Genomic DNA, 70,880 nt, shown 5'->3' with positions numbered 1-70,880 from the left:
AGCACAAAGAGAAAATGGGGACTAAGTGGCCAGGCAGCAGTACTGCAGAAAAGCAGCTGGGGGTGTCAGCCATGAACTGAAGTCAACAGTATGATGCTGCTCCAAAAAAAGGCTGAGCTAATGCAGGGTGCTGGGTTCACAATGCAGCAGATGACCATTTTGCTCTTCCTGGGCTGGGGAATGACAGACACAAATGGAGGGTTTCACAGCCCAGCAGCAAACCTGAGAAGAGGCTTTGGAAGATTAAGGAGGTTTGTTTAAGATAGGCAGGCCTGGAGAATGATAGAGTAACCATTGGCTTCTGGCTGACTGCTGGGAGTGGGACAAAGAGAGGTTTCTGCTTCCAAACAGAGACCCTAGGAAGTTCTAAAAACCCCTGCCATTTAGGCATAAGGGCATGAAGTCATAAAGCTACAGAGGTGGCTGTGCACAGTGTCCTTTGCCATGCTGTGGCCAACTTCATCCAGGGTGACAGTGGGCAGCAAATCTAGGATGCAGATGGAAACAAGCTCAAGGCACCTACCCAGGGTGGCCACAGCTGAATCATGCCATCCCAGAAATGAAGACAAAATTACTTATTTTGCTATGTAGCCCTCAGATGCAAACATTTAATTTGACAGTGGAAACAGAGCAAATTCCTCCTACCTACCAAGTGATGGAGAAACCCTGTAGCAGCTGTCAGTAAAAGGCCATGAATTATGTCCCCGGCCTTTCCCATTGAGCCATTTCTAAACATCCTGGTGAGGAGATCCTGGGAAGCTTCCAGGAGGCAATATAAAGTGCCTAAGTCCTTGTCAGTGCAAGCACTCCCTGCTTGTCTGCCTGTATCCATGTGGACAGTTTTTGTTTCAGTAGCTACTAGTCTCTGTTGTTATTTAAATGGAAAAAAATTGACAATATTTTCCTCTATGTTTTCAGTTTTCTCTAGAGCTGGCTGCACTTTCTTCAAATATCAGAGCTTTGAATTTCATTGAGGAAACAATAAAATAAAAAATGCAGAAAAATTCTGAAACCCACAGAGTTTTTCACCCTGTTTCTCAACCAGAAGAAAAGCCTAGCAAATGCTAAGTGACAAATATGGGTTTGCCAACCCCTACTGCCCAAATCTGTGACTAATATCTCCTTTCTTTTGGATGAAATGGGATTAGCAGATATATATTGGTCTTGAAAATCCATCAGGAGACATAGGATTCTCGTAAAAGTTGGGAAGTTGAGAAGCTCCATGGAGACCCATCATTGCTGAGGAAGCTGTGTCCCCTGCAGTAGACCATAGCTGTAAGGATGTGAGGAAACTGAACTATCCTGTTTGCTGTGGAGTGGGGTGGAGAGGAACAAAGAGCACTGTGGCTGAGCAGGTAGAGGGATGGATGGGCAGGCAGTGGGAGTTGAGACTAATTGGACTTGCTGCAAGACACTGTGGAAACTTTTCACCTGTCCCTATGCCACAACATCTCCAACTGTAAAATGAGATAAGCCTAGCTTTTCCTTATAAATAAATCTAACTAACTCTCTTTATGAATGACTTTCCTTATAAATAGCTTGCCTTATAAATAGCTTACATGGCAAACACTACATAGGACATAACGGGCTCTGTGGCATTTTTCATAATAAACACATTTCTAAACCCAAATAGCTCAGTAAAACAGTTACAGATGCTATGCTACTTAAGGGAAGCATGTGCTTTCAAAATGTGTTGTTAGGATAAAAAACCCAATTCATTGGACTGATTTAAATGTATTAGCAAGCATCTAACCTGCAGTAATTACAAAAATCTAATTACAAAATTAAAACTATTATCAAGGCAGCCCTCAATGTTCATGATACTACCTTTATTTTATACAGAAATTCATAGTATCTGAAGCATCCCATAAAATAAACAGTATAATCGCTAACTAAAGAAGGAGTTGTTTTTTGCAAATCTTTTGGATTAGAGTTAAAATAAGTAACTTTACCGATTAGTCACAGAGTGTTTGCTTACCCGGGCTGGAAGCCAGTCCATGTCAGCACTCCCTGGAGTAAATCCACGTGCGACAGCCCAGTGTCACAGAGATGCCCCAAGTGACAGTGACTAACAGTGCAAAGGGGTGTCTTGTGATCCCAATTCATGTGCACACAGGGCAAGACCCACATCTTCCAACACTTACGAAGACAATCTGTAACCTCAGACTGAGATGGTTCACCAGGAAAACTGCTTCACTTGAAAGACCCCATCTGCTTCCTTTTCCTGAAACATTCTTGCCCTTAAGGGGATTCTTGTAGGGTGGATCTCCTCCTCTGCTTGTAGATTGCAGTTTATATGCTGGGCAATGCTTGTTGGTGACCCCAACATGATGCCATTTGTTGGAGAAAATAAAACACATCAGTCCATTTTTTTTACTTCTGCCAATGGCCAGACAATGGTGATTAGCTGGGAAATGTTTGAACAAGCATTGGCATTCAGTGCCTCTTTGCAGTGTGGATACTTTGGGATTCTTCCTGACTTTGTCTGGTGCTTCAGAAGACAAGTTCACATCAGGGCCTTCCTTTCCATCATCTTCCAGGAATCACTTTTCACTTCTGAGAATTACCAGGTGCCAAGACTGATGGCTGAGGTGGTTGCTGGTGGAGCAGGCAGAGAGGATGAACTTGACCTAGTTGGAAGGAACATACTGATCTTGTCAAATATTTCTGACAAAGCATTCAGTGGTTTCATTTCAGTTAGGGTCAAAGAAACCTTCACTTCCTCAAGATAAAAAAGTCTCATTTAAATTATCTTAAGGCAACCGTGAAGTTCAGCTCTCCAATCTTGTCAAAACAAGGGTCTTCAACCAGGTGCTCCTGGTACCACCTATCAACAGGAATATTTCTCTGTATAGGCAGTTGTTTGTGAAACTCGGCTTAGCCCTTTCACAACACCCTCTTAGCACTTTCCAAGAGCCATTTAACACTTAGCACAGCAAGCAATATGTGGCCAAGGACATGGGAAAAGAAGAGGGATATATTAGGGCCAACTGCTGTTTGAGGGAATTTGCTTATTAAAGTAGATTATAGTATCAGAAACAGTAATTGGGTACTGTTGTGAGAAAAAAAAAAAACCACAAAAAACAAAAAACCCCAATCAACCTTCTAGGGATAAATTTCTCCAGACTCTGGCTCTGACTACTTTTTAACCAAATCAAAATCTGCAAAAGCTCACCGAAATCTATGTCTTTGCTCAGTATATAATTTTTTGAACTTAGTTGCCATCTCCTGAAGAACTTACAAATTATCAAGATATTTCCCCCTCTAATAAGTATGCATTGCAACTGAGAAACTGCCCATGGAGAATCTGTTAAAAGGAATAGGATGTTTGGGGAACTGTTCCACGATAAGCTGTTTCTGAGCAGCTTCCTGTTTCTATCACTGTCAGCTCTAGTGTCCATGATTTGGACTTCAGACTGAAGTCTTCCATGTCTGATGCTCCACTTGCTGCACTTCACTGCAGTCTCTGCAGTGCTTTGTGGCTGGGAAAGATCTGCCCATGCTCTCTCTGGAGCCGACAGCTCAGCCCTTACATGCATTTTATAATTCTTTAGATTTCCCAGTTTATATACAGACAATTTTCTGTGTAGTTTCTTACCAAATGCACTACACAGTGTGTTCAGTTTCACCATGTTTCTTGCAGATTTTTCATGAGTTGGCATCACTTTACAGATCTTCCACTGATTTCCACTTCTGTTTCTATGGATGTTCTTTCCTCTGCATGACCTGGAGACAGCTTGGCAACCCAAGGCAGCCTAAAGAGCTACTTCTATGCAGAAACTGCAGGTCCTAGAGTGTGCTAAGCCAACATCAAAGATAAAACATTAAAGATACTGACACAGCAATGGCACTGGCAATCAGCTCTTGCACGTGTGAGGAATCTGTAAGGATGCCCTTATACAGCTCCTTCTTCTATCCCTCTGATTAAGGTGATCTGCTACCATTTTACATCACTTTGTCAAATGTATGTTTGTCTGTGCAGCCTGCTGTCACCAAGAACATTAATGTCTGTGCAACTTCCCATGTTCTGCTAATTATCCTCTATCTGATATAACTTCAATCACTTCTTGATTATGGGATTTTCCCTTTAGCCAAGTACTAAGAATGCTTTATAAATCCTAGTTTTTACAAGGGTGGGGAGCTAACCTGGGTTAACTCTGAACTTTGGTTTTCTAGCTTTTTTTTGATTTTGTTTTAAATACTGGGTGGTTTTGCAAAAGGTAGGTGTTTGATGCAATTCAGAACATAAGTCAAAAGACTGCAAAAGTGGAAAGAATTAATTCCTTACTTATCCCATCCTTCTGCACTGCAAACCCAGGCTCCTGCAGGGAACAGATGACACGACACCATCAACATACTGATGCACAGTGAGCAGTAGCACTTCTCACTGCACGGTCACCTTGCTGCCAGGGCTGTGGAGACAGACTGGAGCCAGCTGCCAGCTAGCAACTCCCAACAGTATAGCAGTGGCTGCTGGGGCTTCAGTGTTGGGTCTTTCCCCAGCCTCTCAGCAAGTTTGCAGTTGGCATGAAATGTCATGCTGCTCACAACATTCCGCTTAGAGGCCAAGCTGCCCGTGAAAATCAGCTCTATCGTTCGAACCACTCTTCTAAGTTACAGAGTCAGCTTTATTCAGTAGGGAAATAGTAGGCTTAGACAGGTAATTACATTCTCAGTTATCTCCTCCTTGAAAATCTTCCTCCGTGTTTACATCTTGGACCTGTTTTGGCATTTGGACGAGGCTGGTGCTCATCTATCAGCGCAATGATCCAAAGATATACAGGAACCCCTACACAATGACCTCTCTTATAAGAGGCAGCTTTAGTGTCGCCTCTGTCCTGCATCCCCCAAGGAAAGCTTCCCTCTTGGATGGCTTAGTGAAACCAGTACGTTTTGAGCGGGAGCTGAAGAAGTGGCCGCTTAGCCAGAGCAGCCATTCGAGGACTTCTCTCCCACGGCCTTGCTTAAGGATGGAGGGAGGCAACTCCTCTGTGCTGGAACGGACAGCTCGAGATAAGGGCTGGGCAGGCCTGACGCCAGCTCTGCAGCTCGGCCGCGCGAAGCCCACCCGAAGGTGTGACCCGGCAGAGCCGCTCTTCCCGGCGCTTTCCCGGCACTTTCCCCGGCACTTTCCCCGGCGCTCTCCCCGCGCTTTCCCGGCGCTTTCCCCGGCGCTTTCCCGGAGCTTTCCCCGGCGCTTTCCCCGGCGCTTTCCCGGCGCTCTCCCCGCGCTTTCCCGGCTGCCCGCGGGAGCGCGCACGGCGGCGCACGCGGACCCGCCCTGGCCCGCCGTGGCCGCGGCGGCGGCGCCCTCTGGCGGCCGTGCCGGGTGCGCGCGGCTCCGCGTGCCGCGGCTGCCCGGGCCCTCCCGGCGCCCCTGCTCCGGCTCGGCATCGCCGCCCGGGGCCGGGCACCCGCGGCGCACAAGCGTTCCGAGGCTTCGCTTTGGGCTCTTTGCTGTTTGGGGTTTTTTTCTGACTAAAATGACGTTAAAGACCAGCGGGTTTTACAGAACAGATGGCGCAAACTTTCCGGAAAATCACCGGTAACTGCGAGAGGCGGGGTGGAGTACATCGAAGAGGGAATACTCAGCTCTCCTTTTAAGGCCTGGGCAGTGCGTTCGCCGTGTAGGTTTATCTACCAAAACAACCTCGGCCTCGAGGCTTGGCTCAGCACTCATGGTGCACATGGTGCAGACACTGGCACGGCCATGGCTACGGCATAGGCATAGGCACGAACACAGCATGGCCACAGGCACGGACAAGGCCACTGCCACAGCATGGCCACAGCCACGGCCACATTACAGGCACAGACAAGGACATGGGCATGGCACGGATGAAGCTACAGCCACAGCCACTACCACGGCATAGTCATGGCCACAGCATGGCTATGGACAAGGACACTTGTCATGGCCATGGTCATGGCCACAGCCACAGCATAAGCATGGACTAGGATGTATCACAGACTAAACGGCCATGGCAATGAGGACGGCCATGGGCGAAAAGGCACTTGGCCATGGCCACAACACAGGTGCAGACAAGAACATGGACATGGCCATGGCCACGGCCACAGCCAAAATTCTATGGGCACAGCCACGGGCACAGCACGGCCAGGGCCACGCCACCAACAAGGCCACACGCACAGACACGGACAAGGGCATGGCTCTGGCACAGGCATGGGCACTGGCACAGGCAAGAGCACAGCTACAGCACAGACAACTAACGCAAACACGGGCACGGACAGGAGCATGGCACGGCCGAGGATGAGGATGAGGATGAGGATGAGGATGAGGATGAGGATGAGGATGAGGATGAGGATGAGGATGAGGATGAGGATGAGGATGAGGATGAGGATGAGGATGAGGACGAGGACGCGGACACAGCAGCACACGGCAGTGCCGCCCGCCCGCCGCCAGGGGGCAGCGCCGCCGCGGGCCGGGCCGCGCGCTGCCCTCACGGCGGCTCGTCAGCGGGCGCGGGGCGGGGCTCATGGCGGCCCCGCGGCTGGGGCGCCCGCCGGCCGGGGGAAATCGCCTCCGTCTTCTTACCCTGCTCCATTGCGGTTTCCTCCACTAAGACGAGGAGCAAAAAGCGAGTGGGGTTGAGGTCCAAGAGAGAAGATCAGATCAATTCAAAAGAAAGGAGGAGCGAGAAAGAGGGCAAATAAACAACTTCCCAGCTTTTCCTGATTTTTGCAGTGGAAATGGGAGTATCTGCAGCATAGGCGAGGCTCTGGCCCACATGCTTCACTAGCGCAGGCGGTGGCGGGTTTCAGGACTAGAACAGCTGTCAGTAGATTCCAACACAGCAAGCTCTGTTTTCCTTTGATTAAGAGATTGAGGGCAAAGGGCCAACCACCAGTCAGTTTTGGGGAAAAAGCCCACGGAAACAAAAGAGAATTGAAGCAATCCATTTCTTTTGATGAGAAGGGTGAGATGGCACAAATGTCATCCAAACTGCTGATCGTATCAGTATTGCCTATGTTACGCTCACAGGTCAAACGCAGTATGAAGTCAATGAGAACACCCAACTGCCAGGGCATCTGGGCTGTGTCACAAAGACTCGCTGCTCCCTGCTTTCTTAGAGCTAAAAGAAAACTCAGTAAGTTTTGGAGTTGAATGCTTCATCCTCCTCCCTCTCAAGCTTGAAAAGGTGACAGATGTTTCCTCAGGGCCTGTTACTTTAGACTTCTCCATGATTTATATATCTCTGCAAGCCTGGTGGGTGGAATTGCATGTCACAGACGAGCTGAAAATAACTTGTATATGCTCATATACAGACTCTTGATATCTATTGGCCCATGTAGAAAAACTCCAGATTGAATCACATGATCTGTACCTGGCAGATGCATTAAGATGTACTGATGGAGCAATAGTGGGTTAAAGTGAAGTAGGAATGCTCCGTGAAGAGCACTGGCAAGGACTCTGCAGTAACATTGGGCACAGCAGAACCACCATGGCTCAGCCCTCGTGGTTGTTTTGCTAAGATAGGCAGTCACATATAGAGGAAAAATTCATATTTAGAACAATATGCAATTCCCTGTGGTATCATAGAACTGAACGGACTACCTTTGGCCTCTGTGTGAGAGGTTCAAAAGATACCTGGAAAGGTGGTTGTAGAACTTCGTTTGGATGTGTGGGTCCTTCTCACTAGAAGCAGTACTTGGGGAAATTCTGCTGTGGGAACTTGGAGTGTCAAGCTATTAACACCTGGTCAAGTATTTGGGATAGCCTGGTGGAAGAGGCAGAGAAATAAATGTGTTACATCCAGGCGTGCCCAGCACTCCAAAATCTGTTAGGTGGCACTGTGTATGGCACATAGGCACACACCGGGCTGAAAGCCCAGTGTCAAGGCTAAGATGTAAGAAAATGTTGTTCTCAGGTGAACTTCTCAAAAGCAGAGGTTTCTGCTTCTCTCCATCTGTAGAACCCAGGGAGTTTCACCCAGCTGCTTATTAAGTTTTCCCCTGAGTGCTGCCTGGCTTCCTTTGGGTACGGCTCGGAACCAGTGTTCTCTGAGAGACGATAATATTTTCCAAGGCTGGGCCATTCATCCATGCCAGCCTCTAGAGAATATGGAGAAGCTGTGCAGAAAAGGCCCTGGGCACACTTGTCCACACCCTGTAGCCCGCAGTAGACATTCACATCCTGCCAAGGTAAACTGTGAGAGCAGTGCGCCTGATTCACAGCCAGGTCTGCAGCAAAAGCAGTGAGTGAAGAGTGGCAGAACTTTAACTCCTTGGGAGGGGCTGAAGACAGAACTCACAGCAGACGACCCAAATTCTTGGCGGGAGCGTGTATCTCACAGGGTTTCCTGCCAGAGTTTCTGCTGTACCACATGTCATCTCTGCACTTAAAGCCTTTATTGTTCTGGGAGTTTTTTTGTTGGGTTTGGGTTTTTTTTCCCCTCAAACAACACCTTCAGGCATTTGTTTCCACTTACCTGAGTGCTTCCCAAACACTGGGCTTAAACCTACTGTTGTCTAGTCCCCTTTGATCACCAGTATGTGATGACTCAGATCTGGAGCCGAAACCGCTGCTTTTTAGAAATTGTTCAGCCTACCTGTCTAATTCCTCAGAGATTATCTGGATTCAGCACGTGCTCCTTTCCCTTTGGTCAAAGCTGCATGACTTCCACTTTTCCTTTGCGTCTTCCAGTTTCTCTGTCCCCGTGGTTGTTTGATATTCCTTTTGCTTCTTTTGAGTCTCTGCCACAAAGTGTCACACAGAGTGATATTTTTGGATATATGGTAGAGGTGATGGGGATATTAATTCTGCTCTCAGAGGTTCCTTTAGAAAAAACCTATTCTTTAAACACCCACAAGAAAAAAGGGTTTAATTTTTAAGCTGACGAACAAATAATTTGTCCACAGTCAAAATGTTTGTAATGGTAATGGTGCTGTGCCCTGAGGGAATTAATTCAACTATCACTTTCCTGCTCACAAATACCTCAGTCCAGTGATGTTCCATATTGTATCCCAGTCTGAGACTCATGACCCCACTCCTGCTGGAGGAAAATGCTTGCATCTTTGGAAAACTTGGGTGAAATTTTCAGTGGCACAGCAGGAGTAGAACCCAAGGTCTTCTGCTGGTTTACTCTTACCCAACACAATTTAGACCCCTTTGTCCAAAACTTTGGATTATGTCAGTGGGATAAATGGTACAAAATTGCCATTTTGTCTGGGAAGATGTTGCATCTGTTTGCTCTTGCAATGTCTTGATATGTGTGTGGGTGTATGGGAGTGTGGCAATAGGTCCCCTAATCTTCAGCCTGTGACTGTAGTGGAAAAAATAACATAGAAATGTCATGTAATTGTTTTTTTAAAAATTGTGCTGTGTTTTGTTTGGTTTTGTTGGTTTTTTTTTTAATGCCTCCCTGTTCTCCTATACTAGTTGCAGTCCAGGAAACTTTGTGTTTATTAAGCGCTGTGTAAATTTGCAGCTCTCTATAAATGTAAAATCAATAGGAGTGATAACAGCAGCAAAGTGCTCAGTCCAGCCCTGGTAATAACCCAAGAGTGCTAATTCCTTGATAAGGTCACTTGCTTCACACAGGCACCTCCTCTCCATGTGAAAAAACAGGGTGCAGCACGGAAGATATTTGTGTTCCCTGGCAAGACAGGAGACACTGAAAACATGTAATTTCCAGCAGGTGACAATGGTGGGCAACAACCTGAAGGACTCTTACAATCTATTGTAGAGGCCTTCATCCCTCCACTGAGCACTGCAAACATGTTCTCTTCTAGGAAATCAAAATCTTAGCAAACATCTGGTATGCTTTTTAATCTCTTCTCATAAGCAGATGAGAAAGGGGAGTCTCTAGTAACCTGATGGAGTGAGCAAGGTTGTATTTCTGGAGGATGAGCAGAGCAGCAAAGATATAGGTTTGTGTGGCTGACCCCTCTGAACTGTGGTCTCCATCAGTGATGCCACCACTCATAGCCTGGGCAGCTTCTGGGGTTCACTGAGTGTGTGTCACTCCCACCTTTCCCCAGGTGTCCTGGTGCTCTAATGGTAGCTCTGCCTGCTCAGGCTACTTCCATCCAAACAGGCAGATGGAAGGGCTTTGGGCTTTTCAGAGCTGGAACTTTACCACCAGGGGTAATAATTAAGTATTTACTATGGAAAAATAGCTTGGATATCTCCTCTACCTTCCACTGTGGTGATTCTCTCAATGGTAGAACTGCTGCAGACAGCTGTGGTTGGCTCCATGGGGTCTGCTCCTCTTCCCTTCCAGGTCCCCTTTAAACATAGTTTAGAGTTCCCAGGTGGCTTACAGCCATTCATCTGGCCTCTGTCATGACCTCCCCTTGGAGTTCTCTTGTAGACCTGAGAACCCAGGATAAATCCATCCCTGGATGGATTTTATTTTCCATTCCCTCCTCCCTGCCCAGCACTGTCAGTGACTCTGCTGTCATTCTGCTCTGTGGTGGGTCCATAGTGACCTTTGGGCTTTTTCTTTGCCATACTGCTGCAGTAAATCCAATCCATCTGCACATCAGTACCCCTCTGTTTTCTTCTTCCCTGACCTCTGCCTGCTAACGCGTCCCTAGGTCCAGTGACCTTAGGCACAGGAAGAATCCTCCTTAAGCCCCTATCCCCAAGGTGGCAACTCCTGCTATTAAATAATAATCATACAGTAATAATCACCAGAGGGCTGGCAGGGACTTTCAGAGATCTCGGAAGCTATCACCCCCTCTCCAAGGTGGAGTCACCCACAAGCAGAGCATGATGTGGGCATTAAATGCTTCCAGCCATTGGGATGCCACAGCCTCCCCAGCAGCCCCCTGCGGCCCAGGAGACCGTCCTGGAGAAAAAGCACTTTCTCAAGCATAGCACAGATCCTTCCTCCTGCAACTAAGGCTGATGATTACTTATCCTTCTTCTGGTGGATCTGGAGTAGAACTGATCATTGTCTGCTTTATAGAATCTTTTATATAATAACAAAACAGCTTTTAGAGTAACTGAGAAAGAGGCGTTTGCTCACTTGCAAAGTCAGGAAATTCCCTGCCAATGGACATTCTTTGTCGGGGATCCTTTGCCAGCATAGGCTGAGCACTAAGCCCTACAATCTGCATTTTCCTTTTGAATGACTCCCACAAAATAAACCAAATATCACATCCAAGGAGATTTATTACATCCCTTCCAAGGGCGAAGCATTCCTCAGCTACATTCCACTTCTGTCTTTTGTGCTTAGGAAAGGGGAAAAAAATCGCTGTGATGCCTCTGGATCCCACCCCTCCAGGGCTTCTGTCGTTAATAAAGTCGAGCAGCTGGAGCCAGATTTGTCAGACTAGTCCTGAATGGCTGGCTCGCTCCTGCTGCAAGAGCAGCACCATCAGAGTAGCGCTAGGACTCCTGCTTCTGCTGAAAGACTAATAAGTCGTGGCACCACGTTTCCTCAGTAAAACCACCTTTTGTTGTTCCCAGTGACACCTTATCCCCGTGCTAGCAGCTTGCCAGAGTGGATCTTCTCGTTTCCTAGCTGCTTTGCCTCTGCATGATGCAAGAGTTTGCAATGCTTTTTGGGAGCTCAGATGTGCTCTCAGAGACTCTGCTTGAAGCAATTGCTCTCTCCAGGCTTTGCAGTGAAGCTTTTACCCAGATGTGTAAATGAGGATGTGTATAGAGGGAGGGCAAGGAGGTGAAACCTCTGTTGTGTTATCTGAGCTTAATTAAGTTTCACCCCTAGGCAGTTGCTAATTGATTGACCCCAGGATTGTAAAAGGGAGCAAATTTACCACAGCTCATTAAAAGAGCAGAGTTTGGAGTTTAATTTTTTTATTTTATAGATGAATACCTTTGACTGATGTCTTGCTGACTGATATTCGTGAAACAAACTCCGTTCAGCAAATGTTGGTAGGTGGATTTGGCTTTTGAAACCCAAATGAGAGAAGTGGTGAGTACACAGCTGCCTGTTCATCCTCACTGTGTCCCTTGCCAGCATTTATAGGTATCACTTAACTGGAGCTCTAATACTGCTTTTTGCTCCAGCCAAGGCTGTGCTAACCAGCTTGTTATCTCCTTCAGCAAGGTATCAAGTACATTTCAATTTCACAGGCTTCAAAAGCTTTTCACAAAATTGACAAAAAAACCCCTCCCCAAACTAAAGATCTGTTCACCTACCATAAAATGCAGTCACTGCAAGTGTGGGAGAAGCCAGCTGTGCAACAGCACAGGGCAACACCCCAGTGCAATGGTGTAGTAAGTGGAGAAGGGGAGAAGATGCTGTGTACAAGGGGAGTTGCAGGAAGAACAAAGGGAAGAGGATTGTCTTTTCCCAAACAGCTGGAACATGGGCTATTTGGAATGTTCAGAGATTGTTTCCAATCTGATGGTGTTCACATCTGTCCTACACAATCAAACTCCCATGCAGAGCAGGAGTCACCCGAGGGACAGTTGCCTTCTCAAATACATCAGGACACCGTTTGCAGGCCTGCTCTCCAGGTACTAGTCTTGACCTTTTGTTGGTGAGGTTTGACACAAAGGGTCAGGTTTGACATCCTGTCAGGACCGAGACATAGCCAGTGTGCGGAAAAGGCTACAGAAAATAAGGTATGCAGAACAGTGTGGAATAGATATGCACACCTGAAGATGTGAAGGATGAAGAAGACCATTATAAGCACAATGGAAGAGCAGCCACTGCCCAGCTGACAGGCAACTATTAGAAGGCAAACTTTCACAACCAGCCCAGCAAAAGTTCCTTTTATCACTTGGAGTGAATTCACTGCAGCTCCCATCAGCCTTAAAACCATTTCAGATGGGTTTTAAACCTATTTATAGTGTGGAGGGGAAAGTCCTGTTGTGTGGCAAATTCAAAAAGTAGTGTGCTCAACCTGGATGTGAGAAGTTGCAGCATATTTGACGTTTCCTCTGTCAGCCTGTGAGTTGCTTCCCTTTTTTTTCCTTGCAAGGACAGACTGTTGTCCTATTCCCTCCAGCTTGTTATCCTCAGAGAAGATGCTCATCTGTCCTGAAGACATTTCATGCATTCTATGAAGATTTTCAAAAATTCGATGGAACTGTCAGCTGAATAGCAACATGGACAAATGACACCTGTCCTACATGGGTTTCACTGTGAATGCATCTCTACAATTAAGATTGTCTACCCCTGTCCTAGGCTTGTTTGCCTCTAGGCCCTTCCGAGCCTTTCTGAGCTGCTTTTCTGTCTCTTCTGTTTGTAAAATGTTTAACATCCGTGAGCACTTACAGGAAAGTTCCAAGTTTCATGCCATATTTGAAAGTTCCCGGTTTTTTTGGTCTCGGATTTAGGTAGTGGTTCCCAAGAATAAATCTTTAGCTGTAGCTATGAGGAAGAGGGACTTACTGTCTCTGTAGTGAAATGACATTTCTTGACAGGAAGGACTGACCTTCCAGGAGAAGATGTTACTGAGGAAAGAGAGGAAGCCAAGTGTCTTCTCTTTGAAGTACATGGACATCCCCCTCCTGAGTGCACTTGTGACCCTCACAACTGTCTCCCCTACTGTTTGCTCTGTCTGCTTCTTTCTCTTTCTTCTTTTCCTCTCTCCCCAACCACACCCACTATTTAACCATTTAGATATAAAAATAAAAAATAAGAAAACCACCCAACCCACTAGACAGAGGGTTTGCTAAAGAAGGGTAATTTTAAAAGCAAGTCTTTGAGGTCAGTGTGTAATTGTACCATTGGGACTATGTGATCTGAGACAAAAATAATCCACTGAGTATCTGGTCAAGAAGGAGAGGATGGCAGCCTGCAGTGCGGGAAGAGTGACTTACATGCAATTGACCAGGCAGCAAAAGACCAGGCAAAACTACTTGCTGACACCAGAATTAATATTTGTGTAGAATAATGCAAAATATTCTGTCTGTGATGGGATCATTGCAGCTGTTGCTCAGGTCACGGCCTCCTTTGGTATGTGCCAGGAAGCACTGGTTACTTCCTGGAAATTTAATGGTCTTCCACAGAAATAAAGATGTGATGTGAAGTGTATTTCTATATTAACTTGCTCATGATGAACATTTCTGGTTTGATGTCGAGTTTAGAGTGCTGAGCCTTTTTAACAGTTCTCCATTTTCAAACCCCTGTTTCAGGTGCTTTATGAAAACCTGAATTCTGCAAAGGGTTCATAGGACTGTAAGCCATGCTCTCGGAATAAAGAAGAATGTTTTCACTCCTATAAATATCAGTTCCTTTCTTTGCAGTTCCTTCTCAGTGATAAGTGACAGCAGTAAGTTATGTGGGCCATTCATATAATGTATTTTACCAGTACTTCCTTTAGTGCATTTTAAAGGAAGACGTGAACCTGCTAAGTGCCCAAATATCTCTGCTGTCTGCTGGTCCTGAGAGCGCAATATAGGGGATAGGAGGACCACACCACAGTGCTTTGTTTTGTTTATTGTTCTGGCATAGACAGTGGCAGCCCCCATCACTTGGAAATAATGATGCTAATTCCCATACTGGGGCAAAACACTAACTGTTTACAGAGAATCATGATTTTCCTGGCTTCAGAGGTGGCTCGGTGACACCAAGCAGACTGTCATCTTTCTTGTTCCTCAGTTACTTTCACACTATCCCAGATAAAAGCACCATAAAAATCAGTTTTATTGTGAAAGAAGGTAAATTTGAGAGATGGGAGTACTCTTGTACATTGATGCCAGTGGCTGGGGGTATAGAGCTTTACCTGAATTGATGCTACTGGTGTTTCCACTCCAAAGTGTCCAGCCATGAACTCTCCAAGATTTTACTGCAGTTCAGTATTTTCCTTTCTCAAACCACTGTCTGTGCATGAAAGGATTTATTTTTAATCAGAGGCCAGTGCTGGTTGCAGGGGTCTTTACTTTGTGACCTTCAATTCTGTTTCTAGGAGGAGACAGTGGGTTTCAGTACCTTCTTGCTGTGGCTGTTTCTGGGCAAGCCCTTCCCAGAACAGATGCCACTGATTCAGGAGGTCTTGCTGCCTCCCCTTTATTTAAGTGCTGGTTACACAGCTCCGCCAGGATCCATTGCTGCTGTAAACCACGTTCAAGGGATAAGCAATTTGGGGTTTGGAGTCATTGTAGACCAGCCCTGGAGGCCTCATGCAATTGTTTTTCATCCTTCTTACACCCACAGTTCTGCTAGATTAGAGTTATTGCACATTCCAAACACTCTCTGACTTGAATTTGAGTTGGGAAAGACACATGCACACAAAAAAGAAATTTGTGTTGTAAATTAGATTTCTCAGATTTCAGTGATTTGTCATGGTAATGTGGCTCAATCTATGCAGTCATAGAAGCATTTCACAAGTTCAAACTCTTCCAATGCTATTAACTTCCCCAGTGTGGCAGGGTGCAACAACTGTAGGAGGTAAGGTTAATTTCAAATCATCTGTGGTAGAAAAAAGACATGGCACTCCACATGGGAAAGCATTAAACCTACAAAATGAGGATTAAGCTAGAAAGCATTCCCCAGCCCTAGAGATCTATTTGGGAAGACTGGATTCTTGGTTCAATTGTTTTATGGCCCTTCCTGCCCCTGTACAAGTCCAACAAGGTATATGTTGCCTCTTGGTTCAGCTCAGGTCAGTGGGACAGCACTCAAACACTTTCCTGTGTGCATTGTGCTTGCCCACAAGCCAAACCAAAAACTATAATTCAGAACTCACTTAATGGGGTGATCTAAAAATAATAGGATTAAAACCAGTAAATGATGGTTTCCTAGGTTTGCCTGCCTATGTTGGAGACAGCAGGTTGCATTTTCAGCCAGTTCCCTGCAACTGTCAGAAGTCACCTAAGAGCAGGGAAAGCAATAAGTTTCCACATTTCCAGGACTTCAGGTGCCCAGGCTTTGAGAAAGCTGCTAAATGTTCTGAGATACTTGGAGAAGGGAAGATCTGGCAGCTCTGTTAGCCCTGTTTGCCGCACAAACCAGAATGTCTCATTTCTCTAGTAACCTCTTTTCCTAGAAAAACTGGCTTCTCACAACCTGGATGGGTGGTCTCTTCAATGGGTAAAAAACTGGCTGCATGGCCAGACGCAGAGAATTGTGGTGAACGGAGCTAAATCCATTTGGCAGCTGTTTGCTAGCGGTGCTCCCCAGGACTCAGTTTTGGGGCTGGTCCTGTTTAACATCTTTATTGATGACTTGGACATTGGGATTGATGGTACCCTCAGTAAATTTGCAGATGACACTAAGTTGTGTGGGAGTGTTGATCTGATTTGAGGGTAGGAAGTCTCTGCAGAGGGATCTGGACAGGCTCAATCAATGGACTGAGGACAACTGCATGAGGTTCAATAAGGCAAAGTGCTGGGTCCTGCACTTGGGTCACAACAACCCCAAGCAGCACTACAGGCTTGGAGAAGAGTGGCTGTAAAACTGCCCAGCAGAAAAGGACCTGAGAGTGCTGGTCAGCAGTGGCTGACCATGATCCAGTATGTGTCCAGGTGGCCAAGAATGCCAATGGCATCCTGGCCTGTATCAATAATAGTATAGCCAGCAGGACCAGGGCAGTGATCTCCCCTCTGTACTCAGTACTGGGGAGGCCACACCTCAAGTGCTGCATCCAGTTTTGGGCCCCTCACTTTAAAAAGGACATTAAGGTGTTGTCCAGGTAGAGAGACTGATTTCTTCTACCATGCCTGCAGTGAAAGAACCAGAGGAAATGGCTTTAAGATCCAGATTAGGTATTAGAAAAAGATTTTTCATTGTTAGGGTGGTCAGACATTGGAATAGATTGCCCAGGGAGGTGGTGAAATCACCATCCCTGAAGGTGTTTAAGAGGCATCTGGATCTGCCCTAGGTGATATGGTTTAGTGGTTTAAACATTACCATGATACTGCTGGGTGGATGTTAGGACATGGTTATCTGAAAGTTCTCTTCCAACTTTGATGGTTGTATAATCAGTGGATGTTAGAGATGCACAGGTACAGAGCCATGGGCAAAGAGTTCTTGAGCACTTCAAAGAGCCTCTTTCTTAGTGAGGCTGCCTTTGGCCATGTTTCATGCTTCATGTTTTAGGCTACTGCTATATTTAAGTTCTTGATGAATCAAAAGCTGTACAGGAAATGGCAGCACCAAAGGGACCTGCTCAGTATGCCAAGGAGACACAGGTACTCTGGCACAGAGGACCCAGGGACTCTACTGCCTTGCCTTGCCTTGCCTTGCCTTGCCTTGGCTTAACTATCTACCCCACAGTCAGTTGCAGAAACCACATCTCTCCCCACTTCTGTTTCCTTGCTGGGTATCTCTCTAGCAATCATGAGGGATTTGTCAGTCGATCTTAATGGAAGGCAGCTGATAATTTTTATTTCTTTATTTCAGATCTCAGTCCATGCATGAAGAGCATGCCACACTTGGCAGCAGCTGTATGAGACTTTTGGATCCAGGTAGTCCCTCCCCTCCTTTTTGCAAGTTGAGAAAGTCATACTAGGGGCAACTTCGTTCACCAGGACTGCCCCCAAAGGAATTCTTGCTTCGCAAGAGGGCAGTTGGCTGGCCCAGGTGAGCTCTCCTGAGGCTGGGAGAGCAGCAAGGCCAGTTCCCAGGAACAGCTGCATGCCCAAGTGGTGTGGACAGTGCCAGCCTCACATGGCTTTCCTGCATCCCACCTGAGCCCCATGCACTGCTTGGGCAGGGAGCGGAGGGCAGGGGAATTTGCAGCCAAGAGTGACACGTCTGTATGTGCCTGACAGCATCTGTTGCCATGGCAATGCATATTTGAGCCTGAGCCGAGTTGCATCTTCCCTGAAGTTGTGAATTGAGCTTAGCTTTATTTATTTAAAACCAACCATAACAAGTGAAAGAAAGACAAGAGACACATTACAAATCCCCTTGCACAGGACGTAGCCAAATGAGTCAGAGGCACTGCAGGCTTTAATCAGCCCACCTGACGTCAAACCTCTCCATCAGAGGAAAGTGCCGCCTGGAAATGTCAACATGCCCAAATGGAAAGGCCAGAAGGTAAATCTTTTCCTGTGCTCACTCACTGAGTAGGAAAGAACAATTAAAATTCAGCCAGTTCCCTAGACACATCTTAATAGCACTCTGATTGAATGTTTTTCTCCTCCTGGTCCTCTCCCATCCCTGCTGTTAGCTGCCTGGGGACAAGGCCTATTGGTTTGAAGGATCTTTCTAATGTAGCATCAAACCCCAGATCCTGCAAGAACAAGGTGCTACCACCAGCAACATAAAACGGCTCTGTAGGAAAATTTTGTCACTGAAGTGACCTCTCCCACAAACACTGAGTTCACCATGCCATGACAGTGGTTCTCAGTTTCACACATGTGAATGCCCAGGGGTGAAAAGAGCAACTTAGCTTGGACCCATGCCACTTGTCAACAGAAAGTTGGAATGAGGAAGAAAAGCAGCAGGAATTAGACCACTGTTTTGCCAGAAGTGTCAGCCACCTGAGGGAAGGTCAACACCAAGCCTGACAGATGCACCACAGCAATAGCAAATGATAATGGGCTGTAACAGATGCATGACCTACTGGGAAGAAAAACCCTCTTGCATCCTTTGTAACAAAACTCAAACTTCAGGCCCCTGTAATATACACAAGGTAAGAAGGAGCCCCCAGCTTTGAGTACAAGAAGCCTGTTCTTGAGTGTATTATCTCAAGGTAGGTGTACAAAAGGGAGAGGGGTCAGCCAAGGACACCTACAGCTTTATGTGCCCCTTTGACAAACACCCAGCTAGGAAGCCTAGGAAAACCATCTATTCCCAGTCCACTGGTGTTTGCCAGGGGTGACAAAGGGACACATGCAGACATCAGGGAAAACAAGCACCCAGAGAAGGAGGAAGGAAGGAAGAATGTAAATGCAAGCCGCACCACTTAAAAGCAGGGCAGCATTCCAGTTCCTCCAAAGTGCTCCCCACACCCAGCACTGTACTGCAGCCAACCTGGTGGGCTTCTGATCTTCCCAAAGCACTTAACACTTCTCCCCCTTTTATTTTGGTCCTAAATGTGTTTTGCTTTGGTGGCTGATCCTGGCTGTGTGCCTGAGACTTTACACTGGCGTTGCTTTTCTCTAGGAGATGTCTGTAATGAAGGTTTCTTCCACCGTGTTCTCTTCCCCCGGTAGTGAAAGTCTGTAATTACCACTGAGGGGTGAGGCAGACAGCACTGAAACAATGTCATTTGAACGGGGGTGAGACATGCCTGAATTGCCGGGTTGTGCTTTTCTCCTCACAGGATTTCTTGTGGATCTGGACCTTGCTTTTAACCCTTGGCAGTACAGGGAACATCATCCTCCCACTCCCCTGACCAGCCTGTGTGCGCTGTATCTACTTGGTTCTGACCAGTGCAGATTCTGTTGGATGTAGCCAAGATGCAAGTGTCCAACTTCTCTACCATGCTTGAGGGGTCAAGTGGCACAAATCTGCATGGATTGCCCTCTAGTCATTCATGTGGGTAACTGGGAGTTTGGAGTTAACTCTATATGGCGCATACAGTGTGTCAAAGCAGAGTTGTTGCCATCCCTTGCCCTGACTCATCCAGTCCTGTTCCAGCAGCTCTTCAGCTGCCTCCTGTACCAAAGCCATTTGCTGCCCACTCCTTGATGCAAGGTATCTTCTTGGGGTAAAATCCAGAGTGTGCAGCTCGTCATCCTTCCTTGGGAAAGATCTGAGTTGTAGGAAATGGTTAGGAGAGAAAAGGCAATACATTCCCCTAAGAATGACTCTTCAGGTTGTCTCCAGCCCTGTGAAGTCTGCCTGGATCCCTTCTGCAAGCATGTCTTGCAACCCTGAAGGCTAAAAGCCTAGTAAATAAAAAGTAGTGCATAGGAAGCAGAGGCGGCCACCCTCTTTGCTGTCCTACAGCTTCCCATTCACATAGTGTCTTCAAATGCTAACAAACTGCTGGGAGGAGATGCCCTCATATTGAAGTTACTCTGCACGCAGTCAGCCTGAAAGTTGTCTGATTCCCCAGGGAGATTGCCAGTCAGTCTTCCTTTCTGAGGAAGGGGAGATTGGGTGTGACAAGGCAAAGGAACAGTCTCAGCTTGCCATGAAGAAATGAATGAATTACAAAGAGATTTTTCCTCCTGTATCAGTTACTTCCAAAGTGGTGAGTTTTCATTTCTCATATTTTGTTACAGTACCCAGTTAGTTTGGGGCTTTGCTTTCTGTCATACTGGCAGAAAGACATACAGCCACAGGCAGCTCAGCCACATTCCCAGGAGACTACAGGGGTTCCATGAAGGGCTGTTTCTAGGGTATGGTGTCTTATACTCAAGCCTTTCCTTTTCCTAGGTCTTTCCTCCTTCCTTGTCTGTCACTCACTCCTTGTTTGCAAGGCTGATTTAAATCTATCCAAGGGCCCCAAGTTTACCCCAGAAAGAATAATAATTGCAATGCTGAGCTCTGTGGCTTCCTTTTCATTCCCCACATAGCATTAGGGTGCTCATTGAAACCACAGCATTCATGGATCCTTGCCATATGCAAACATGCAATTAATATGCTCTTCACTTTCCCCTCTACTGCACATTTCCTTGTGATACACACGTGTCTGCACTTCTCTGCAGTGCTTCAGTGTGGCTCACACCTACCTGGATTTGGTGGTCATTAAAGAAGCGTGTCTGCAGGCAGGCATTTAATTTGATGTCCTGTGTAGCTGCACACAAAGCAATATACAGAGCACAATTCATTCCCTCTTTCAGTTGTGGCGGCAGATCTATGAACACTCTTTTTTTGCAGGTGTTAGGCTCTTCTCTGTTTTTAGCAGGGAGCTGCAATAGGTGTGATCTCTGCACTGGCTCCCCTCCCTGTCCCGCTGCTGCTTGCTGGTGGTGGGAACAGGTGTGCTGGGTACCTGACTGGGAGTGCACACAGCAGGAAGAAGGAAATGGAATGCAGCTGATGCTGGCTGGAGAGAGGTGTGGGCAAGAAAGAGAGTTTAAACCAGCCGCTGGAAGGAAATCCTAAGGGAGACACATTTCCTGGATGAGGCAGGGCTGTGGATCAGAGGGCAAAAAAGGCTCCAGTGATTGCAAGTCCTTCCTCAAAAGTTACCTTTGCTAGAGAATGTTTTGCTGTATCATCTCTATCTTGACTTTTTCCTGGGTTTTTAATTGCCCCCATAAAAACCCAAGTGAAGAAATAACAGCCAAAGGGTTGGATATGTAACTACTTGTGCTATCACACATGAACTGACTCCTAAGAGCCCATCTGGGGACTGTAGTACCTTGTCTTTGAACTAGGCTGAAAGTCCCATTTCCATCCTCAACTTGTTCTCAGTAGGCCTTCAGGAGCAGAGGGGACCTATAATGCAGCAGTTGCTCCCTCTGTCCGTGATGCACTAAACAGTGAGCAAAACCACAACAAAGCAATATATGGAGAAGAAATCAAATCCAGAGAAAAGACAAAGCAAAATGAAGGCAAGACTGTTGCAAAGAGCTACTGAAGAACCAAAGTATAGAGTCCGCATGACTCCAGAAAACCTTCATGGCTAGGAAGACAGGCTGCAGCAGAAACTGTATATTCCATCCATATGAACACCAACACTGGGAAAATAAACAGGAAAAATGGTATCTTTCACAGACTTGAAGTAAAAGCTTGTCTTTGGTGGCAGTCCTAAAGAGCCAGCCTGACCTCCAAAGCAAAGCAGTTCTAACAGCATGAATCATTCCCATACCAGCTGTCCAGGCTGCAAACACTACACAGATGACCCCTCCTGTAACAACAGAGCCTGCATGCAGCAGACCAAAAATCACCGACATTTCACCCTACATTCCTCAAGAAACACTCATCCTCAAAGAGTCTGTGAAACCTCCTGGCACAGTCCTGGGTGGGGGAACCAAAAGCTTCAGCTTGGCTTGTAGCCGAATGGCCTGGATTGCTGTCCACGTGTTCAAGCCCAGGATTTGCCTGCTTTGTCTTGTGTGTCCTGCTCACAACAATGCAAGGTGAAGGCAAAGCAAATGCAAAGTGATACGATGAGAGACTTGCAGTTCTCACTCCATGGACATAAAGGCAAGCCGTGGAAGCAGGACCAGACAGGATGGAGCACAGGAAAGCAGGATCCCTTTCTTCTGAGAAATGGACTGATGATTCACTCCTCAGCAGTGATAAAATTAGCTTGGTTGGTCATACATGTGTATTTGCAGTACCAAATATTGTGAGGCCAGGAAGACTTACCTGTTGTCAGTTTGAGTTGTTCAGCCTGAACATACTTGATTGCTATTTCAATCTCCTGCTATAATCAAATTGCAAATAAGTCTAAGTATAAAATTAGAGAAAACTGGGCTGAGAAGGAATTTGAATGATCATGTAATTCAGCCCCTGCCCCAAGGTTGCTTCCTGCTCTGCTGTATCTATGTCATGAGAGATGGCTGCAGAACTTGGTTTTAAAGATGCTCCAGTAAGGGTGATGCACCATTTAAGTGTTGCAAGCGCTGCAGTTGCCAGGCCTCTGCTTCAGCAGGGCCACTCAGCCTGTCCTTTTCACCATTTGCTGCAGGCACCCATGGCCAGCTGCAGCAGCACATCTGAGTTTTTCTGAATTGCAATCACCTCCCCTCACCCATCAACAATTTACCTGTCTCCAGGTCTCTTCTGGAGGACAAAACTGCTTGCCTGCAGAAATAACTCTCTTTTTTGGCTCCAGAGGGTCAGTAGCAACATCCTCCGACCACCTAGATGACATTTCCATTGCCTTTAGTGAACTGCACTCATGCCTGACATAAGCAAAGCGTCCATTTCAAAGCTCTACACAAATGCTATGCATGGGGGCTCCCATCAGAGCTCTCCAAGATGGAACAGAGCAGCTTTCCTGTTCAACATCAAAACGGGATATTTGTTATGATTCTTCCTTGCCTGCAAGGGTGCAGCAGTGATAGGCAGAGAAGCTGCATCTGGGCAGTGACACTCAGTACTAAAAGCACTGAATGGAAGCAGGGTTTCAGACCAGGCAATTTCTTTTCTTTTTCTTTTTTTTTTTTTCCTGAGATATTTTAATCTCCAGAATGGATTTCACAGCTCCTATCTGACTGTGCCAAAGCATTTTCCCTTCAGAGCACAGACAAACAAGTGAGGTTTACTTTGCCTGACCTTTTCTGATGACACTGCCACCCATGCTGTGCAAACCGTAGCTGACACCATCTGAGCTTCCTCGGCCTGAGGATAAATACAGTGTGTGTCCTGAGAAGAGGCTTCCTTGTGTTAGCCTGGGCGAGGCACTGAACCAGAAGCTCTTGGTTTCACCAGTGAGTCTTCATAGTTAGGGAAGTGATATCCCTAACTATGTGTTTGGTTAGTGGCAGGAGGGGAAGCTGCCCCTGCTGTGGCTCTGTCCGTGCACTGTGACCCTGGCTGTCGCTCCATTGCTATGGCAGGATTCGCTCTGTCTATTCCTTTCAGCTGAGAACCCTGCTGACTGGGATGTTAAAGGAAAGACATTTTCCCTCTTACTTGGAGACAGGTTTACTTCTTGCTGAAGGGTCTGGGCATATTTCTTCTTCCCATCTTAGAATGGCAAAGGTTTTTGTGTTTCCCCCTTTAAACCCACTGGCATCCACTTTAACAAAGAGGTTTCTTTACCATTTAGGAAGTAAGAACAGCATTATTTTCTCAGCACAACTCCATCCTGGCTGAATTTATGTCTCTGACCTTTTACCCAAAGGCTCTTTACACTTGACTGAAACATAAGGTAAAAGTAAATGTAACTGAAAGAGCTCATTGTGTGTGTAAGTATAAAGGCTATTGTGTGCAGGATGTGGCTGCTTGTGCAACCAGTAGCCAAGGAGCACCTTGGGTTGTGCTGTTAGTTCTGACAGCCATGGAGAATGTGGAGCAAGAGCCTGGATGGATGAAAACCCTGTGTCCAGTTCAAGCACAGGCTGCTTCCAGCTTCAAATCAGGACTTCTTTGCCAGAACCCTCACCAGGTTTCAGGTTTGCCAGAACCCTTCTGGCCAGGTTTCCCCCAGGAGAGATGCAGTGCTATCTGTCTTTGGGGTTTTTTTCTCCAGATGCCTGTGACCAAGAAAGCCCCTCCTTGGAGCTGGGACTCCAGTCTGTTCTCTGTGGAGCCATGGAAATAGGGAGAGATTAATAAAACATCAGGGCTTCTTCAACGGGATTATTATAAGTGGTTTTCTTGAGTGTTGGTTGGAGTAATGATCAGAGAGGACAGGGATCCATAATCCTATTTATCTGAAACCATATAATCTTCCTGAAGCTCTTTAATAGTGTCCAGCTCTTTAATTACAGAGCAGCCACATGTGCTGCTGCAGCCAGGCCTACCTGCAAGCCCTCTGCGGGGAGCGGGGGCAAGGAGACCTCCCTGCCCGTTGCCCTTCAGGCTCCAACCCCGCGCTTTCCCGGCACTGCTCCCCGAGGGATGCAGAGGAGCCACCAAAGGAAAGGAGAGTTTGTTCAGTTCGTCAAACTGACACGGCTCTGTCGGGGACCAGCAGCGCCCTCGGGTCCCTGCGCAGCGCCGGGAGGAGCACGGGGGCCCCGGGCAGCCCCCGGCCTCGCCCCGCCCGGTGCTGCGGGGGCTGCCCGGGGGGCGGGGGCGCTGCCTCGGGGGGTGTCTGCGCGGGAAGTCCCGCCCCGGCGGCTCCCGGAGAGCGGCGGGGGCGTGCCGCGGCCGCCCGCCGGCCCCTCGGCAGCGGGGCGCTGACAGCCGCCCTGAGCGGCACCGGCGCGGCGCTCCGCTCCCGTGCCCGCCCGGCGGTCGCTGCCGCCCCGCCGCCCATGGGCCGCCGCCGCCGGGGGGCGGGCGGGAGCGTGCGGCCGCAGTGAGCCCGACCGGCCGAGCGCGGGGGGCGGCCGAGCCCCGGCGCCGCGGGCACCATGGACAGTATCCTGGAGCCCTTCCCCGCCGAGCGGCTCTTCCCCGCCGCTGGCACCGGCTTCCTCGATTTCGGCGACTTCAGCGAGGCGGACTTTCTCAGCAATGTGGTAAGGGACCGCCGGCAGCACCCCCGCTCCGGCGGGCCGGCTCCGGCAGCGGCGACGGGGCCCGGCGGCGGGCTGTCCTCGGTCCCCGCCCTGCCCCGGGCTGCCCCGGAGATGCAGGTAGCCGGGTGCCCGCCGTCGCACACGGTCAGCTCCCCGCTGGACTGGCCCGGCCGCTGTTACTCCGAGGAGACCCCGCCGGGGAATCTCAGGGCTGTTGTACACTGTGGTTTTATGAGCCTGATGGCCGGGGAGAAGTGTGTGGTGCCAGGCGGGGAATGTACGCCCTGCCGTGTGTGGGCTCGGGCAGCGCCGGAGGCACGGCCGGTTGCCGTCGGGAGAGCTTTGGGCTCAGCGCCTCCTCTCTCCTTTGCCTGTAACTTTTCCTCTGAGTGGCATTTGGGAGATGAAGCATCTACCGCTTGGCGCTTTGGCTGGACTGATTTACTTTGGAGAGAAGGGTGAGGGGGAAGAGTAACTAGGGAGGAAAATGTGTTGCCAGTCTCGGGGAACCAAAGGGGCATTGTTCACCTCTAGGGAAACTGCCCAGTTTCTCCCAGGAGTCAGGCGAGTTCTCAGTCCAGCAGCTCTCCGTGAGAACACGCACAGACTCTTTGCTGTAGAGCCCGAGCTCTCCATGGGAGTTTCCATGGGATCCTGCAGCCCCTCTGCCCGGCGGGACCCAGCCCTGAGGCAGAAGTGGGAAGGGCCCCACCCCAGAGGTGGTTTGGAGCGAGGGTATCCGGCGCTGAGCAGCAGAGCGCTGCGTGACCGCGGGGCTCCGCCAGCCCCTGAGCGGCTGCAGCCGTGGGACAGTGTGCCTGCCCCGGCCAGAGATCTGAGCAATGGCTTGTTACTCCCCTTTCGCAGCACCGGCACCTCCCGTGTTCCCGGTGTAGCACTGTGAGCGTCCCTGAGGACTACCCTTGCAGGGGGAGCAGGGAACAGGGAGAGGGGGAATCGTCTGATTAATCCACTTCTGCTTTGCTATACAAAAGATATTTAAAGCTTTTTATGCTGCCTGCTTTGTGAGGGAGACGGTAGAGATGCAGAATTTGCATAAATATTAAATGCACTGCACCAAGCAGAGGCACACAGGGTCTGGGAAAGAGATTATGGAGGCAGCCCCATCCCTCAGAGATCTTGCCAGCTCCTAATTTCCGAGATTGCACTGTGCCTCGAGGACTTATTCCACTGGGCTCTACCAGAGGCAGCAGAGTCCCCAGTGCTCAGGCAGACCTTCCAATGGCATATCACCCCAAGACTGAGCGCTTGCCTCCCCTGCTTACATCTGAGAGACGTGTTGTTAGGAGTTTTGTGCTTTCCCTAATTCTATACACATCCAGTGTGGATGAAGTTATGCTGATAGGAAGTGCTTTATTCAAAGACCATTTATTCCTTTACCAAAATGAAAATAGTATGTATTGGCACCAGCCCTTTTACCAGGTGCAACATCGGCTGTGGTCAGAAGTCAGGGAACCCCTAACCAGTATAGGTGGTATCTTTTTATAGTTAAACACAACTTCTGCCTTCTCAAGCAGACCCCGTGAAAAAGCTTTTGTGTAAGAGTGCCATCTGGTGCTACCTGCCAGGACAGTGTGCTTAAAGTGTGTGGTGGCCATGGGCAGGCTGGCTCTGTCCTGCCTCATTTAAATGGCTTTTCTGCTTGGAGAGCTGCTTCTGGAGGCAGCTTGCCGTTGTCTTCTCGTTTAACCATGTTGCAGTGACTCAGGCATCGTTGTGCTCAGCTGACAGCAGAAAGGCACTTTTTTAAAGGCTTTTTTTTCCCTCTGTGGATTTTTTTCCCAACTGCCAGCACCACAAACTTCTGCTGGAGTGAGAGAGTCAAGCTGAAACCTTCTCTTCCTGCAGATGATACATATAAGAGATTCTGTATCCACCTCTCGCCTACCAAATCTGTTGGTGATACAAGAGCCAGAATATAATACATCAGCCTCTTTGTTCTCACTCTGCATGACAATGGGAAGGATGGAAGAAATACACTTGGATTTTCTTACTAAATCCAGCAAATCTCCTGGGATCTTGCAATGTGTGGAGAAGTTCTTTTGACATAGAACTGTGCAAAACATCACCGTGCACAATAGGCACAAAGTTGCCAGTGCCTTTGCTTCAAATATGGGCAAACTTTTCCAGATATTGTTCAGCAGGCATTTTTCTTAAAACAGACCAGGAATTTCAGCCATAAAATGTCAGTATGAAATTTTCATGAGTATGATTTTTTTTTTCTTTTCAGAAAGGAAGCAGAAAGATGGATGAACCTTACTGCAGAGTCTGTGCTCCTTTGGGGCAAGAATTGCATATATATAAACTACTCTCTTTCCCACAACCTTGGCCATCCTAATGAGTCATCTTTGTATTTAAAAAATGGTTCTCTGTATTGTTCATCTGAAGCTGTGACAAAGAATTAATTAAGGCATGTCTGTAGATGCATCTTCAGAAAAATCTGTGTGCTTGCAACAGAAAAAAGTAATTGAATGTGTAGGAGCTGCCTTTCAAAGACATCTGCCCAGGTTGTAGGAATGGATTGACTGAAACCTTGTGAAATTCAGTATGAACAAACCCCAACTCCTGCCCCTGGAGTGGATGGATGGATGCATGGATGAATGGATGGATGGACGGACTGACCCACCAGGGATCATGGAGCACTGGTATGGCCCCAGTAGCAAAGGCAGCTAGGAGCAGGACTGATCTGGTAGATAGACACAGGGAAGTGATAATCCCCTTTTTCTTAAGAATCATAAAACTGTGTCTCAAATGCAATGTCCAGTTTTGGGCTGCCTGATAGCAGGAAGACCTGGATAAATCTGAGTGCATCAAGGGGGTTGTCACCAAGGTAACTGAGAGATGGAGAATTTCTCCTGTGAGGAGTAGCTGAGGGAGTTGGACTTCCTTAGCTGAAGAAGAGACAGCTCCAGGCAGCCCTAGCAGAAGCCTACCTGCACAGCTGAGGAAGTTACTGAGAAGATGGAGTCAGGCTCTTTCATAAGTGCATGGCAGGAGGATGAGTGGTCATAAACTGGAACGGGGAAGGTTTAGACTGGGAACTGATTTATCACTGTGAGGATTTTGGGTTTTTTTTTTTTTGAAAATCCTATGGAGAGTGGTGTCTGCTTAATTGGAGGGGAAATCTCCAAAGGACACAAAATGCCTCTCTTCACTTAGCTTTTGCTAAGCAGACTTACACAGGACGGCTGCTAACAGCACTGTCAGTCTCCTTTTGCTCTAGAGGCCACATACTGCTCTTGAACTTAGGCAACTTTGCTCTTCTTTTCCTCCCAGAAGGACCTATCATATATAAAGCTAATCCTTCATGCAGGGCCTGTTTATCAGTTTCACCCATTTGTGTCCTGCCCAGTCCAGCATATCTGATAATTTCTGCAAGCAACCATCTATTTGCTTAAGGTCTATTACAACTGCACTCAGAGCACTCTTACTTTCTCATTCAGCCCTTATCAGTGCTGTGAAACTCTTCAATAGACTTATCTCTTGAGTCAGATTCACCACTGTGCTTCACTGGGTTTGTGACACTCGTGTCAGAAGGAAACCAGAATAAACCAACCAAACAGAAGTCATGTGCTTCTTTTTAGCCCAGTACCCCAGTGGGTTTGTTTCTTACCTCTGCTTCTGTGTTTTATAGTGCAAAAAAACACCTTCAAAGATGCCTTTGGATATTTATGTAAACACAGCTTTATTTTGACTCCATGCTTTTCAAAGCATATACTTTACCTCCTTCAAGAGACATCAAGGCAAGAAAATAGCCTGCATGCTCACTCGGGTCTCCACAGTTAGAAGCTGCAGAATGGCTGTTCAGGCTGTCTCAGGAGTGCTAACCCAGCTCCTCTGGGGAATGCACACTAATGCCCTCTTTCACTGTGTGATCCTGTATGCCCAGGCCGTGTGACAAATGGCATTTTCTGGAGCCTACAACAGGACAGCAGAATGGGAAAAGAACAGCCTGTCTGGGTGGGGTTGCCCCTTGAGTACAAACTGGGTGTTGGGCTTACTGTGTGCTCTTTCCTTTAATATTGTCCTGGCCTGCAGGAGGAGGAGAGTGGCAGGACTGTACATAGTGAGCAGACTGAGAGTGATGCTGGTGCAACTCATAGGGGAAGCTTCCCCTGAAGATGAAGAGAGGCTATTCACCATGGATGACTGTCACTCTCACAGGAAGCCTGTACACACTTTTATTCCTCTTATGCCTACTACAGGGACATAAATAGCACTTAAGTGGTGCTTAGGTGTTGGACTGACCTTCGGTCTGAGTGAGTTTCATGCTCTGTAAACTCCCTCTCACCGTCTCAGTGCACAGTGAGGATGGAGAGCAGGAAGATTTGGTCACCCACTTCGTATCCCTTACCATTGCTCCACAGGAGAGCTCTGCTCTAACAGGAGGCTGGGTCTCCAGGACTGATGGAGACCAATCTCTTGTGGGGACACATGCAGCAAGCATTTTGGCCCTCTAGTCCTGTGCCTGGTAAAATTTGGTCAGTAACATATTTATGATTAGTCTGCCAAGTACTGGATATGGAAAGGCTTTTTTCTTTAAATTTTTCTTGGAAGTCACCAACCAGATTCCTGTAGGATCTGGAGCACAGATACAGAGACCTGATGGGGCCATCAGATCTGGCTTGATGGAAATTAATCCAAAGATAATAGTTCCTATATCCTTCTATTTGATTTGTCTCTTTGGATCCATCTCATGGTTTCTACACTTTGTGGCCCTGCTGCTCCTTAGTACCTCATGAGGGGACTTATACTTGCAGAAGTGCTAGCAGCCCGATGAAACCAGAGTTGAACATGGGTCCATAGATCTCTGAGTCTGGGCCTCTTGAGTATCATCACTGTAGAATCACCACCAGGAAAAATGTTTCCCTTTTGATAAAGAAGAGGGGAAGAGATTGAACTTCATTTGGAAGATTCTAGGTAAATACTTAATCCAGAGACTGTGGATCATTTGTGTGTCCTATGTGCCAGGAAATTGATAAACATTTGGGATACTCTTCCTAAATAAACACATTCATTTGTTGGACAACTGCCTGCATGTGCTGGGAACCCATTGTCCTAAATTATCATCTCAGCCAAAGTGGGAGAACCCATTAACTGAGCTCTTGGGCCAGAAATAGGAGAGAGGCTGCAACTTAGAGCAGGGGTGCAGGAAGGCCTATGTCCAAAACAGGGTTAAACAGTGGAGACAGAGCCATCATCTTGGTGGGGAGAAGCAGGAAGGTCTTTGTTGAAGTGCTTGCAGAGTAAACAAAGGGAGGGTTTGGCAGGAGGTGAAGTACATCTGTGCACACAGTCCACTCCCACCAAGGGATCAGCACCAGCTGGGAGATGCTGGAGTTGTGTACTGCTCAGTCCATGTCTGCCAGGTGATCCTCATCCCCTGTGCACAAGGCAGCCGTTCAATGCCACCACCACCACTTTCAGAGAGGGACAAACCTGAGGTATCATTTGTATAGATCAGACTGTAGAAAACCTCTAAGACTGGCCCACTGTACCTTCTCTTGGTACCAGTACAAGTGGACAAGCTTGTACTGCGTGGTGGCTTCAGAAGCCACCATAGTGTGTAGTAGCTTCTGAATTTAATGAAATGTGTTCATTGATGCAAAATGTCTTCTAATGCTCAGGAGCTCATCTGGTACTGCACTGGTCCTATCCTGTGCTGCTCTGGTCTCATCCATGACTGGTGCTGTGCTGGTCCCATTGGTGCTGCACTGTTCTTGCTGAAGCCTGGAATGGAGCTGTCTCTGGTAGAGCAGGGATTAGGAAAGAAGAGCATTTTCTGAAGCAACCCCTTGAAGGAGAGTTTAGAACTAGGGATTTCATAGCCACAGTTGTAGCTGCACTATTGAAAATATGGCCAGGCTGACACCTCTGTGACTTACTGCTGTGTTTCCTTGGAGAAAAGTTATTCCTCTGCTTGCTCCCTTTTTTCCTCAGCATTTCTCCATTGGTTTTAAGGTAGTATTTAATTAGCATTTAATAATCACTTATTTACTATTTAAAGAATTTTCAGTGTTAAAGGAAGCAAATGAAAATGCTTAACTCCCTGGAGTTGTCTTTGGGACAGCCACATGGCAGATCCTCTGCACATAACCCAGGCAGGATTGTGTTCTTGACACAGCAATTTGATTCTCAAGACTCACTTGCTCCAGTGCATTTCAAGGAAGGGATGAGTCAACCCACTAAAGCTTATGCATCCTTGTCCTGTGGTGGACAGTCCACTGTAAGAAACCAGATGGCTCACAAAGGCCAGGTGGTGACTCTCCTTGCTGCAGAGTTACAGGAAAACAGGTTGGACACCAGCAAAGAAGCAAACCATTATAGCTCTCCTAAGAAATGCCCAAAACCTGTCTCTTGGCCTAATTTGGCTGAGAGATTTCCCCAGGAAATTCCAGGTCTGTGCAGCAAGGTACAGTGCAGTCACCCATGCTTCACAGGCAGCCTTGTGGCGAGCATTGCTCTTCTTCAGGAGACATGTCTGCTGGAGGAGCCAAGTGTGTTAGGTCTCAATTCCAAGCCAGTCTTAGCCCTGGGATTACTACATTTTACCAATCCCGGCTTTCTGCCAGGGACACATCTGAACTGCTGGGACTTCATGTCTCTGCATGGGAGATGAGAAGTAAGAACAAAGGTCGAACCAAAGCCATCTTTCTTGGCTGACTCCCCATGCTGGCACCATCTTTTTCCTGCTGCAGCAGGTGACTTCTGTGCGAGTGACCTCAGTGTAGTTTGGTGTCCCGTGACTGAAATCATTGATCCAGTTTTCAGCCTGGCACTAGGACAGAGTGGGTGCTTACATGGAGCTCATCTCTTACTTTTTCCTGGATCTGGAGCTAAACTTGTGTTGTAAGTTGTTAGGTGTTTCCGTGGGTTGGTGTCTGCATGTTTTGCAACGTTCCTCAGAGCAGAAATAGCTGAAAGGTTGTGAAGAGCCAAGGGCATGCCCAGAGTGGCAAGGGACTGGAAGTAGCATGCTGAAAGGCAGGCTGTGTCTTTCAACTCAGTGGTTCCCCATGTCTGCCATGTCTGTCTGTTTTCATCTATCCAACTTATTTCCAGCTGTTCAAGAAAACAAATTTTACTTCTTTCCTGTGTGGTTACATCATTCAAAGTTTTCCTTTCCTGTAGTTTCCTGAACTGACCCAAACACTCCAGCCTTATCCTCTCAAGACCCCCTTTCTGCCTTCTTTATCCACCTTCTTTTTTCTCTTTCTTTGTATCTCTCCTTTCACTCTTATTTTCTTAAACCTGTCCAGGGCTATCTGCCTTTGAAATCATATGGTGCTGCTCTGGTCTGGTCTGTATCCAAGTGATAGATGCTTTACACTTACCTTGACACATTGATCAGCCAGAAAAAGGTATCATGAATTTAGAAGTGCACATATCCACATACTCCTTCACTCCTTTCTTTCTCATCCCATTTCATCTTCTTGCTTTCTAAGACTGGAGAAATTCCCTACAGAGCACTGTGCAAGGCTATTCTCCCCAAAACTACTACGTAATCTAAACCAGTACTGAAGTAATTAGTACCATCTTTAAAGCTCAAAGGTGATGCCTTGTGTGAAGTCATTTATTACAATCACTGTCCAGGCTGATCCAGAGGAAACTCACCCCTGACTACCTCAGCAAAGTTGCTTTTGGCTTCTTTACACTGTGACTTTGTCTTGATTAGGAAAAATGTTCATTTAGGTCAGTCTGGCTGACCCGACTAGCAAAGCCTGCTCAAAATGCAGTTAGCATTTTTCCTAGAATAGATGCAAAACATAATGCTTTCAGCTGAGCAATTTGTGCCAGGAGTTCGCCTGCAACAGGAATGTCAGGGCTCCCTTGGGAGAAACCTGGCAGCTAAGGCTGGAGGAGTACTACAACTTGGGCTTGACACCAACTGTGTTACACAGGAGGGAACTGGATGGTTCATTGGTTGTGGACATTCCTATTGGATTGTCAGCATTCCTCCTGCAGGTGAGCATTGTTAGACCAATGCCCAAACAACATCCTCCATGCTGGCTTCCCACCACAGTGTCGTGGGGTCACTGGCTCCTCCTTTTGATGGCATGGCACGTCCAGGGGGAGCATTGCAGCTCAAGAATAATCCATCTCTGCTGTTTGAGGCACATGGGCTCTACCATGAGAACCTGCTCTGGCTCTGCAATATTTGCAGCCCTCTCACTACCTGGAGGAGAGCTTTCCCCTCTAGAAGGGGAAAAAGGTAGAGGGAGACTAGGATGAAGAAGAGGACCCAGTTCCAGAGCCTCAAGAGTTAATTGTTGCATGTCAGAGCAGCTTGATGTTAAATGAGTCTGCTAAATTCATGACAGTTGAAGGAAGGAGCTGGGCAGGTGCTTTTGGCTAAGTTCACTGCTGTCCCGCGGGGAGGGACTGCAAGCCAGGCAGCTCAGGGAGGAGGAAACCAGCTCTGACATTTGTAAAGACTGTTGATGGAAGGTTTCTTTCAAAGACTTTTCAGTCTCTCAATCTGAGAGCTCTTTGCCCAGGGAGTGCTGGAAATGTGGCTCTTCCTTCCAAGCAAATGTGGCAGACTCTCACAGTTGATGAGGTGCTGTTGAGCCACAAATACTGAATTGCCAATTGAACGATGCTGGGTTTGTTTTTGTTGTGTTTCTCTGTCTTTATGGACAGCGCTGCAGTGAGGTTGTTGGGAATGGGAGAACTGTATTTTAGTCCTGGCTCTGCCAGTTTCTTAGTGTGTGATCCTCAGGGTGTCACTTGCAGTGAGGCAGCTTTTGCTCACTATAAAAAAAGTGGACATCCTTATTCTTACTGAAAATGAGCAGTGTCACCAATGGGTGAAGCAGATTAACAAAAATTAAGACTGGAGTGGGGTTTTGCTAGTAAGTATCTGCCAGGAAAGGTCCATAGGAGCTATTACTTTGCTTCCCTAGTTGGACTCTTTTTCAATGACTTTGTAGCTACGCATGATATTTGCCACATTTTCAGTTTGGCTGATCTATTCTCCGCTGATATCCCAGCTACCCTTCACCCCTCCCCTGTTCCTCATCCCTGTGGTCTGCACGTGTCTCTATCTGACCTCAGATAAGTTCAAAGTTATCTTTCTGTGTCAGTATGAATGACTGCGTTAGTCAGCATCAGGATTTAAACTAAAGTACTTTTGGCCCATGCTGTTACTGGCCCAACCATTCTGGGCCTTACTGAAAACCAAACAATTTGTGCTTTATAAATCCAGTGAATGGGCTGTACTCATACCTCATCCTCCACTGTACAACCAGATCCTGGCTCAGGCACAAAATTTAGCTTCTCCGTCAGTTTGGTGCAACTTGCTGAGAGCACCCTGTTTTATTTTTGCCCCAAACTGCTGCATGGACAGTGCTGGGCTGAATTCTCAGGCTCCCAAACTATTTTTCTGCTGGTTTATAAATGAGAAGGAGGTAACAAGCTCCTTCTCATAAAATACCAGAATGTCATGGCTTTATCAGTCCCTAGCATGATATTCAAGACCCATGTCAGTCCCTCCTGCTGCTCAGCGCATGTTTTTGCACTTTCCCTTTCTTTGGAGGTGCCTTTTCTTCACAGTAATTCTGTCTGGCCTGTTGTAAAGTTAGGATCACCATCATCCATTGGGAAGAGTGATACAGAGGTTGCTTTTCTATCCTCTGATCCTTCTCCTGCTCTTCAGGTTTTGTCAAATATAGTTGGCAGCGGTCCAGCAGCTGGATTAGCAGTAATTAATGAGCAAATGGCCTGCAGCCTTTTTTCAGACCTGGCAAAGCACATACCTTTCACTTTTTTCTTACATGGTTTTTAGCTCTTTTTTATCATGCTGGGAGAGAGCGGAGTAGCAGCAGATACTCTGGTCAATACTGGAGAGTGAACAGAGGCTGCTGTGCTCTTTTCTTTGCTGCTAATTAGTACCAGGGTGGTAGGTAGAGGCTGCTAGCTAGGACAGCAAAACTGCTTTCTCCCTCCCCTTGTAGCTGCAGCCACAGCAAGTCAGTGGCAGCTGTAAGCAGCTGGGGTGAGCTGCAGCAGAGCAGGAGTAATGCTGATTTCTTAATTTTCCTGCATGCTTCAGGCTCCAGGCAAACAGCCCTTACAATCTCCTTTGTGACCTGGAGCTGAAGTCCCAGGTGAGGTGAAGGCACACATTACTGTGTCAAGCCCAGCAGCCACACAGTGTGGTGAGGTCACCCAGTACCTTTGATACCTACAAGTGCCAGAGACCCATGTCCAGAGCAGTTGCCCATCCACGGGTCTCAGATGCCTCTCTGATATTTGATGAAATTGAATTACACAGAGTTGTCAGAGGACTGATTTATTTATTCTGGGAAAGAGTAAAGGACGCCAGAAGGGATGGAAAATAGGGAAAGAAAGAGGGATGAAAAAGCAAAGATGAGAGAGGTAGCTATGCAGTTAGCATTCCTGAGCCATCTGGACCTGTTGGCATGGCCCCATCTGGATGGGCTCACGTGTTCATCCACAGCATGATGTAATCTTCATTGTCCAGCATTTGATTTTTCTCCTTGTGCTGGATGGCCTCATATCTACTGCATGTCTGGAGTGGGCATTTTGATTTCCTGTTGCTATTTGTGGACTTTTCCTGGCCAATCCTCAAGCTCAGCTCAGGAGGTTTGCATTCCTCAAGCAGAAGCAGCAATGCCACCCTGCCAACAGGAGCGGAAGCCAGCTGCAGCCAGCCTGCCAGCCCAGGAGAGGCAACCCTGCACGTGGAACCAGCTGTGGTTTGCACCGTGCTGCAGCTGGAGAGAGAGTGACACCTCTGCCTGGTGCTTGGACCACGGTGGCTGAGCTCTGGAGTCGGCTCAGCCTTCAGCACCAGCACAGAGAGGGACCACTGTTCCCAGATGCTCCCAGGCTTTCCTACCCTGCTGGATCTTGCAGCAGAACAGGGGGAAGGAGAGTTTTACTTGACTCAAGACCTATTCCTCCCTTCAGTTGATGGGAGTAAAAAGCAACTGATGATCTCCGTCCCTCTTCTTTACAAATACCTGCACCAGGGAATACCAGGGCTCTTGACTGCCCTATGAAGCGGGTGGGCTTCCCAGCACATAGGAAAGAAGGCTGGAAAGGATCTGGTCTGACATTGCCAAGTACCCACTCTTGATAGTGGAAGGCCTGTCATCCCCTTCCCTCCACCACTCAGTGCCATTTGCAGGAGGCAGTGCAGTCCACTCAGAAGGATTCACTCAGGTTCCCACCATGTTCTGTGGGAGACTGCCATGCCTCACCAAGACCAGCCACCTCTTTTTTTCTTGTATCCTTCCTAGCACATGAAATGAAGAAGATTTGTATGTCTGCCTCCATAAGAGCACATCTTGAAGATCTTTAAGTCATAGAAGCCACACAGGAACAAAACAGCCTTCTTCACTACCTAAACTCAATGTGTAGAGGGACAAACAATCAAGCCATAGATCCTCTTCTGCTTTTAGAATCAGAGCAATTCCCACCCTCCTGCATGGTTGGGAAAGTCTGAGACGCTCAGAGGAAGAAGATGGGATTTCTCTACCATGTACCACTGCTGCGAGCAAACCTCAAACCCAGCACTATGAGGGCCTGCTTCAGATTATGCCATTCTCCACTCTGACTCAAGATGTGGGTAGCTGTGTGATGATACATTAGGCAACAGCTTGACCTGAGCATCCAGTACTTCCCCCCTCACAATGCCTCATCTGCCCACATGCCTTCCTTAGAATTGTTTCCTCCAGGGGCCTGGGAATGGGAAAATTGAGTGCAGTGACCCCCAGGGAGCAAAATTATTTTCAGTGGAGAATCCTACTGCCTGGTTCAGAAGTCATCCTGTTTGCATGTGAAGAGAGCAGGGCTTTGCTTTCATAATAACCCAGGGACAGCCTGTCCACCAGGGATGGACTCCCTGGAACCACAGAGCCGAGCTTTTCCACCCAGCTCAGCTCTGTTGAGTGAGAGAGTAGCTCTGGAAAACGATTGCCTCTTTTTAAACCAATTGGCAAAACTCTTGCATCTCTCCTGGGAACAGGCCAGGGATTCTGAGTCACTGCTTGAGTGGGTTGTGGCCAAGGTAGTCGTACCCAAGATATTAAGTGAGAGAGGAGAGATCCACCCAGGAGTGCCAGCAGAAAGAGAAATAGTCATGGCCATAATGAATAATAATATAATGATGAAAAGATTCAGAAATGCACTGCCCACTCCAAAAATAAAGTTTGAGGACAACTCAAAAGTTGTAAAGAAAAGAGAGGAAAGAGTCGAGAAAGACCGCCAAAGCCTGCATGTCAGCTGCAATGCAAGGAGTCCCGTCCAGCTGGCCTGGGTTCAAAGAGCTCCTATTGTCCAACAGCATTTCCAAGACACCATTCAAAACTTTCAGAAAATAAACCCAAGATGCAGGGTGAGATTTATCACACAATAAAGGCAAGCCAGATGTTTGCACCCTTTCGGAGAGAGACAGGAGGAAGACGAAGGAGGAGTGAAGCGGGGGGGGTATCAAGCAGCAGAGGCATGAGGGAAGAGGTTGGCATGAAAGGCCTGATGCTGTGAGTATCCAGGCAGGAGCAGAGGACTGGATCTTTCCTGGGGCACATATTGGGCACTTGTGAAAGGTTTCCTGTTTATCGAGAACACTATATTTGGGAAAATTCACCTAGCACCAAGGTGAAGGAACGAGGAGGGAAGATCTCACTGATGCCTTTTTTCTTTTGTTGCACATAAAACCATGATGGATACTGAAAGGTTGCTTCTTGTGCTGAATTGTATATCTGCAAAATAAGGCCTTGTCTGAATGAATGTCCAGAAGCCAAACCATTGTAGATTTTGTCTTGATTTTCTGAGGCTCACACAGTCTTCATTATTGCTTTGCAGCACTGGCACCATGGCAGGGATTAACTTCTGCTACAGGAATCACTCACTTCCACCTGTGATTTAATTATGTTAAAATTTACTTAACATAATCAAATAATAATAAAGGCAATTAATTACACAGAAAGATAATTTAATCTTTGAATATGCACACGACATGGAGTTACGTGACTACAACCCTGCCATCACTAGATAACTCCTCAAGTTCTCCCTGCCTGCAGAACAACATGGCAAGGTGGCCATGCCACGCCACACAACACAGATGACAAGGAGATTTGGATTTACTTGTTCTCAGGAAAATCTATGGTAGATCATCTGAACAAGGACTTGTTCATCTAAAGCAAAAAGCCTGAGAAAACATTTTGGAGGCTTAAGCTAGAGAGTCCCTCTTTACAGTGACTCATTTGTTTGGTAGCTGTATTTCTCTTCTACAACAGTTGTTGGTTTTTTGTGTTGTGTTTTTTGTTTGGTTGTTTTTTTGGTTGGTTTTTTGGGGGGTTTGTGTTGTTGTTTTTTTTTTTTTTTAAGCTCTGGATGTATCTGGAGCCTTTAAACTGAGCTCAGTTGCAGATGACAAATTTGAAGCAGGACACATGCAGCTGTATAAGGAGCCATGTTTGATTACCACAGTGGTTCCTCGAAGCCCTAAAACCCATGACGTTATCCACCATCTCCCTTGTCCAGGGATGTCCAGAAAATGGATTCCCAAATCCACCAGCTTCTGCAGAGACCACTTCAATGCTGGGGTGCGGATGTCTGCTTCATCTCAGACACAGAAGCTTTCACAGCAGGAGTTCAGGGCATAATAAGTTTCCTGGCTTTAAAGAAACATGGGATCTTTTCTTCTCAGAAGCTTCTAACATTTCTTGAGTATATGATACCATGTATCTCCACATTTCAACTTCTTTTCACCAGCTACAGGTCCTCGGCTGCTGGGCCTTGTTGTGGAGAAGTCCGGCTTGAAGAAGGGATAGCTGGAGAGCCAGGTGCTGAGATGGGGTTTTCATTGGCTTCCTTTTCTCCTTCAGCTGTGATTTTCATCCCATGGTTGAAGTGACTGCCTGATCTCTAACCAGTCAGATATCTATCCTTATCTTTGGATAGGCAGGGCTTTTACCCCTGGTTCATCAGCATCACATCTTCATTCTACCCCAAGATGGAGTTAATTCAGGTTACCCCGGCAGTGATAAATGGCCTGAAAGGCCTTACTGCTCTTTGTGGCCTCGGAAGGATTTCCCTATTCTCCAGAGACTCTGGTTTTTGCAGCTTCACTGCTGAGGTGGAAATGGTACCCTCAGCATTGGAGCTGAAGATTAATTTCCTATCTGCAGCTTAGGGCACAGATTTTCCACTGAGATATTGGCAGAAGGTCAGAAGTCTGCATTCCAAGTTGAATTGCTTTGAAAACTGTCCTGGTGCAGAACCCTGTTCAGTCTGCTGCTTGCAAAACCCAACTTTTGCCCAGCCTGGCCACTGAAGAGAGTCCCAGCTCTTGCTCTCTCAAGATTTTACATGAAAATCCTTCACATCCTTGAGTCACAAATCAGCTGGCCCAGACTTAGTTGCTTTGTTAAGTGCCCTTTACAAAGGCCCAAGGAATGAAAGCCACCAGTAATGTTTGGTATTAGCTGCATGCCTCATCTTTTGGACTTGAACAGAGTACAGCTCTTCCTCTTTCAAGGCCTGCTTTTCTTTATGGGTCTCCAGGGACCTGCCAGGGGACAAAATGTGAATTATCTCTGATTTTGCTCTGAGCTAAAGAGAAACAGTTTCAGTGAGACAAATGAAGATGATTGTAAAGATAATTCAGACCTTTCCTCCTCCTCCTCTGGTTATCTCCCAGAGCAGATTTACTCTATCTACTAGTGTGTCTTTCTTGTTGCTTTACTGCAAGATGCAGAAAAAAATGCCCATAATGGCATGGGGCTGACAAGCTGTGTTAAGAGCAGAGATCTGCCAACTCTGGCAGCTTCAACTCCTTACTGGCCAGGGCCAGAAGCTTCCAAAAAAAGATAGAAGAATGGTGGAGTGGCATTTATTCCAATTTATTTTGGTTATTGAATAAACTTTCCCATCCCACTGACCAGTGAATGGCTTGAGCAGCAGCACCTCTCTAATTTACTTTAATTGTAGTGAACTTTCATGTCTATTGCATTTCATGTCTTTTGGTGATAATGTGAAATGGTTTCACATCAGCATGGCAGTATAGTTCACAAAGTCACACAGAATAAACCAATATTTTCTTTCACTTGCCCTGCCTGCTGTCACACTGTGAATCCCTCACTATTAAGTAAAATTTTTCTCTAAACTGCCCAGGCAGACATGCCACACACAATTAAATCCATGTAGGCTTTTCCAGGGTGGATTCACCTCTAGATTTGCAGGGCTGGGCTGCGGATGCATCCTTTGGGTGTGCAGACATGGCTATGGACACCCGGTTGTGTTCTGGCTGCTGTGCTTCTGTGGGGATTGAGGAAGGGTGCATGGGCTCTGCAAGGGCACACCAAGGGTGGAGGTGGATCAGGCTCACATAGCAGATAGGGCCTTCCCAAAAATGATGGATTATATTTTCATACATAAGGACACAAAGTTCACATGAGGTCCCACCCCCAGATGCTACAGCAGCTGAAAGCCCCATCATGGTGCGGAGTTAGGGTGTCACTGGGAGCCTGATGCAAAGGCAGCTGAGGCTGCCATGTTCACACAAACAGGCAAACCACCAATTCAGCCAAGACAGCAGAGACCTGGCGACAGAGATGACAATACAGCTTCCCTCTCTAAGGGCTACTGCTCATGTGAAGTCTCTGCCTGGAGACTGACTTTGGCTTAGGAAGGAGCAAAGAAGAGGAGGAGATCCCTGCCACCTTGCCCAGGGATACCTGCATTCCCATGGAGAACAGCGCATCTCTGTTTGAACACAACCCAGCTGCCACCACAATGGCTTAGAAATAAGGGTAGCTTTGCTTCGTAGCAAGCAAGTTTTGTCTTCAGTTCTAAAAGCTCAAAAAAAGCCTAGCAGGACAAGCTTTTTATTTACCTTTCACAAACTCCTACAGATTTGCCCCAAATCTTCTGCCTAATGAGGGTTAAGAGCAGCTGATCCAAATGTTTCATCCTGAGAGAGTTGTGTCCAGTTCTGTGTATGGTTTAAGTCCTGCTCTATATATTTTTTTTTATCAGAGTCAGCTGCAAGGCAGTTGTAAGCCAAAGGAAATTTGGGACATTCATTGCATATGTAGCATGCACACAGCAACAGCATGCTGAAAAGCAGAGGCATTCCTTTTTATCCTCCAGGGTGCCACTGCTGGGAGGAGAGGTGCTCCTATCTCTGCAGATTCAGCTAGTCACATGCCATAGGCAAACCATGTGCTGTAGCTGCTTTCCACCCCAGGCCAGCACAGCCTGTTTTGCCCAAGGGGAGGCTGCTATTTCCCCTCTCCTCCCTAGCACATGTATATGTGCTCTGAACCTGGCACCCGCAGGTGGTAGGAGAGCACGCAAATGGCCACCGCTGTGGCCACGCTGCAATGCCACTTGTCTTGTGAATCACCTCAGGCTGGGTTCTGTACTGTTCCACAGTCGTTCCCCTTGCAGGGCATTTCCAGTCTCTCCCACATCACCACTGCCCGTGGTGCTGTGTGCCGGCTGCTAATCCCATTTATGCTGAACGCACTGGTGTCAGGTATGGAGACACCAGTGCCCATGACTTTAGCAGCACTCAGAACCCTCCGTTGGGGCCACTGGGAAACCTAGTCACAGGCTAGCAGATCTCAACTTTCCACATATATTTTACTCCCTTTTAATTCTTTTAGGGGCACAAGCATTTAAATTAAAGCCTTAAGTCGCCCTCTTCCCCTGTGCCTGGTGCCTCCCAAGATTCTCCCCAATGAACTGCAGGCTTCTGAACTCTGAGCTGGATATTACACGGCTGCAGTCTCGACCACGAAATTTCCATGCGGTCTGCGTCGTACACGTGTTTTTTAACATCACCGACTCCGTCGGCTTTGTCCCCCCTGCCGGGGTTGTAGGGCAGGAGGGGGTGAAACCACGAAGCCTTCCTGCCTGCCTGCCAGGGAGGTTTCGGCTGGCCGCGGGAGCCGTGTGTGCCGGAGGGGCTGCGGCGCTGTGCCCGGGGCGCTCCCTTGCCGGCATCCCGGGACAGCGGGGCCGGCCCGCGCCGCTCCGTCCTAACCCTGCACTCCTCCCGCGCGCCGCGCCGCTGCCAGCCGCCTCCCATTGGCCGCCTCCCGGCGGCGCCGGCCAATGGGCGGCCGCGGCTGCGGGCCGCTGGAAGCGCGCCGCGGCGACCGTTAAACCGCCGCCGCCGTCCCCGCGCGGCCGGGCAGCCCGCGCGCGGCCGCCCTGAGGGGCTGCGGCTCCTCGGCCGCGGCTGCCCCGCCGCTGCTGCGCCCGGCCCGGGCGCCGCGCCCGCCGCCGCCCTCCCCCGGCTGTGCCTTGAGCCGCCGGCGGTCCCTCCTAGGTCCTGTGGCGCCTAGCGCTGGAAATTGTAAATCCAGGCCCTTGGCACGGATGCTCGGTGGAAGGAGGTTTCCGCAGCGAGTTGTGCCTGTGCCTTGCAGGGACGAGAGCAGGCTCAGGGGAGAGCTTATCACTCTCTACAAGTACCTGAAAGGAGGTTGGGGGTCTGTGCCCGGTGGGGGTCTGCCTCTTCTCCCAGGCAACTAGAGACAGGATGAGAGGATGTAGTCTTAAACTGTAGGTTTAGGTGGAACATTAGCAAGAATTTATTCAGAAAAAGGGTGGTTTAGACATTGGAATGGACTGCCCAGAGAGGCAGTAGATTCACCATCCCTGGAGGTGTTTAAGGAAAGACTGGCTGTGGCGTTTGGTGCCATGGTACAGTTGACATGGTGTTCAGTCATAGCTTAGATTCAGTGATCTCAGAGGTCTTTTCCCACCTAAGTGGTTCTGTGATTCTACGATTCTAGAGACAGCAGCAAATTCTGGGTCTAGATCCAGATCAGGTTCAGTCAAACCCTGCCACCCTGGGGTGTCCGGTGTGTTTGGTCCACCATACATGCCAAGGTTGTGGTGCTAAAGTAGTCACAGGTGACTTGGGCATTGATGCAGTGCCTGGGAAAGATGGGGTGCTGCTGCTCAGGATGCTGTCCTGCTGCTGGAGGGGAATGACAGTGGTGTTCACAGGCAGTTTGGCTTTGGTGCTTTGGTCGTGCCACACAGAGAAGCAGTAACAGCAAGGGGGTAGCAGGTCAGTGGCAAGCTGCTGAGGCATGCCAGGGGCCTGGGTGGACCAGGCGTGGATCAGCAGGGACCTGTGATATGTGAGGTACAAGAGCAATTTGGGTTCAGGATAGAGGAGCAGCAGAGGGGTGGCAGTCAAGGGGTGGTTGGATGATCACTTGTGCCCCTTGGGGTGCACATGCACTGTCTGGCTGTGTGGAGAAGTGTGCATAGCATCTGTCCATCCTGCCTGAATCTTATTAACACAGTTGAGAACTTCACTTTCATAAGGTCTAAAATTCTCTGCATTTTAAAGAGAGCAGAAGGACTGTCTGGAGTGTATGGGCTCTTCTTTCCTGGAATGTAAAGAAAACCTCGGCTGTGCAGCTGGAGTGCAGGGGGCTTCATTCCTTAGTGAAAGCAGAGAAGGGAAATGCAGATGTCACAGCTGGGACAGGAGATTTATCTTGGCAAGCAAAGAGGAAAAAATTTTCAAAAGAAAAGAGAAAACTCAGAAGAATCCCCTCCCCATCTTCACTGCTTGCCAGCACGAGCAGAACCTCCAACCTGCAAAGGCCTTTCGTCTCCTGGGCCTGGGCTGCCGCCCAGCTGGATTTAGCCCCTCACTGCTTTCTCTTTGGAGCGAGACCGTTGTGGTGGGATGAGAGAGGCTGTGAGAACCAGGCTGATCCTGAAGGAAGACTGTGTCCAAACAACTCAGCTGGAGGTGGGAAGGGGAAAGTCACAGTCAAAGAATGAAAGCATGAAAGGGAAAAGGAGGGACAGATGCAGCCAGTGTGAGTCCAGAGAAGTGGATCCAGGGGGAGGAAGTCAACACCTCCTCAGCCATGCATGGTGCCACTGGGCTACAAGAGTGCTACCTTAAGGCATCCCATGTGCGACCAGGCAGGGAAGAAGGCTTTGTGCCTCAGTCTGTCCTTGTGGCCTCCAGAGTTCTAACACCAGCTCTGGGTGGGGGTATATGTAGAGCTTGCTGGATGTCTGGATGCCTTGCATTAGCTCCCAAGATAACTGTTGTTCAACAGGAAAGGGTGTTTGAATGAGAAGTGCACGCACGCACATACAGTGTGCTATTTAGACAACCCTAAGCATGAGGTCAGGATGAAAACATGTGGTGGAAATATGTTTGGAAGAGTCAGTGCCTGTGTCGATCACCAGGAGTGGGAGGGAGCAGAAGCCAGGAGCTGAGAGATTCTCACTCTCTCCCCATGGCTGAGGTGGCCTCAGCCTGAGCAGATTCTACTGTGGCACCCAGTTAAGGCTCTCTGTAGGGCCTAGAGATGCAATGGTTGTTGCCTCCCCATACCTGTACACACTGGCTCATCCTCTTTGGGCACTGCCTCCCTGTCCTCCTAGAGTTTGAGGGGGACGGGCAGCCAGAAATCAGGCTTGGATCAGGAAATCTAGCACATCCTCGCCATTGCATTTCTGTCCCTTGGCTGCCCCCTCCCTGACCGCTCACTGGTAATACAGCTTTGGAAACACATCTCGTGCTATTTCTTGGCTTTGGAGCATACTTAGAAGAAGAAGGAAGGAGAGTGTGAAAGGGAGGGGAAGATAACAGGAGCGAATAATGCAAAATGAGACTGTGCTGTGAGCTTTGTATCCCATCTGGAAACTGTTTTCCCTCAGTACACCGCACACCCACTCCCTCTAGGCCAGGATGGTAAGGGTCAAGTTTCCCAGTTAACTGGTCCCCCTTGCTAAAGCCAGACCCATCTGCGTGAAAGCTACTTGAAATATCTTAAAGGAGAATCTCAACACAAATTCTGAGCCCTTCATTGTCACAGTTAGAAACTCTTGGCCATTCTTCTGAGGAGCAGGAGCTGGATGATCTCAGCCTGGTTGGAAGGCACTCTTGAGGAATTTTGGTCTTGAAGAAGCTGTGAGAGGATGAGGATGCTGTGCTTGTGAATCTCTGTCCGTCCCACCTTCATTCACACCCCAGTTCCATGGACTCTTTCTGGGACCTTCCCTGGTCTGCTGAGACCTTTGTTGCCATTGTGTTGGCAAAAGTCTCCCCAAAGCCCAGCCTAGTCATGTCATTTCGTGGCAGCACATGAAGACCTTTAGTTGTGCTGGCCCCAGCCTGGATGGGAACAGAGAGCTAGTGACCACTCAGCACCTTCCATTCCAGCAAGGATAAAGCTGCTATCCATTTGGTCAGGTGATAAACCTGCTTCTCTTGATTGCTCAGAAGCTTGGAGCACTGACCATGCCATGTGCTGCTGTGATGTACACAGCCCTGAGTCACCATATCCTAGTTCACTGAACCCTCTCTCACACATGCAAAGGAGAAGTATAGCTGAAGCTTTCTCTGAGTTTTGCCAGAAAAGTGCACCTCCCAAAATTAGGCTGGGTGGGACAAAATTTGCATATTCTGGGTTAACAGGCTCAGTCTAAACTAATTAGTAGTGGTTTTGATGGCATCTAGCCAAAATTAACTCTGGGTTGTTCCTCACTGGTCCATCACGGTTGGATCTTGACAAGAGGACACTCTTTCTTCTTACCATGTGGTTACATGCACAGCTGTCTCATACAAATTAGAAGTCTAAAATTAACAATACCTGTTGACTTCAGGAGAGAACAGTCAACCCAAGAGCCCCAGTAGTCTTCCTGGGATATGGTGACAGCTTCCTGCTGGTCCCATAGTTTTCATTATGGGTATAGCCAGCTACAAACCCATGTTATTATTTTTGTTTGCTTTACTCTTCCTTCTGCTGGTTTCCTCTGCCTCTTGCCACCTCCTTTGAGTAAAACAACCATTTCCAGCTTTGTGTCAGCTCTAGTTGCTCTCCCTCCTTGAGGGTGTTGGATCCTTGGTGCCCCCTTTGATAATAACTATAGTCAGGGCCAATGTCATGGGCTAGCTCCCTTCTCTCCATCGTCTGTGTTTGGAGATGTTGGACTGGTATATGTGTGAGTGGTGAGAGCTGAAACGGGCTGCTTTGATGAGAAGGCTTTGCCAGTATTTAGGGGAGGATAAGACCCAGAAGCCCAGAGAGGGGTAGATTCCACAACATTTCTGGATTCCCAGGGAAGGTGCAAGTTTCATTCTCTGCTCATCACCCATGCTTTTCCTGTGCTATGCAGTAGGCCTCTGTCTCTTGGGAGAGAATGGTCTCTTAGGGACCTGAACTCCTGCACCTCTGGGAGAACAGTGTTGCCTTCATTCCCATTTCCAAACAGTGAGGTCTTCCAGCAGCCAGTCTGCTGTGTGGTGTCTAAAATAATGAGAAACCTGAAATTACTCTTGCCTATGTTGGTGCCTGTGTTAAAGCTCTGATACTCAGTCCCTTGCCCTCATTACTCATCTCTCACCCCTCAGCAGCTGCTGGGGTGATTTTTTTTAGTTTCGGAATAAAGCCAGAGACACATCTCCGCCTCTTCCCTCTAGGTAGGTTTGTCCAACAATAGAGAGATTGTTGACTGACCAAGGGATCATTGTTGCAAATGTGGGTGGGATACTGCTAAAAGATAATCTGTGTAACTACTGCACGGATGCGTTTTCTTGACTCTCTTCAATCCCACCTCTGCCTTTGTTAATGCACAGTTGTGAAAGAAATTGGATGCATCTGCTTCTCTTCCATGGCTACACAGTGGTTCTAGTTTTCATGGTCGCAACAGGAACTATGATTTGAGCCCAGCTCTGCTGTGTCGTGGTGCATTAGCAACCAGCACTCTGAATCCCTTCACTTTTCTGTGGTTCTCGCCCTTACCATAAGGCTATCGTGTTCACATCCTGTGTTTGCTTGTGCTGTTTAGAGAACACAAGACAAAGAACAGCTGTTACATGAGCAGGCACTCTCTGGGGTTAATGCTAAGGCCTCCAAACTCTTTATCCTTCTATGCTGTAGGATAGGACAAAACCTGGTTTTCCAGTGGATTTTAGATAACTATCTAACCCAGTTCCATCTGCTGACTCAGCTCCCTCTGAAGTTACACTCCCCACAGATGGTAGGTGTTTTCTGTTACTTGATTCAAGTGCAAAAATGCTCCTAGGCAACTTGGAAATGGCTAGGTGGATTTTATCAAACTACCCCACCAACTCTGCTTCTGCTGTGGGAACAAGTGGAGAAAACTTTAGCCCAGACATCACAGGTAGGGCCTCAACACGAGGATTTAGCATGAGTGTGCCTTCTCTACCCTACTTGCACATGCAGTGTCTGGTCTGCAGGGAAGCCTTGGATGGTCATCTGTTGGGCTGTCACTCCAGGCAGTCGGAGGACAGGTGGGAAGGAAGTGAATGGAGAGAAATCTCAAGTCAGGAGAATGCAGGTGGCAGGGACTGCACCCCCACTTCCAGCATGCTCTGTAAGCATCTGAGGTTTTAAATGGAGCAGCTGAAGGATGATGTTGGAGGGTGAAAGGCGCTGACATGTTGGAAATTGCTGCCCCTTACCATCTCCCTCCCCCACTTGGTGGGAAGTGTAGATCTGTTCATCTAGAGCCTACTTCACTCCCCAGCCTCACCCCAAAGCTCTGACAGCCAGTGGAATGTTGACAGAGTGGAACTGCGCTCATGTAAAACAAATATACCTTCCGGTAGAAGCAGGAACCTACAGGCTCCAGCATCCGGGGTCCTCTGGCCACCTCCTGCCTCAGTCCTAGCACTGGGGAAAGAAAGGACTGCACACACCCCATGCTTCTCTACAAGCCAGGCTCTCTCCTGAGCTGAGCTATCACCCTGGAATTCATTGGCATTCATGTCTCCACTCTAGGACCTACGTGGTCTCTCCCACTCTCATTCATACCCTGTGGCTCTTGGTATTTCAGTATACTGCTTTCAATGTCTTTCTGCCCACCGAGATGCTTTTCCAGGCAGGAGGTGGGGGGACAGACCCAGTCTGACTCTGCTGAGCTCTCTCCAGTTCATTTAAGTTACACAGTTCTGTCTGTGTAATATAGTCACTTGAATCTATCTGTCTTTTCTTTCCTCTCCCTGAGCCAGAAGCCTCAATCTGCCAACAAATGGGATAATTTTTCAGCTGGTGTTTGGCAGCCATCATTTTTCTCCCTGCCCAACCAATGCTTTGTTGTAGCAAATGGAAAAGTTAGTGATTTGACTTCTGAATAGGAAGATATGTCTCAAAGGAAGAAGGTTCCCTGTAGCATCAGGAGCTCAGCTCTGCAGCAGCACTGGCCAGATTTACTGACTGTTACTGGAATGATTAGTGAAATGATTGTTTGTTGTTAACAGCCCATCTGTAGTGTTTAAACTTCATCGGGGAGCTGAATTTCACAGGCATTATCTGGCTGAAGCACAGCCTCATATGGTCCACAGAGGGGCTGTTAAATCCCAGAGGAAATTAAATACAACAGGGGGCCTTCCTGTTATGTTGATCCGTCTGATCTTTTTTCTCTGATAGAAATCAGCAGCTGGATTGATATTCTCTGGGGCATCAATGTGCCTATTGCTGCTGGCAGAGAACATGAAAAAGTGTCTGTCACTAAGGACAGGTGCTGAAGACCATGACTTTGTGCCACACACATTTTATCATCACAGGAATCTCTTTCCTTGTATTCTATTCGTTTTGTTGTCACAGTGAGATGATGTTTATAAGACACAGATAGATACAAAGGAAGGGGGAGATAAGATAACGTAGAAAAGTTTCATGCGTGTTTGTGGCATATATAAACATGCAGTGATGTACAGTACCACATCCCTTTCTATCTTAATTCAAGGTGTTTTTGTCAGACTGATGGAGGCGAAGAATAGGAACTGGTTTTTGCCATGCAAAAAGGTCTGATGCTGAGGTTTGACTCTCGGTGAGGAGGAAGGCTCTCAGATCCCTCTTGGAGTTGACACTAAGGCTCTTTCTCCCTTTGTCTTTCCTCAGCATTTCTCAGAGAACCTGGATCACTTCTCTGACAACATGGAGGATTTCTCCAATGACCTCTTCAGCAGTTTCTTCGATGACCCAGTGCTGGCTGAGAAGAACCCTCTGCTGGACATGGACCTGGATCCACCCACTCCAGGCATCCAGGCAGAGCACAGCTATTCCCTCAGTGGAGACTCTGCTCCCCAGAGCCCCCTTGTGCCTGTCAAGACTGAAGATAGTGCTAATGGTGAGCATGAGATGTGCACACTGTTAAGCTTTGGGCACCTCTATTAGCAGAGGCTCTGGCTGGCTTTCATATATAAGAACAAACTGGCTATTCCTTGGACTTGCACATGTCCAATCTGGGGAAGAATTTGATTTGCTGTTGTCAAATACAGCCCACATTTTTCCCTTCCATTTGTGCTTTGATAGTCACATTACTCCTTTGCTGGGCTCACTGTTATTTACTTGGATGATAATTGGCTGTGGCTTAGTGTGCTGCCAGCTTCTGGCAAGCAATAGGCAATGTCTTTTTAGGACCCTGCAAACTTGGGTGTGGATGCCCTAGATCCAGCTCCGTTTTGGCATCAGGCAGCAGGGTTTTGGCTTGCACATAGGAAGCATGAGTCGCTGGCTGCAAGCAGTGCTGGTACATGTGGAAAGCTAAGTGGCTTCTTTACCAGCAGATCTTTTAGCAGGAGACAGAGGGGAACAGTCATTTCAAAACTTATTTTTAAAACAATTCATTTCAGGATAATTTATGATGGCTGGGTATTTTTAGAGCTGTCCTTGCAGAGAGTCCTGTAATTTGTGGGATTGTGTGGGTGTCCCAACAGCTGATGGACACCAGGCTGCCTGAAAAAGCAGTGGCACAGGCTCAGTATACACAGAAGACAGCTTTCCTTTGAACAACAGTGAGACCTGGGACAGAGGCTTCCTCTCATGGCTAGGAATGATCCCAGCTTTCTGGTACAAACGCCAAGGCAGATGGAGAGAAAGCTGGCCTGTGCTACCTCTTTGGTCCTTGAAAAGGCACAACCATCTGCCACGTTCCTTAGGGGCATCTCAGAGAGATGCTGGGAGAGAGGTTTATGGCAGGCCAAGCAACTCTGCCTAAGTACCAAAAAAGCTTTCAATTTGCATTTCTTTTTCCTTAGTTTTAACCCCAGTACAGTCTTGGAGGTAGCAACTAACAAAAAAAAAAAAAAAAAAAACCAAACCCAAAGCAGCATGAACAAATAAACACAACCTTCTTTTGCCCCTAAAAATGAATAGGAGGAGATAAGACTTGAGAATGAGAGAAACCAAAAGAATGCATTTGTAGAAAGTAGTGAGATGAAGACTGCCAGCATGAAGCTATCTCAAGGACTCCTTTCTGAGACACTTAGCACCACTTCTCCTTCTCTCCACTGTGTCTGCACATGCCCTTCCTTCAGCTGTTATGTCTCAAAGGCAAGACCATGACTCTCTTGAATGGAGTGTGACACTGATCCTTGGGCAGAGGCCAGCACAGGGTGTACAGTGCATAACCCAGGAGAGGTTGAGATGGGCCTGGCACTTGCTCTCTGAGAGTGCAGATCAGTTTTATGAGGGAGTAAGGCCTAGCATTACGATGGCAGGCATAGAAGTATCTATGCACCCAGTCCTGCAGCAGATAATTCAACTCATCTTTCCAGGGCTTTTTTGGCTCATAATTGCATGTGAGTCATATTCTAGTGAAACCCTGAGTCAGGTCCAGTATTTGCAACACTGTGCAGTCCTTTTGGCACAGCTCCATCCAGTGTCAGTCCTTTTAGGCATTCAGTTCCAATTAATTACCCAGAAATGGTTTTTCTTTAACATTAAGCAAGCTCTGCTCAGTCTGCAGAGCTCCTCAGGAATGCCCCTGCTCTGTCTAGGCCTGGAGCTGGCTGAGGCTTGCTTTTTATCAACTTTCTCCCAGCTTTTCTGCAAATCTACAAAACTCTTCCAAATCCTGCCCCTTCCCACATGGTTCTCACTAACACAGGTCAGCTAGAGCAAGCCACTGGGTGCATTGTGACCCTGCTTATCAGCGGAGTCTGCTTTCCAGATGGCTTATGCATACGGACTGTCTGCTTCATTCCTCAGCACCAGCCCTGAGTTTTGCAGGGTATGATGTGATGCTAGGAGCAGGGAGAGCCAGGGTTGTGCAGAACAGCGAGCACTGGACCAGCCTTGGGTTAGTGCCCTCCTGTACAGGTCCTGCTTTCTCACTGCTCTTTGCCTCACCTCCTGAACCCTGGGCAGCTACAGATATCTCTCAGCCATATTTCTTCCCAATACGTACAGAGCATCTACAGAATATCTAGAGCAGAGGACGAGTGTCTTGGCCTGCCTCATCCACCAACATACAGTGAAATCTGCAGTGTTACAGTGTTAACCTCTGAAACATCCTCTCAGGCAACAGAACCTAGACGCGTCCACAAAAGATGCCTACTCCTCAGTCCCTCATTGACCCTCTGATGGCTTATTTGTCTCTGATTCTGTAACCCAGTCACTCCCCAGAAGAATCTCCAAGGGTGGGAAAGAGAGCAGGGTCAAAATGTAGACAGGAAATGGGAGGACAGCACATACTTATTTGGGTGTCTGCTCCTTGGCCTGTCTGGACTGACAGCACTGGGGGCTGCTCTCTCACTGAGTCAAGACTGATCAGGGAGAGCCCTTGGTGGTCTGCTCTCCCTTGTCTGGTAACTTGCTTCAGCAGCAGCCCTCACAGAAAGAGGATACCCCACACATCTGAGAAAAAGAGAAATGCAGATCTTTGCAACAGAAAGGATGAGGAGGAAAAGGCTTCAAATGACAGTAAGGAACTTCAGAGTAGTCAGTAGGCAAAATGTTCCCACGATGGGCATACCATCAAACCACAGAAGAGTTTAAATGGGGGAAGCTGTGAACTCTTCAGCACTCTTCAAAGGGGTAGGTTCAAGTGAATCATCTATCAGGACTGACATAGGTTTAGTTAAACTTGCCTAGAGCAGGGGGATAGACTGAAAGATCTCACAGGGTCCCTCATTTCTGTGAAAGGCAGAAGTCACTCCAAATTTTCTGGATACAAACACTTGTGGCTGTGTGACACTTTGCCTCCTTCCATCAGAAGAGATTTGTCTGTATACCAGCGTAACTAGGACTTCACTACTAGCTGTGGGTTCAGTGTCCTTAGCAGGACAGAGGAAACACAATCCACTCTGTGTCTACTCAGTAGGCTCTGTTGTCTCAGCTGTACAGTGCACCCCTGCCTGAGATGCTGCCTGATGACATTAGCCCTGCTGCATTGTGGGAAGCTCTAGAAAGCAATCCAGCAGCACTGAGAGCAGCACACGCAGCTGAGACACGCAGCAGCCACAGGAGCTGCCTCTGTGCTTGACAACGTCCAGTCGCAGAGGCAGCTGGAAGGAATGAACATCTGCTAGAGAGACTTGTCTAGGCAGAAATAAGAGGTGCTAGACCAAAGACAGGAAAACAACATATTCCATTGGCAAGGCCAACAGTGTGTTATCATATATAGTTCTTGTCTGGGCTTTAACACCACTCTGTCCAAGCAAAGACCAGAGGCAGGATTCTGCCCTGGCCTCTCCTGAAAACAGAGGCTGAGTAGGGCAAAGACAATGTTAACATACCTTTAAGTCAGATCAGATGTGAACAGCTGCTTGTTTGTACTCTTCTTTGTGCAGGCTTTTCTGGAGCAGAGAAGGACCTTTCTCCCTCTCTCCTCTTGCCAGGACATCTTCTGGACTGAGGCCTGCACTGCAGAACTGCTCTGGGCAGCAGACAGCTAGGCAACATCCCTGGGCCTGGCTGAGAGTGTTGCATGCAGAGAGCAGTGCAGAGAGGTTACAGAGTGAGTCAGACTGTGGCCTTGTGGAGGCAACTGGAGCTCTCTCTGAATGTATTTTTGCTTGTCAGATAAAAAGGGAAAGGGAATGGTTGAGGATCGGGAAGGAGGATGCAAGGCTGCAGGCTGGCTAGGAGTAGCCTTTTGGCAGGCTGAAGTATTTGAAGAGCAAAGACTGAAACTTTAGAGCAGAGCCCAGGCAGCCCTCTGCCTAGCAGTCCTTTTCCCATCTGATCTGCAGTTTATCTGGGATCTCTACTTCCAGTGGCAAGCCACAGCTTGTGCACACAGATGTGCACACCACAGATGTGCATGGGACAGAGCAGGCCGGGGGCAAGGGGAGCATGCCCCACAGCTCCATTCAGTTGTCTTCAGACACTCCCTTTTCCTCACTGGAGCTTCTTGTCCCTGCCAGCAATGGCAGCAGGGTACAGCTGTGGACAGCAGTCCCCCGAGCAGCCCAGGGTGGAGAAGAGAGTCTCAGAGGTGAGACTGAGGGGAGCAGCTGTGGAAGCAGCCTCACAAGCAGGTGCTGCAGTGGGCTTCCTTCCACAGAAATGGACCTTCCTCCTCTTCTGCCATGCACCAAAGCCCTGGTGCTTGGCACAACATCATCGGGCGGCCAAAGCAGCACTGTCAGCCTTTCACTGCCATCATGCTTGCTCTCTCACCAGCTCTCCAGCACAGAGACGGTGCTATTCTTGGTAAATCACCTGGCAGATCTGTGATGCTGGCCATGCTGCCTAAGCAGCAACAGCCCAGCATCCTCCTCTCACTGAGCCCTAAATATAAATAAGCTCCACAGGATGAGACCTAGACATTACTGGGGGAAGAAACCCTGCAACTGTCCTCCAGAGCTTGGGCTGTACAGTCAGAGCCCAGCAGAGACACAATTCCTTTATCTCTGTCCTGTCTGCTCCCCACACACTGGGGAGCACACACTGGGGGTTCGTTCCCTTTTGTACTGTGTGTTGTGGGCCTGCACGTGCTTGTGTGGTGACAGTGCTAAACTTGGAAAGGCAGCTCCTCAGTCGGAGGAAGCTGTCTGCATGGCTTCTTTTCTCCTTGCCCTCTTCTTGCTGGAGTTTGACTCTCACATTGTGCATGTTTCAGAGCTGGAGAATGGAGTGTGGTCACTGGGGCCCAAACTATGCTCCATCATGGTGAAACAGGAACAGAACCTGCCTCTGGACCTGCCTGAGTCCCAGCTACCTGCCAGCTCCATACCAGTGCTGAACCTCAACCCTCTGCAGAGACTGCCACTCCCCGAGGAGGTGAGCCCATCTAAGATCTGTCGGGAACCTGGGCTCTCACACAGCAGCACCCCGGTGGTGCAGACGCAGACATGTGACTGCAGGGCCCTGCAAGGTGATTTAGCTACTGAACAGACAGGAGAAGGTGTTACAAAGCCCAGACACTGTATCATTTGTCATTCTCCTATTGAAATGACAGCACAGAAGGCTTTACAATCTTGGTTAAATATAAGCATGTTTCCTTGGCACAAAAGCCAAAAGCTTTAAGCTTGCACCTACTGGAGATCTGTCCCCTCCAATATGCCAGTATTTCTGTGGCCACTCTTGGCTTATTTTCATTTTTCAGAGAACAGTGTCAATTAATGTGATGCCAGTGACCTCACTATTCCTCCATATAGACCCCTGCTCTGCCACTGTCTTTTTCATGGCTTTGGACTTGTCACCTGACCTCTCACTCTTTGTAGCTGCTCACTGGAAATGTTGGTCCCACTCCAGGTCCTGCTTGCTTTTTCCTATGAAGCAGCAGGATTTATTATGTCTGTGTAACAAGGGGCCAACTCTTTTGGTCATATCTAGGTTCTTAAGAAGTCTGTTTGTCTGAAGGAGGTTCACTTATGCCACTGGTATGTGGGTGTAAGTTGAGGGCTTAGTTCAGCTGGCCTTGAGTCCAGCTGTGTTGGATGAGAAGGTCTGACCAGTCTCACACAGACCTTGCCTATCTTGTAGCAGCTCAGTAGATAACAGTAGAGCATCTCTGGGGTTCACTTCCTTTTTTCACTCATGTTGAACATCTTCCCATTTAAACAACCATCCAAAACAAATGGGTTCTTCCAGCCAAAACTGTGCACAAACTTCCTCTATTATTTACACAGCTTGAACTTGCTGTGCCCTCCAATCTCTGCTGTGTATGCTCAGCAGCCATACCATGGTGCTCTCTCAGCTGTGTTTACAGTCTGGAGGAGTTTGCAATGTGTCTGTTTAGTGTAAAAACTCCACCCTATGGTGGGCTGGGGGCTGGCAAGCCAGGAGGCTCAGGGGCAGCATAACACAGATGGGAATAAATCTACTCTTTATTCAGCTCTCAGTCCCCTCCAACTGGAAACAGTTGCCCAGTGGCCCTGGTGAGAGTCACATGAACAGGACAGCATAGTTGTTCTGTTTCTGTACAACCTCTGTACTCCCATTTATAATGAAGGCAGATCAAAGAGGGACTTCCCATGGTAACACAGGGGTTGGTTTAAATTACAGTGTCTGGGTCTATCAAAGGAAGAATTGCCAAGAATAAAATCATCTCCCTTTTGGAGATACTCAGCTCAGTGCATTGCTTGGCAGCACATCCATCTTCCAGTGCCACTTCCTCTGTAAATGTGTTTGCACTCTGTGTGCCCAGCAACTGAGACTTCAGGGACTTATGTTTGAACTTTTGGTTTCCTCCGTAGTGAGAGGCTCCTTTGGGGCAGAGCTGTGAGATGGGGCAGGACAGCAGCAGGGGAGCAGTGGCTATGGACAGAACTGGTGGGAGCCTTCTGGGCAGGGGACATGGCAGTGGCCAAGAACTCTTTCTGCTTCTCTTCCACAGGTTCCTATAGAAATGACTCCAGCACCTGTGATCAAAGCTGAACCCAAAGAGGTGAACCAGTTTCTAAATGTACCTACAGGTAAGAAGATAGAATTTCCTGGTCAACTGTATTATTCAACTATAGATTGTTATTATACAGGGTGGAAAGAAAACACCTAGAGGCAGAGCTGTGCATATAAGGTAGCACTGGGGCAGAGAACAACAGAAGAGTGGGCACTGCACTGTTCTAACTCAGATCAGTGTCTGCATCAGGAGCCACAAACAAAATTGTTCAGACAGGGACTCCCAGGCTAAACAGGCTACTTCAGAGCTGGAAATATGCAAGAGTGCCTTTAAAATCCTCAGAGAGACTGTAGAGCTATCCAAAAATAACCATCTGAAAGTCAGGAAATTCAGGATCCAGTTTAATTTGAAAGAAACCCAAGCATCTGAAAATCTGCCGATGCACAAATGAAAGCACTATGGGAACTCCCACTGCCGCAGAGAGACATTCCTTAGGCATATTCCCACCTCCATTAAGGCCCCTAGGGCTCTCCAGTACAAAGTGGGGACAGTTTTCAAGTGCTTGGAAACCAACTGAGTGACCAGAGCCCCGTTGGATCAAGTGTGTTGGCAAGTGTGTGAGCCCTGCAGTGCTTTTGGAAGAGCTTTGCTCTCACAGAGCTTCCTGTACTTGTGAACAGGCTATGGAGCAAAACATCACAGGCTTTTTTACTTCTTTTTGGTTGACACTGGAGCACCTTATTGCTTTGTAAATACCTTCAGTTCCTTGGCAAAGCCCTGCCAGCTCCTCTGCAGTTCCTAATTTACCACATTTGAGGTCAGTCTAACTTCTGTCTTGGGCAGTACTCAGTCAAGCCTTTTTCTCACCCTATCTTGTGAAATTCATCATCCTCTCCTTTCAGCCCTGTATTATGGCAGGGCGCATATCCCTATGCCTGTACCAACAGGCTGACATGAGAGCCATTGACTTGATCTCCTTATTCCTCGGTAGATGACCTGGTGCAGATGCCTCCAACTCCACCCAGCAGCCATGGCAGTGACAGTGACGGATCTCAGAGCCCTCGGTCCCTGCCTCCCTCCAGCCCAGCCCGGCCTGCTGCTCGCTCTTCTACTGCCATCTCCTCCTCACCTCTCCTCACAGCACCACATGTAAGGAGGCAACAGGGCTGGGACACAGGGCTCCTTGCTGCTCAGAGGGGTTTCTAGGATTTCCAGGGCTTATGTGGAGGTTCCTGCCCTTGCTAAGGTTTTCAAGCTGAAATGCTCTGTCAAGGCAATGTGATGTCTTAGCACAAGGATAAATGCTCACAAGAGCGAGAAGAGGCACAATGAATCTTGCATATCTACCAGCAGCTCCCTTGTTTTAGTGGGTGCTGTCTTTCATCCATACTTTGGGAAGTGGCCTATGCACTAAGAGGACTTTCTGAGAAAGCTAATGAGAGAGAGGAATTACTGAGAATTCCCATAACCAGACCATTTTAATTGCTGCCCAGAAGTTTGTTGGCAGGGTCCTGCAGTGCAAGTGTGTAGCCAGGCTCACTTGTGAAGGAACAGATGCCTTCCTAAGTAAAAGAGGAAAGAAGTTGCTGAGCTGTACCCCCAGGATCAGGTTGAGAGTAGGAAAGAGCACTGTCCTGCACCTGTTTGGTGTCAGTGGGCAGCAGTATATTCTGTTCTGATGTATACAGCCTCTGGCTGCTCTGTGAGGCTTTAAGGAGGAACACCGGGGTGGAACTCCTTGCTGACACTGATGAATGCTCTCTCTGTGTTACAGAAGTTACAAGGAACCTCTGGCCCACTGCTCTTGACTGAAGAGGAGAAGCGCACCTTGATTGCAGAGGGTTACCCCATTCCTACCAAGCTGCCCCTCACCAAAGCAGAGGAGAAAGCACTGAAGAGGGTCAGGAGGAAAATCAAGAACAAGGTGACTGCAAAAATTATAATCATTCAGTTCCCATGATTCCAGAGCATCTTCAGCTGACCAGTGCTATAGTTACCCTCACCTCCTCAGTGCCACTGCAGCTCAGAAAAGGTGGGATTGTGCCTTTGGTACACTAGCATGAGCCTCCCAACACACAAAAATGGTGCCAAAGGGCATCTCTGCTTGTCTGCTTTGCATACAGCCACACCTGGGAAGTGTGGCTTCCAGCCCAGCTCCTCGGAGTGTGTGGTGTGGGATAGGATCCACAGATCAGACAAACTGGTCAGGTCAGGCCTTGTTGCTAAGACAGAGGAACCAAAGCCATTGCATGGTGAAGGACAGGGGATGCAGAGTGTTCACTAGTCAGGCAGAGGCTGTGATACTTTAAACTGGGATTAGAAAGCATCCTGTGGGAGAAATGGTGAGACTGAACTAATCACCCAGTGACTCAGAAGTGGCCTGGGGCAGAATCAGCCCAAATGGCCACAGCACATACAAATGTGAGTCAGTGGAGTGGAATGCTCTCAGCAGCAAAGGGCATAATGCAACGAATGGTTGCAGGCTACAAGCCAAGGAGGGCTGCATACCTCATACCTACAGCATCAATCCCCCCAGATTTGGCCTAGAGATCAGCAGAAATATCAGACTGGAAGGCAGCTCCCATTTGCCTTTAGGATGCTGTGTGTGCAGGAGACAGACAAGATGCATGAGCCATAAAAAAATATCCAGAGGCTTATGATACTGACTCCCCTCTGCCCCCCTCACAGATCTCTGCTCAGGAGAGCCGCAGGAAGAAGAAAGAGTATGTGGAATGTCTAGAGAAAAAGTAAGTTTCTTCTTGTCAGTCCTACTTTGAAAAAAGGAATCCTGACCATGCACAGGCCACCTTTCTAGTGTTTTGTCTCTGAATTGCTCAAAAAATACAATTCCTTGCAAGGCTGGCTGCCCAGGAGTTTGGTTTGGGATCCTGCCTCTACTCCCCTCCTAGAAATCCTCTCGCGGGATAAAGATTGGGCAAGAAATTTTGTGTTTCCAACTGCTTCGTTTGGCTGATCCCCTGCAAAAGACAAGCCATTTTGGCTGCCAACAAGGTGGGATTTTGGCTTCCCCACTAGAAGTTGCTTCTATTTTGTCTGTCCCATAAGTGGCAAGCTGTCGGAGGGCACTGATCATGGCTTTTTCCCCCTCTCTTCCCATGAAGGTGGACACACAAACACTTGACAGCAAGAAAACCTTGCCTTACAGTTGTTCCCCACTCTCTCCCACTTCCACTCTCTGCATTAGCTTTGCTTTTCTCCTTGCAACCTTGTTTTACTCCTGTGCATGACAGGCCTAAGCCTAAGGTGATGTCACATGACACTGACTGAGTGGAAAATAACTCCAGTACTAGCAACCTCTAATGCACATTCCCAGGCAAAGAAGAATGCTGCAATCCAGGCACAAATTCATGTTTCCGTATAATTACCATCTTCTTCCCAGTTACTAACACCATCTGAGATCAGCAAATGGAAAAAAACAACCCCCGAACCCAACTTTAATTAACTCTTCTCCCTGATGCTATTTATCCTCTCTAGTTGCATAGAAATGCTCAATCAAAGCAGATGATTCAAGGCGCCTCAGTGTGCATGGGTATGTCCAGGCACCAGAGCACATCACCTCCAGCTAGTGTCCCATATGGGGACCTTCACGCCAGGGCTGGGGAGCTGGCTGACCTCACTCAAAGGGCAGATCCAGGGCGTTTGGTGCTGGGGCCTCCTCCCCAGATGTGGCTGTGGTGCCTCTATGTACTAAGCAGTTTGTTACGCTAGAGCATTGCTATGACAGATGGCTTTCAAACAATGCCAGGTTTAAATGTGAACCAAAAGCAGCATTCAGTGATTTTTTTTCTTTTAGTAGAACATGTCTTTGGTCAGCTTGGCTTACTAAAAAGTGGTTTGTCAAAGCCTGTACTTGGGCCCTTCCCCATTCAGTTTGACACTTTTGCTGGAAGCCCAGTTTTTGCACGGAACGCCTGGTTCAAAGGCTGTGCTGCAAACCTCCAGCAGGATCAGGCTGTGTCTCTGGCTTGCTTTTCTCCCGACCTGGAGGCACTCCCCTTCCCTTGTCCCAGCTGCGGCCCAAGCGCTTTCCCGTCGGAAGCCGTGGGAAGGAGCCTGCAGGTTCTCTGCTGCCCTCAAGTGCCTGCAGTCGGAGCTAGCCCAGCGTTTGCACAGAACGGCCTGGATTTCACAGCCAGGGCGCAGAGCCTAGGGCAGGTTCTCAGGGAGGGGTTTGACTTTGTCCTCCTCCTTTTTCACGCTTCTTAGGGGGGTTTGGAAGTGTTGGAAATGTCTGCATAACTTTGGGTCTGTCCTGACTTGACCTGCCTGTAACCAGGTGCTCCTGTCTCTCCCAGCCCTCAGAAGACCCTGAACTGGGAACTGTCACATGTAACTGTCCACCTGCAGTCTCATCCCTGCTCCACTGGGGCTGGCTGCAGTCAGGTGGGCCAAGTAACATTTAATTTCAGGACCATATCTGCAGGTGACAGATGAAGCCACTGAGCCTCCATACCCCATGAAAAGCAAGGACTGCATTGTCTTAATCTCTCTGACCTTTGTGACTAACTGGCTATGGGTTTTATTCCCATAGGGTAGAGACATACACAACAGAAAACAATGAACTCTGGAAAAAAGTGGAGACCTTAGAAAATGCAAACAGGTAAGAGGAGCTAGACTTGGCCCTCTCTGGGTAGGGCAGGGTGGGTAGGAAGGGAAATCAGGAGCACTGGAGCGGGGGGACAAGAAGAGAAAATCAGGCTCCTCCAGCTCCTGCACGGGTGCTGCTTGGCGAGGTGCTGGTTTTCAGCCCATGACAGCAATGAGGCAGCTGGGTTTGGTTAGCGAGCCTGGAATGTTTGTGTTGGGATGCCAGGACACTCCACAGCAAGGGGAGGGAGGGAAGGCATGTTTCCCATATCACTTTGTCCTTCTCCCTGCAATCCTTTGGGCTCATGCTGCCTTCTCCATTCCCCTCCATGGCTCTGTCTGTCTCCAGGGCAGATGCATTAAGGGACGCCCCTCACTGCAGCCTCTCAGACCCACTGTTTCTGCTTTTGGGCTCTTCAGAGAAATAAAAGGCCCTGGGCATATTGTGGCTGTTTCAGGTTTCTCTTGAGAAAGCTGAACAGACTTGGTGAATACAGGGAAGGCCCATTCTTCTAATAAAAGTAGAGATCCCAACTCCCACCAAATCCAGGGCAATTCATTGTGCATGTGGTATTCCAGCCATTTCTCAGCCTCTTTTGGGCAAAGCAAGACCAAAGAATCTCTGTCTCATACTACTCACCTGAAAGGAGCAAGCTTGCTCCCACAGCCCCAAAAGTTCTCTCACCCAAGGCTCTGTGTTTCCTCACTCAAAGCTCTGGTGAGCACTTGTGCTTCTCGTATGCAGAGCTGGCCAACCAATTACCAGGGGAATTTGCTTCCTTGGAAGCAAATAATGAACACTTCCCCTCTGCAGTGGGGAAGGGCAGCTGGAGCTAGATGAGAGCCCAGCTCTGCCCCCTCTTACTGGGCACAACAGGTGTGAGCTAGGGCAGAGTAAACTGCAGGGGATGCTTGTCTCTATAGCTTCATTTTTATCAGCTCAAATTGCAGGGGAGAACCACAGCCAGAGAGCCAGTTCCTCACCCACTCCTCAGGTGCCACGTCAGCTCATAAAGGACTCCTAGAGGCTTCACTGCACACCTTCCTCCCATCCACAGCACGAGTGCAGTGGCCTTGGCTTCCAGGCCTGACACTGGTGCTGGGAATGGGGCTTGCCAGCCATGGTCTGGCTGAGGTGTGTGAGAGCCAGAGGTCTCCTGTCTGCCACAGTTGCTCCTGTCTACAGCTGCTTAGCTGCTCTCATGCATGGGACACATCTTGCCCCCTGGCCTCTCTGGGAATGTGGGCAGCCCTGCTGCTGTAAAAGTGTGAGCCCCACCCTGAAAAATCAGGATGCTGGCGTAAAAGCTAAGAGATTTTAATTTTTTCCCCCTAAAATACACATTGTGTTCTTTCTAATTGGGCTTGGTTTTTGAGCACTGCCTGTGGGACACTCTGTGCTTCTCTCCCTCCATATGTACAGGGAGCAAAACAGGATTTGGAAAAGGATTAAGCCGGGAATCTCCTGCAATGTCCTGGTTCCAGGACCTGGCATTTTATGAAAGCTCAAACATATTTGTGTAAAACAGTCAGTGCTCCCAGAGGGAAAGTCAGCAATAGTCTCCATTTCAATAATATGCAACTCTTGGGAACTGTGCACTCTGTAGCCTCCCTCATCCCAGATTCCTTCACCAGCTCAGTGAAGGGTTCAGTAGATCTTGGTAACACCTACCACTGTTTTGTATTATGTGTGCAGATGCCCATGAACAGTTAAATGGGGCAGAGAGACCTTAGCATGTGTTCAAGCCAGGGCAGTCAGAGAATTAATTAATTGCTGAACTCAAGATTTGGCTTTGCCTACATTCCTCTGCAGAATTTGCCAAGACTGAAGGAGTTCAAGGGGATCACAACTGTTTCTGATTTCTCTCTCTACCACAGTTTGGGGCACAAGTCGAGCTTCAGAGTACATGTCTCTGAATGAAGTGGGAGCAGGCAAGCCTGTGCTAAAGGTCTGACCTGTCTACAAAGTTCAGCCTCCATGCCAGAGCTTGGTTATCATGGTATGCTGGCTCTCCACTGCTCTGGGAATTGACTGGCTGGGCTTTCAGGCACCCAGGAGTCCTAAATAATAGTCATTCTTAATAGTGGGCAGGTGCAGTGAAGGTGGTGGTGGATCCGCTGATAAGACCCATTTTTGTTTCTTGTTTCCCAAGCCAGAGAACTTAAGCAATATACAGCAAGAAGAGAAAATCAAGGTACAATGTGAAGTGGGTAGTGGTATTCTTGGCTCACTTACTGGCTTCTACCTCCTTATTAAGTTTTGATGTGCATTGTTTCCTGTCACAGGACTCTGCTCCAGCAGTTACAGAAGCTTCAGGCTCTGGTAGCTGGGAAAGTCTCCAGACCTTATAAAATGGCTTCCACGCAGACTGGGACCTGTCTAATGGTATAAGCTTCATTTCCATCTTCCTTATTGGCCGTGTTTCTCCAGACAGCTTTGTTGATTGCCTGTCTCTGCCCTCTTCCCTGCTGTCCAGCTCTGTTGTCAGTTACATCTGCTCTTTTCTTTGTGTTATAGTCACCAGAGCTGGGCCCTGTGTCATACATACATACATATATCAGTTGTTTATGCAACAGCATTAGAATAATTCCTGCATTTTCACTGCCTTCTTCTTTGGGCAAAAAAGCACTTTGTTTGCTTTTCATTAGCTATTAGCCATTCAGCAAAAATCTTCAATGAGCTTCCATTGTAATGGGCAGAGTTTTCTTTTGCTGAGCTGGTAATGCTTAGTGTTTAACTCAGCAGGGCAGATGAACACTCCAAGTATTCATCCCAGTGGGCATTACCTTGTGTTTATCAGCAAGAAATGGCATCTGTTCTTGCTATGCCTGCACATTGGCTTTGTTAAATTCAGCTGGAATTCTCTTTGTCCTTTTGACTCACCATAATAATTTGGGGTTGTCTGTTGTTTTGGTAATCCCTGTTTGCCTCATAGTGGAGGATCATGGTTAATAAATATTGGCTTTATTGAGGAGTTTTAGAGCATGCCAGTGTGTAGCCATAAATAGAACAAATTGCTTATTCTTAATTTCTTTTTTTTTTTTTTCCTGGGCGAAATGTATGATCCATAGTAAAAATATAGTCCTCACCCCTGTGATGTCTTTGCAGGATTGTCATAGTAGCTGCTCGTGACAAATTTGTCAGAGTTAGTTATCTATATCTGGTTATCACTTCTGTACTGTTAGCAGTCACAAAATGCAAACAGATGGTGAGGTACTTGCCCCACTTTCTCAGCACCCTCAGTGTCCTGAGGGATTTTTGGTCCTGGTTCAATGAGTTTCCTTGGTTCCAGAGCCCCTGCTCTGTAATTTCAAGCACTTTCTCCTTTCAAAATCTGCTCAACCTTTTGCTACTCTTTGCTGCCCCCATGTCAGACCAGATTTTAATGACTGTCTCTTTTTTTCCCTGCTCTCTGTCTTCATTCCCAAGTTCTTTCCACATTTTTGGGTGTGACCCAGCTGAGCCCAGTGACTCATTGCTCCTTAATGTAGCAGCTCATCAGAGCACCTCTAGCTCCAACAATTCTTCAATGCTACTACCTGGAATAAACAATTTTAGAAGAGGTACCTTGCAGACAACCCCTGTGCTAAAGGCTGATATAATATCTAATTCAGCTTCCCAACAATGTCCTATATCTCCTTGCTGTTCCCTTTGTTGCAGGCATCCCAGCCCACACACCCACTCTCTGACTTCCTAGCTTTGAAGCATTTCAAGAATTTGTAATTCGCTTTTCTGTCTTTGACCAGTTCCTTTCATAAGCCTCTGAGTTCTCATTTTCCATTTTCAAATATAGCATTCCTTATCGTGACAGATATGTAGAATCATTGTGTCTTGCAGCATGGGAGTGGAGCAGGCTACCCTTCTTCTTTAGCCCTGTGTCACTGCTACTGAATATTTGTACTGCCACTTCTTGAAGGCCTCCAGTGGTGAGCAGTCCTCAGCCTCCTCAGGCAAACCATTCCAGTGCTATGTTATCTTTCCCAGATAAAGCTTTCTTGCTATCTCATCTCAATCTTCCTTGCAGCAGCTTAAGCCTATTAGAACTTCTCCTGCCCATTGTAAGCAAGATCTGTTTAGTCTCCCTTTGGGCAGCTGCATTTTACATACTTGAAAACTCTTGGTTTTGAGCAACTCCCTTCAGTCTGGTCTGCTAAATCACCATGATTTCTTCAGTTTTCCCTCGAAGGCTGAGTTACTGAATCACTGCTTGTTCCCAGAGCTATCATCCAGATTTTCTCCAATGGCCCTGCATCTTCTTAGAAGTATAGGGCCCAAAGCTGGGCATAGTGTTCCACCTGAAGGCCAGTACAAATCCAGACAGAAAGCCTGTTCATAATGCTTGGGCTGAGATTTGCCATTTGTGAAGTGACACTGACCTGGAACCATCTTATGTATCAGTTAAACTCCCAGAGCCTGTTCTGTAGGACAGCTGAAAAACACAGCCACTGATGTATTTCCCCTGTTAATCACTCCTGCCACCTCAGAGCTCTCAGCAGGTCTCCACATTTGTCTGTGTAGATCTTCCCACTGTTCTCTTGGACCATTTCTTCCCATGGTCAAGATCATTCCAAATTTGAATACTGACCAAAAGCCAGTCTGCTTGTAGTCTCTCCCATTTGCAGATTTGCTTCAGTCCATCATTTAAGTCAAGCTTAAAAACACTGAATCTTGCCAGATCTGTAACAGATCTCTCTGCTACTCCATCTGCTACTTCCTCACAGTTTGACAGTGAACCTTTGATAAATACACTCTCAGTATGTCTTTTATTTTATTATTAATTTTGCCTCCACCTTTCCAAATCATTTTGCAGTAGTCTTCTCTAGGTTAATTTCCCTCAATTTTAAGAGGTCAAATAATGAGATGGTCAAAAGCTGTGACATAAATGTTACTCAATATCAAGCCAAGAGTTACTGTTATGAAGTGTTGTAGAGTTTGAACTAGAACTGAATCAGAGCATCAGAGTTAACCTGAAACAAAACAGTAAAAACAGCACTGTTTTGCAAAACCCCAGCTGAAAGCCATGTTAAAGCAAGATGTTAAGTATACTGCTCTTTCTCAGCCCAAAAAGCCTGGGTTTTTTTTAGAAAGAAAGAACAGACTTTACAGGGCTGGCTCCCTTTTCTCCAAGTTGTGTGTTTGGCTGTGATAATTCCAAGCAACATCCATTCAGAATTCTTTTTTCCTCTGTTTTTGTTGAATAAGTATTCTAAATTCTTCATGTGCCTGATACGACACACTTAGACAGCATCTATGCTGCCTTCATTTAATGTCCTTACTCTAAAACCAGCCATGAAGGAAGAGTCTGGACAATTAAAATCCCTCTTTGTATAACATAGTATCCCCATGTTACTATTTCATCTTCCACATCTCCTGGAATCCACTGGTGGTCAAAATTACCTTGATGTACCAGCTTCTGTGCATTACTTAGGCACAGATATTCCAAAATAAGTGACTTCTGAAAAGCAGTCAAGCAATTGCTGGCTGTCTCCACAGGCATCCACCCAGATCAAATTCACTAGTTTATACATAGGTAGTAGAAATCACCAACAGATGCATCGCCTCTTTGGCTGCTCAGTTTGAGCACTGAGCTGGCAGCAGGTATTTACAGACCATGCATGGTGCATGAGTGTTCAATAATTTGGCTCTGTACCATTTCCTATGTGTGCCTTCTTGCTCTGTACTGGCAGCTCCCTAAGCTCTATAGAGTCCCTTTTGATCAGCATTGGCATTTCACTCTGAAGCTTTACTGTTATGGTAGAATTTCCAGATAGCTCCAGACCTACCTGAGAGGGATTTCAGGGGAGATTTCATGTACCTTTCTCCTGTTATCACTGCCTAGTAGCTCTAACCGGTCTGCTTGATAGCAGAAGGCACTGACACATGGTCCTGCATACGTACGCAGCAAGCATAAATTTGACCTTTCCTAGAATTCTGCATCTTTACTATCAGGTATTAGGCAACTGCAGTTCTGCTGTCATTTCTCTCCTTGCATGGATAGTAGTTTCACTTTGCTCTGTGTGTAGTGCCTCACAGATTTCTCCCAGTGGGCTTGTTTTCTTTACAGCCCATAACAGCTCCTGCTGAGCCAATGGTCAGGTTCCGTCTGGTCCAGGCAGAGTTTGTCCCTTCTGCTGAGTCTCCCTTTTTTCAGCTTGTTTCTCAGCTATGCCTTCCACTATCTCTCCTCAATAGGACAGGCAAGTTCTCACAATTGAACCAGAAATACTCCAAGTAGAGCAACAAAAGGAAGTTTCTGACTTCCCTTCTTGAATTTGCAACAGAGATTAGCACAGCAAGCCCCTTCCCTGTCTGGGGGACCACAGGTACCCAGTTGTCAGTCTGACCAGATCTTCTTACACATCCTCATGTTGTTGTGCTGTGGGGGGAGTGTTTCTTCATGGCTAGTGGCACTGACTCTGTGCTAATCTCCTTTCTAGGTGCTGGCACTCTGCTTCGTTCTGATCCTGGGATCCCTGATGCCCTGTCTCCCTGAATTCTCTTCAGCATCACAGACAGTGAAAGCAACACCAGCACCAGACATTTACACAACTAGTAAGAGTGAGTCTAATGTGTTCCTCCATTTCAACTTGTCAAACCATTTCCAACTCTTCTCTTGACACTCCCTGATCAGGCATAGCATCCTCGCCTCTGTGCCTTCGCCATATGCTGGGACTGTGGCAAGGGAAGACTCCTAATCTGTCTGTGGTGCAAACTCCATAAAAGCTCCTTGTTGGGCCTGTTGTCATTCTATGCTAACCATTGTCCCAAAACATGACAAGTGTCAAAGGAAGGAATGTGAGGGACAAGTCCTAGGGCAGACTGGTTGTCTTCTGAAGAGGCTGTGTGTCCAGGGGGCCATTTGCTTCATGGAGCTGGGGGGAGGAGGTATCCTGCGCAGTTCCACATGGACAAGGCTGGGTGAGCATGTGCCGAAACCACAACCATTGCAAGAGACCTTGTCCTCATTGTTAACCAATCCTCTCCTTTTTTCCAGTTCAGTCACGGAGCCTCCTTTTCTATGATGAGGGTGCTGGCTCCTTAGAAGAGAGCTACAGCTCCTTCCTAACCATGGACCATCCTGAGGGGTGGGAGGCCAAAAAAAGGCAGTCTGAAGAAGGAAGGCCTCATCTGGCCAGGACACATGAGACAGCTAAATATCTGAGCAAAACCCAGGGGGGTCCTGACCAGAACCAAAGTGACCCAGCTCTCAGCCCCCTCAAAGAGCAATTCCGTGAGAGGTAAGCAGGTGGGGCCACCTTCTGAGCCCAAAGCACAGCATGGTGTCTGGGGGTAAGCAGCAGGCACACCCGTCCCCTCTGATGCAAACTAAGGACAGCTGAGCTGCCCAGGACAGGCAGTCAGCTAAGAGCCATGGTGGAGGAGGCCAGTGCTGGCAGGGAGCATAAGAACAAGTTCATTTTCTAGAGCAAAAGTTCATCCATAAAGCAGTGTCCCACTTGCATAAAGATATGGAGGGCTGGATGACTCACGTGGTCCCAGGTTTGTGTTCCATTTAGTGCCCTGGGGAAGGAGTTCATCTTGGTCAGAGCAAACTAGCTGGGCACACAGAGAGGTGGATTTGCATAGGAGGCTACAATGAACCTTGACTGATGCCTTGTCTTTTCTTTTCCCCAGGGAGACAAGCTCCAGTGAGACAACTGAATTCTTGTAGCAGCTGCTGGACCTCAAGGCCTCATCTGTCTGATTGCAGGATTCCCTCCTCACCAAGCAACTGAGGGGACTTGGCAGGAGAGGACACTGCAGTTAGACACTCCTAAACTGGCCTTGGGTTCAGCTCCTCCCCTTCCCCATTGTCCCCATTAGTGCTGATCTCTCTGAGGGGAGTCACAGGACTGCCAGAACCAGCAATAAGTGTCTGGAGAAGCCCTGAGACTCCCTGTTCTCTGGCCTTACCTCCTGCTTAAATGAGCACTACCCTATGGATGTGGGCTCACCTTGGAGAGGAGGGAGATCAGGGGAAGCCCACAAACTATTCAGCTCACTCCCCAAAGCCTCCAGACCAAGGGGGCTGTCCCCACATGTGTAGCCCTTGGCTACATCAGATGCACCTGAAGGAGAGAGAAAGTGCTGGATTTACTGTCCTGCCTGAGGGTTTTAGGAGTGGGTGATGCTGGTGCTGGAGAGATGGCTCTGGAGAGTTTGAGCTCATTCCTTGCCCTCCATATGTTAGTCTATTTCTGCTTCCATTGAGAGAAAACCTAGTTCTTCCTTGCTCTAGTTTTCTCTTGATGGACATGCCTACGTAACTTCAACACCAACTATCTGCAAAGATCTGCACACAAACGGAGTAGGGGAGAGAGATCCCAGACAGATAAATCACCATAAAAATTAGCCAGCAGCTTCTGGGTAACCAGAACTCTGAAAGAGAGAACAATTTTCCCTCATAATCCACTTCTCCCCACCCTTAGCACCCCTGTTTTGGCAGGGGTGGTATTTTTCTTTCTGTTCCCAGCTTGGGCCCTACAGTGCAGTGCTAGCCAGGTCAGTGGTCTTCTCACTTTCCATTTTGCAAGCCTCCCCCTTTGAGAGTGAGTGAGAAAAACACATTCCCATAACGCAACCCCTATCCCAGCTCTCCATCCCTGATTCTGCTTCATGCCTAATGGGGTCTTACTAGGAACCACCAAGGAGAGCTCTACAACCAATTGGAGGGCTGTCAGATTAGCCATCATTCCCCTCACATCCTCTGTGTGCACAATAGTGTTGTGAAAGCCACTGAGGACATACTGGCATTTCTGGAGACAGGTACATCTGTCAGGAAAGAGGTGGTATGTTGGAATTAGCCAGGATCACCAAAGACATTTTTAGACCTCTTCTTTCTAAATGCTGACAGCAAAGATAGCAAACTCTTGCCATACCACCTCTCAGGCCAGACTTGCCAAGTTTGGTGTTGAAGTGACATCATCTCAAGCCTATGCCATTCTCTTTAGCACCCAGACACCCATTTCTGACCCTTCTTCCTCTCCAGCAAAAGTCCTGCAAAAAGGCAGAAGTGTCTCCTCACTCCATTCCCTCAGCTGCCATTTGATGGAAGGACAATGTGGGACACGCGTGTCGGAGATCTGGGATGTGGCAGGTTGCCCTTTGTGTAACATGGGAGTCCCTGTGCACTCTGCCAGGTCTCACAGCAGGCTCCTCTTCTGCTTGTTTCTCATCAAGCACCCTCGACTCACTCTGCACTGCCCCAGCCTCTCCTCTTCCCCCCAGGCTGGGATTGGAGAAGGCTCCCTTTAGAGGAAGGATGGGATGGCTCTTGCTCAAGGACTGAGAGAGGTGAGGGAAGAGCCCTCACATCCTTCTTTTTTCCCTATTGAAAATTGGTTTTGCCCCTCCAAGTAATTTAGGAAAATTTGGACACAGCTGGCTGCAATTGTGCATGCGTGGCCAGTGGGGCGATGAAGAGGAAGGCTTTCAGCATTGCTCTGCTCTCCCCACAAGACCCACTGGTCACCAGATACCACTGCATTCCCCATTCTCCACCTCCACCCCAGCACAAAGAACCACTGCCGGGTCCAAGCACACCCTGCTCCACCCCAACACTCCCACTGAGCATGTCCCCATGCCTCCCGCTCCCACCGTTGTACAGAGATCAAGAGCAGAACTCGTTTGTACATAATGAAACTTATTTTGTATTATTGCCGATCCCTTAAGATATTGTATTTTGGAGACTCTGAGATCCTATTTTCAGTATTGTATTTTATTAAGAATTAGTGCGGGCTTGGCATCTATGAACTTCTTTCTTGTAGCAGCTCATTTTCCACTTATACTCCAGCAGCTGCTTCTTCCCTCTTAGTTTTTTGTGGTTTTTGTTTTGTTTTGTTTTCAAGCCACCCTTTCTCCTCCTTCTATCACTTGCTCTGCATTTGCTTTATGAAGCAAAATAAAAATAAAATAAAAAGATGCAGCATCAGCCCTGGGTTGACAGGTGCTTTCATTGAAGCATGGTAGTCACACCAGCCCACATCACAGCTCCTTACCTCCTGCTCCCTCTCCTGTTCCCTGGCCATATGCAAAATTGGTTCAATACTGGGACTTCATGCTCCATGTCAGGGGCTAGAAACAAATTTGCATGTTTTATTTCCAGCACCACTGTCATTGTCATTTCTTCTGCAGTTCTGAACAAGTCAAAAATCTTCTGCCTCAGTTTCTTTTTCCCCGTCAAAATACCACTATCATCTTCTTGGAAGGAGAAAGATCGTGGAAGAAAGTATATGAGGAGCAAAGAGCTACTTCAATGAAGAGGCTGTGCAGGGGTCTGTACAACAAAGACATAGCTCATAGCATGGTGGTCCTATCCTGACTGAAAAAGTACTTAAATCTTTTCATTAACTGTGAAAGCAGAGCAACTGCACTCAAATGGGAAACGACCTGGGTCCTGGCTGTCTGTCAGCCTGTACCTCTGACAGTCCATTTACACCTGCAAAAACTGATAGGTTTTGTCCTGATTTTGTGTGAAACACAAAGTAACTGAGGGTCTAGAAAACAAATTTTCATTTTCTAGCAAGCTTCAAGTGGGTTCATTAGAATTTGGCCATTGAAGCGACTCGTTGGAGTCAGCCTTCCATGTCTGGAAGGCAGCCTAAGCAGGAGTGCCTTTCAAAGATGCTATAAGGTGTCTTTATCTCCCACCTCTGGCTGGGCTGGTACAGCAGGACTGCCACAGCAGAATGTAAGGCTTGGGGCTTACAAAGGTCTCTTTCTGCAGATTGTAATTTCTTTGTGGAGAGGAGTAAAGCTGTTGCCTCGCTGTTTTGACTGAGCTGGCATTGAACAGCGTCTGGGAGAGACAGGAGCTCTCTCTTC

The 70,880-nt window shown here is 47.8% G+C and overlaps 1 protein-coding gene across 2 annotated transcripts; it reads left to right on the top strand.

Annotated features, from left to right (window-relative positions):
• The first annotated feature begins 24,381 nt into the window (after positions 1-24,381).
• On the top strand, positions 24,382-70,563 carry CREB3L1 (cAMP responsive element binding protein 3 like 1). 2 transcript variants are annotated; one of them, XM_038139474.1, is made up of 12 exons: positions 24,382-24,862; positions 48,778-49,006; positions 53,726-53,886; positions 55,445-55,523; positions 56,439-56,596; positions 57,222-57,371; positions 58,136-58,194; positions 60,000-60,068; positions 62,342-62,441; positions 66,494-66,608; positions 67,051-67,294; positions 67,692-70,563. In XM_038139474.1, exons 1-12 carry the CDS (start codon positions 24,755-24,757, stop codon positions 67,726-67,728), a joined length of 1,509 nt encoding a protein of 502 aa, XP_037995402.1. In that variant the 5' UTR covers positions 24,382-24,754; the 3' UTR covers positions 67,729-70,563. The 2 variants fall into 2 exon arrangements, with proteins under 2 accessions (XP_037995402.1, XP_037995401.1); XM_038139473.1 differs by having other exon boundaries at positions 24,385-24,862; positions 66,494-66,614.
• Positions 70,564-70,880: the final 317 nt, after the last annotated feature.

The sequence above is a fragment of the Motacilla alba genome, chromosome 5, assembly GCF_015832195.1.
Source record: "Motacilla alba alba isolate MOTALB_02 chromosome 5, Motacilla_alba_V1.0_pri, whole genome shotgun sequence".
NCBI classification, from domain to species: Eukaryota; Metazoa; Chordata; class Aves; order Passeriformes; family Motacillidae; genus Motacilla; species Motacilla alba.
The sequence above is the reverse complement of the archived record's forward strand: the minus strand, read 5'-3'. Positions and strand labels throughout refer to the sequence as shown.

What these genes read in the sequence shown, in the direction of transcription:
- CREB3L1 (XM_038139473.1), top strand. Translation starts at nt 24,755, where the DNA reads ATGGACAGTATCCTGGAGCCCTTCCCCGCCGAGCGGCTCTTCCCCGCC. An exon ending in CTCTCCTCACAGCACCACAT is followed by an intron (nt 56,597 to 57,221) that starts GTAAGGAGGCAA and finishes TCTGTGTTACAG; the next exon opens with AAGTTACAAGGAACCTCTGG. An exon ending in CATTTACACAACTAGTAAGA is followed by an intron (nt 66,615 to 67,050) that starts GTGAGTCTAATG and finishes CCTTTTTTCCAG; the next exon opens with TTCAGTCACGGAGCCTCCTT.